This window comes from Syzygium oleosum, unplaced genomic scaffold (assembly GCF_021117445.2).
Source record: "Syzygium oleosum isolate NSW1041296 unplaced genomic scaffold, Sole_v2.1 Sole_v2.25, whole genome shotgun sequence".
In the NCBI taxonomy this organism is placed as follows: Eukaryota; Viridiplantae; Streptophyta; class Magnoliopsida; order Myrtales; family Myrtaceae; genus Syzygium; species Syzygium oleosum.
In genome coordinates, this window is record NW_026607509.1 from 4950921 (window position 1) to 5021649 (window position 70729).

Below are 70729 nucleotides of genomic sequence, written 5' to 3' on the forward strand. Positions count from 1 at the left end.
TTTTCTCAGTACAAAGCATCTGAGCTCTTTCGTGTTTCAACTGAACCCAAAAGCAACCTGGTAAACACAAAAAATTTTGCCACCCTTATCTTGCACCTCTTCTCTACCTTATCCTTCCCTCCTTCATCCCAGTCAAAGACACCCAAAGAGGGGAGAGAGAAAGTTTCACCGGACAAAGGAAGAGGATCAAACATGAAATCCATCATTTGTGGCTTTCAGTGGGATAGCCCGTTTCCTTCCCCAGTTAAAAAACACTGAGCAGAGGCATCAAAGTATTTGCCACAGGTTTATGCACATATTTACAGGTTAAAAATGCAGGCCGCAATGCAATAAGAATCAATATGGGCAGAGTAATGATGACACTAAATGCAGGAAAAAGACATCTCTCTTCCATTATCTGAGAAACTATCAGCATGAGCCGCACACTAGTTGTTTGCCTGCAAGTATTAAAGTGATCGAAAATGTATTACCTCAATGGCATCAACAGTTAGGAGCAGAACAATGATCTTCTCAACAAACCTTTGACGCTCCTCTGCATCATGAGCAACACGACGACGGTAAGAGAAATTATTGAAAAGCGCCCGAATTTCCTTCAACTTAGACTTGGCTACTGCCAGCTCTCTAAGGGCACGAAGAGCCTGGGATCTGCGGATTAGATAAGCTCTGAAGCTCATCTGGATCATTACAGCTGCATCTAGAGGAGACAGCTCCTTCTTCTTTCCCCTCGCTTGCCGGATAGCCCCAGCTCTCTTGGCAAAAGCCTTAACCACAATACATGCAAAAACACGGAAAACCCATCAATCACAGTGACAGTGGAACCGTAACCCCTGACAGCCCAAAAATTTCCACAGAGCCAAATTAAACCAGCACGAGGCAACTCAAGAAAAGAGAACCTAGGTGTAAACCGACGAAGGATGATGGATATTTGTAGGTTCATATGCTACATGAGGAATAAAAATTCTCCCCTGCTCATGTAAGTATCATAAGGAAAAGTAATTTCTAATCAACGAAAAATTCTACCTAACTCAGGGATATCACATTCGGTTTTCTGTTCTTCAACTGCATTATCTGTCTCCGTATGCACTATACTCACTAAATAATGTCCTTCTTCCAAAGAGAAAAATATTTACGATGGAATCACCAGGAAGATGTACAGATCGATCAATCTACAAAGCCTGACCATATGAAATTCATGTTAACAGACAGGAAATAATTTACACCGATCGACATTTTCTGTGATTTGATCATTAATTAGAGAGGACTGCAAGAAACAATTGAAGTTGATCTCGTATACACATAAGTTGTTTCAACTCAGCGGATCCATTACCGCATTCTGAAGAATGATCACAAAGCCAAACCTACTCTTCCAAGTTCTAAAACCCCAGAAACTTAGCAGGGGAAGTATGCCGGCAAAAGTTTGAGCAGAACAGATTAAGTATGAAGCTCGAATTGCATCGGATAGGATATGCTATGACAGCTGAAAACGACGCTCTACTTAAATCGTGCACATGTGCTCGAAAAAGCGTTTCAAAGTCGGTGAAGTAAGTGTCACTATCTGCATCTTCAACATCAAGCCTCAATTAATTAAGGAAACAAAACAAGATAAGCCAGGAACAACATGGACCCAAAAGCAAAGCCAGTCACGAAGAATTAAATCTGTGTATAATGTAAAGCAGCTGCAATGAAAGCTTGAAAATTGCACGACGAACCTGTCTCAAAACTGCAGCTTCATGACGGCTAGGCTCTTCGATCTCCACCACACGCGTGGCGCACTTATCCTCCTTCTTCTTCTCCTTCTTCTTCTCCTTCTTGTGCCTGTGCGATTTGGCGTCGCTATCGTCGGCGTCGCCACCTGTCGACGACTTCCACGTGTACGTCCGCGTGTAACCCTCCTCGCCCTTCTCCTTGATCTCCGAAGTCCACTTATAGCTCTTCGGTCCACCGCGGTGATGGTGAAGATGATGATGGTGATGCTTCTCCTTCTCCTTGTCCTTCTCCTTCTTCCCGGCCTTGATCTCGGCCGTCCACTTGTACTTCCGGTCCGCCTCCCTCCCCTTGATCTCCGCCGTCCAGGTGTACTTCCGATCGGGGGCGCCGCCGCTGCCGCGCGCGGTGACCAGGCGGTCGAACCTGGACTCGAGAGCCGAGACGCGATCGCAGAGGGACTGCAGGAAGTACCGCTCGGGCCTGACTCGCTGGAGGACCCTCCGGTAGGAGCCGAAGGGCGAAGTCCTCTCGATCTGGACCAGGTCCTCGACGGTGTCGAGGAGGTCGAAGGGGCTAGGGTTAGCGGGGCTCAGGAGGTCGAGCGCGAGGCCGATGTCTTCGGGCTCTTCCAGGAACGGAGGGAATGCCAAAACGGAGGAGGTCTCGGCGACGAAGGAGGAGGGCGGGAAGAAGAAGCAAGGGTCCATGATGTCGACTCGCCTGAGTAGACTCATTTCGGCTCGACTCCGGCGGGGGGGGTTCCGGTACGTCGAGCTGGGGCAGGAAAGGCGGATATAAAGGCGGATTTGGCGACGGTGACGATCGGTTTGAGAGGAGTAGCGGGGGAAAGGAGACAAAAGTTTTGAAGGGAACGAGACGAGCCGAAAGGAGGGGTAGAAATGGGAATTCGCGTTGACGGAGTGGGATTGTAAGCTGTAACGGGGAAGATCGGGGGGGAGAGAGCGGTGTCGCCGCGTAATGAGGGGGGCGAAAGGACGGGAATGGCCTTGGCGGGGAGGTGGTATTACGGGGACAGCGAGAATCTATGTGCTCAGCTCAGTGCGATCACAGGTCAAGGTGGATGGACGGAGATTGGGGACCACGTGAAGGTGTCCGACCCGGTGGACCACACCCTCCCACTACCTAATCGCCGCAATTGAGATTGCGATTGGTCTGGTCTGGGGTGGGCTTTCCTGCGTGGAATCCGAGGGTAGGATATTTGCGTCCTTTCTCCGCACCCCCATGATCACCTCCGATGAAAATTGTTGCTCGAGGCATGATGATGATCGAGTGGTTTGGATTAAGGAAAGGATGATTAGTAGATACGGGCCAATTACGTGAAGATGGGCTGCGAATGTCTTCTCTTCGACAAAGAAGGAATCGAGATTTGATCGCACCTGTGAGCGAGAGCTGATTAGTCCATGGGATTATAAAAAGGAAAACTTGTTTGTAGAGGCAATGACCGGGGTAGCTTAATGGGTATGCAACCGAGAATTATCTGATGCATCGGCTATACTTGCAAATCGATTATTAAATTCAGTTAAATCATGATTGCCATGACTAAATTAGTGACCGCTTGACCGGTTCGATTATCAAGTTACACGTAATGCTCGATTCTCATGAGCATTCTCATTGGGTTTATCGTCTGACCCCGATACATTAACTCCACTAAGAAAAAAAAAAAAAAGGAAAATGCTGAATGTCGCCATCTAAAGCCGGTCCTTAATCCGACCTTGCTTTGTAATTTAAAAAAACGCCGAGTAGTTTACCCACCCCAAAAAGAAAAGTTGAGTTGAACGATACTTCAGTGTTGTGCATGTGCATGCACGTTCATTAGAAAAGATAGCTTTTGCTTGTTTTTTTTTTGTGACATTAAATTGATAAAAATTCGCAATGCAGGTGCAAAAAACAGAAATTTAAAAAAAAAGCGATAGGAGAACATTTGCTCGATATCTAAAGCATATTTACTATAATTGCGCGCTTTCTTGAAATTTTATGTTACGAAAAAGCATTAGTGGACCACCCGCCTGGGTGGCGTCGCTGGAGCGGGCGCTCTTCCTCTCGCAAAAGGTTGAGCGTTCGAATCCCGGGCGCCGTAGGGTGACTTAACCGGTGGCATGTGTGTGGTGGCTAGCACGTGTCGCCCCCAGGGTTTACCCCCGGCTGTCGACCGTGCGGGGGTTCCCTGGATTACCAAAAAAAAAAAAAAAACATTAGTGGCTTTCCTTCCCTCCTTAGAGGTTCTGGGTTCGAATCCCCGCTCGGTTCCGTAATTTAAGTGGGGGCCCTGGCGGTGGGTTGCTGGGCTAGTCTCCCCCGAGGTATAGGCGTCCCGATTACCTGTGCAGGCTCGTCCCTAGGGAATGATAGTGGATCCTCGGTTACAAAAAAAAAAAAAAGCATTAGTGGCAAACGTGCGCTTTAAGTGCATTAAAAGTCTTAACATCTTACATTAAGCCTAGTTGAGCTATAAACCCCTAATTTGGTGCAACTAAATCCTAATTATTTTAAAAGTAAACGGTAATCTTTGGAGTCAACTTCTTAATCAACAAGTTTACAAAAGCCTCTATATTTAGGCTAGAGGGTACATGAATAATATAGGTACATTGTACATATGTGTTCATGTGTACTATTAATTGCGGAGGTGATCATGTACATTGAAAAAGGGAATGTATAAAATTATTCATGGAATGGTGAAAAGTGATACATCCACATCATACAATGTATTTATAACACTTCCCCTTGGATGTTCACCTTTTATTATACGTTGTTTAGACTGCCTTATTAAAAAAAAAACTTTGCCAAGAAAAATCCAGTGGGACAAAAACTTGGTGAAGGGAAAAAAAAAAGAGTGCAGTGCAAATAATACTCCCCCTCATTTTAATAGTCATTGCAAGTAGGCTGCCTCATTAAAAACCTTTGACAAGTAAAAACCCCGTGGGAAAAAAACTTGGTAAAGGAAAAGAGTACAGCCATAAACCTTCTGGCTTCCATCCTTCAGGAATGGTTAATTCGCTCCCCTTGATTGAAGTAGTCGTCCGAGCCGATGCATTCCTATTCCATATACAAGATTTTCAAATGTGGAAGTAGGTAGGGATTTAGTGAACAAATCTGCAAGATTGTCACTAGAGCGAATTTGATGGATATCTATTTCACATTTTTCTTGGAGTTCATGCGGGTAAAATAACTTAGGTGAAATATGTTTAGTTTTGTCACTTTTGACAAATCCATCACGTATTTGTGCAATGCAAGCCCAATTTTCCTCAAAAAGTATAGTGGGGGCATCATGAATCAAGGATAAGCCACATGAATCTTGAATGTGATGTATCAAAGTTCTTAACCAAACACATTCTTTGGCAGCTTCAAATAGTGCAATAATCTCATAATGATTTGAGGAAGTAGCAACCATACTTTGTTTTACTGACTTCCATGAAACTGTCGTGCCTCCACAGAGGAACACATAACTAGTCTGTGACTTGGCATTATAAGGATCATACATATATCTAGCATCTGAATATCCCACTAATGTTAAATCTCTATTTCTTTGGTAAAATAAACCAAGATCAATAGTTCCTTGGAGGTAACGTAGGATATGTTTAATGCCATTCTAATGTCTTCGGGTTGGATTGGCACTGTGTCTAACTAGAACATTTACTGCAAATGCAATATCAGGCCCGGTGCAATTTGCAAGATATAACACTGCTCCTATGGCGCTAAGATAAGGAACTTCAGGTCCTAACCTATCCTCTTTTTCCTCTTTAAGTCTAAATGGGTCTTTGTCCACTTCAAGTGAACGGACCACCATTGGTGCACTGAGAGGATGAGATTTATCCATATAAAATGTCTCCAATATCCTTTTTGTATAATTAGACCGGTGCAATAAAACTCATTTTAGGAGGTGCTCAATCTGTAGGCCGAGACAATACTTGGTTTGACCCAAGTCTTTCATTTCAAATTCCTTCTTTAGGCATGAACGAGCTTCTTCCAACTCTTTTGGAGTTTCAGTTATATTTAGGTCATCAACATATACAGATATGATGGCAAAGCTATTTGGTGACCTTTTTATTAATACACAAGGACGTATTATATTGTTTACATATCCCCGCATCAGGAGGTAATCACTTAACCGGTTGTACCACGTTCAACCGGATTGTTTAAGACCATATAATGATCTTTGCAATTTAATACTATACATGTTGTGATTTTCATTCTTTCCCATCTGGGGAATTGGAAATCCTTCGGGGACTTTCATATATATATCAGTGTCAAGTGACCCATACAAATATGCAGTCACAACATCCATTAAGTGCATATTTAGATTTATACTTACTACCATATTGATCAAATAACGGAACGTAATGTTGTCCATTACAGAAGAATAAGTGAGATCAAAGTCTATATCGGGTCTCTGTGAAAACCCTTGGGCAACTAGTCTCGCTTTTTATCTTGCCACCTCATTCTTTTTATTGTATTTTCTTACAAACACCCATTTATATCCAACATGGATAATATTCTTTGGGTGTTTGGACAACATGTCCAAAAGCATAACATTTATTAAGCGAGTCTAGTTCTGCCTTAATTGCCTCCTTCCATTTATTTCAATCTGAACGCTTCTGCAATTCAAGAATGGATTTTGGTTTTGGATCCAAATTATCTTTTGAGACAGTGAGCGCTACTGAGGAGGCAAAGGAGTCGTCGACGACAGTTGTAATTCTATCATATTTTACTCCCGTATTCATATAATTTACTGCAACTTCTATGCTAACATCAACCAAATCCTCTTCGTTTCCCAAATCAATAGTATTTGGCCGTTCCGTATTCCCGGGATTGTTATTTGGGGCAGCTGCACTAATTTCACCGGGATTACATCCCTCTACAGAAGGCGCATTGGGTGACTGAATGTTTTCTCTTTTCTGCGAATTTATGTCTTTAGCCCCTATGGGTCGTCCACGCTTCCGGCGTTGACTAGGCTCGTAAGACATTTTTGGTCCCAAAGGGATCTCCACTTTAGGTGGTGCGTTTTCTGCAGGAATATGGGACTTAGTCACTCCTTTATGATCGGTAAATGCATCTGACAGTTTACTTGCCAAATTTTGCAAGTTAATAATCTTCTGAACTTCAAGTTCAGTTGTGCTTGTACGTGGATCAAGGTAATTCAATTGATCTTCCTTCCGGGAAATTTCACGGCATTCTTTAAGCTTTAGGCTTTCTTCTCCTAATGCCGGGGAAATGTGCCTCATCAAATATACAATCAGCGAACCGAGCAGTAAACAAGTCTCCCGTCTGGGGCTCCAAATATTTTATAATAGATGGAGACTCATATCCCACATAAATACTAAGTCGATGTTGAGGTCCTATTTTGGAACGTTGTGGAGATGGTATAGGAATATATATGATACAACCAAATATTCGCAGATGGGAAACATCATGTTCACATCCATGTACAAGTTGAATCGGGAAGTATTCATGATATGCAGTAGGTTGAATTCCAATCAATGCTGCAACATGCAATATCGCATGTCCCCATAAACTAAAGGGTAATTTGGCCCTCAACAACAACTGTCTAGCAATCATTTTCAAGCAAAAAAAAGTAGTTTCTTGATTCTGGGAACAATAATCGGAAATGGAAAAGAATTTCTTTTTCCTTTTTCTTCTTCTTAGTTTTCTTTTTCTTTTTCTTCTTGGCCTGTGGCTGCTCGCTGGCCCACCAGCGACCAACCACAGGCCAGGGCCGACGAGGTTGTTGCGGTCCTCGCCGGCGAAAGCAGCTCGCGGTCCAGGCGAAGGCTGCCCTCGCTCTCGTCGGATCTGGCGAGAGTGGCAGCGTCCAGCCCTCACCAGATCTAGCGAGGGCTCGGCGACCCTCGCCTAGGCGATGAGGGTCCAGCCCTCGCACGGCCCTAGCCTGTGGCCGATCGCCGGCGCCGGTGGCTAGTCGCCAATGCCGACAACCTAGCCATGGCCAAGGAAGGGGAAGGGGAAGGGGAAGGAAAAAAAAGGAAAGAAATATTAAAAAATTCAAAATATTATTAATAAAAAGAAATTTTGTGCAGTTACCAAACGCATATTTGTTCTTTTTTTATTCAAGAATAGAAATTTTGGGCAGTTACCAAACGCCTTCAAATTCTTAGAAATTGTTTCCGGGTACGGAATAAAAAAGAATCATTTCTGAGCAGAATTAGTTTCCGGGAACAAATGGTTGTTAAGGGTGCGTTTGGTAACCAATCTATTCCCGAAAATAATTTTTGCTCAGAAATGATTCTTTTTAATTTCATTCCCAAAAACAATTTCTAAGCATCTGTAGGCGTTTGGTAACTGCACAAAATTTCTTTTTATTAATAATTTTTTTAATTTTTAAATTTTTCTTTCTTTTTTATTTTTCCTTTTTTTTTTCTTCTTCTTCCCCTTCCTTGGCCATGCCCATGTCGCCAGTGCCAGCAACCGGCAACCGGCCACAGGCCAGGGTCGACAAGGGCGTCGCGGCCCTCGCCGGCTCCGGCGAGGGCTGGACCCTCGTGGCCTAGGCGAGGGCCGCCCTCGCCTAATCAGCGAGGGTCACCTTGCATATGACCCATTCAGTGAGGGCGGCCCTCGCTCAGGCAGCGAGGGTCCAGCCCTCGCTCTCGTCGGCCATAGGCCAGGAAGAAAACGAAGAAGAAGAAAAAAAAAATTATTTTCCATATCTGATTCTTGTTCCTTTTTGTTTTTTGATTCTGTTCCAAAACTGATTCTGGAAACAAATTTGTGCCCAGGAACAAAAAATTTACCAAATGGATTTTTGTTGCAAAATTGATTCTGGAAATAAAAGAATAGAATCATTTATTATTTTGCCAGTTAGGGCGCGCATGATAACCATTCTGTTTCTCTATTTTTCTATTTTTTTTTGTTCCTAAGAACAGGTTTGGAACAGAAATTAGTTTGGCAACACAATTTCATTTTTCAATTTATGAAACAAATTTCTACTCTAGAAATAGGTTTGGAACAGAAATCATAAGTAAATTTTTTTAACTTTTCTATTTTTGGAACATAAATGAAAAATAAAAACTCTTCTCATCACTTGCCCTCACTACTAGCCGGCCGCCTCCCACTGTTGACCGCCGCCTCCCACCATCGACCGTCACCTCCCGCCGCCGCCCAACACGGGCCACCTCCCACCGCCGCTCACCTCTCGTCGCAGCCCAACATCACACACCCCCCGCCGCCACCCAACATCGCCCACCTCCGGCCGTCGTCCACCCGCCAGCTGCCTCCCGTCATCGTCCTCCACCGCCAACACCCTCCGCCGCCGGCCACCTCCACCGCTCAATGCCGGCTACCTCTAACCGCCGCCTGCCTCCCATCGTCGTCTTCCGCCACCAACCGCCTCCCGCCATCGCCCACTGTTCACCGCCTCCCGCTCAGGAAGGAGAAATTTTGTGTCGTTATCAAACGAATTTCTATTTCTGGCCAAAATTTGATTTTTGGAACAGAACGATTATCATTCGCGCTCCTATCAAACGCAGCCTAAAATTCTATGTGGGCAAAAGAGAAGGGGTTAAGATTAAGGAAAGGAAGATTAGATATTGGCCAGTTACGTGAGGATGGGATGCGAATGTCTTCTCTTTGAAAGAAGAAAGGATCGAGATTGATCCCACGCTACGCACCCGTGAGCGAAAGCTGATTAGTCTCCATTCGATTATAAAAAGGAAAACTTGTTTGTAAAAGCAATGACTGAGGTAGCTTAATGAGTATGGTTGTGAATTGATTATTAGATTCGGTTAAATCATGCTTACTAAAGATATGGTCCCTACCGCTTTCGTCGCTCTCCGATATCTACTACAGGGAAGCCCAAATCGCGTCCTGTACGCGAATTTATTAATGAACCATGATGTGATTTGTACATGATATGGTTATATTCGATTAGTGACTTGTCAATTATCAAATTGCACATAATGCTCTGTTCCTGCAAGCATTTTTATAGGACTTATCGTCCAACACCGACATGTTAACTCCACTTAGAAAACGGAAAAGAAAAAGGAAAATGCTGAATGTGGCCAGCTAAAGCCGGTCCTTAATCCGACTTTGCTTTATAATCTAAAAAAGGCCGAGTAGTTTACCCACCCCAAAAAGAAAATTTGAGTTGACCGATACTTCGGTGTTGTGCATGTGCATGCACGTTCACTAGAAAAGATAACTTTTTGCTTGGTTTTTTGTGACATAAAATTGATAAAAATACGCAATGCAGGTGCAAAAACACAGAAATTAAAAATAAATAAATAGCAGAACATTCCTCAATATGTCTCGAGATCAATAGATTGCTTCTAAGTGATCACTGATTAGCTTGTTAGTTATTTTTGCTCGAGATCTGAAATATATTTACTATAATTGCACATTTTCTTGAAATTTTACATTATGAATAAGCATTAGTGGCAAACAAAGTGCATTAAAAGTTTTAAAATCTTGTATTGATGCTAGTTGAGCTACAAACCCCTAAATTATTGCAACCAAATCGCGAATCAATTCTAACATGTATAATTAAGTCTGCTCATTGATATAATCAAATAAACGACAATCTACCATTCGAAAATTAATAATTGGTAGATTGTGATTGTTAACTATACCTTTCGATAAATGTTAACAATTTGATTGTCAATGAAAAGGTCCACTTCATTTTTAGCACGGTTTTAATTACATGGATAAGTAACTTGGAAATTAATTGCCTTCCTAAATATGGTCGAGAATTTCGGGGCAATGTCCTTGCTTTTTTTTTTCTCTGGACCTGTTTCTAAAATAAAAAGTAACGGGTTGTTTGTATCCACTTATGAAAAAAATTAAAATATACATATCAATATATGTATATATATCATAAAATATTGATGTGCTTTAACATTTAAAACAAGTCAAAGATATACCCTTGAGATTTCTAAAAAGTCAAAAAGTAAGAAATGAAGGACGCTCCAAACAAATTAACTTTTTCGCTTTCCGGCAAAAGTTTTGATTACTATCTACATTTTAAAAAGTATTAGGAAATTATATATTAACTCGTGTCTCGATATATATAAATAAAGATAATAACACAAACAGTCTCTAAATCAATATAGTCCCCGAACTTCAATTGTTCAATATAATTTATGAACTTTAGCTTAGTGTTTAATGTGACATCTAAACTTATAATTCGTTTAATATGGTCTCTAGATTTTGGTGCATGTTTAATGTCGTCACTGAATTATACGAAAATGTTTGATGTAATCCCTAAAATTGAACATGTATAAAAAATTCAAAGATGACATTGAATAAATTAAAAGTTTATTGATTACACTGCACACTGTATTAAAGTTCATAAATCACATTGAACAAATTAAATGTTTAGGAACCACATTTCATATTATGTTAAAGTTCAAAGGTTGTTTGTGTCATTTTTCCATATAAATATGAAAATTATAGTTGATTAAAGTTACAAAAAGTTCAAAAAATTTGAGTAATAAGACTCGAATAACAGATAAAAAAGTTCCCACTTATATTTTTTGTCATGAACAAAAATGGAAGTGGAAAACCAAAATTGGGGCATGAATCCCTACAAGAAGATTCTCCATTGTTGATCCTCTGGAGCTAGCTGGGTTCGTAGTACAATCCCAGCATAAGAAGATCCCTCTCGAGATGGATTCGATCACCGTCGAAACCCTAGAACTCGTCCCCTGATCGCCATGGGCGTATTGAAGAGCAGCTTCTCGTTCCTGACCGGGATCGCCTGCGGGATATACGTGGCTCAGAATTACAACGTTCCCGACGTGAGGAAGCTCGCCAGCACGGCCATTTTCCTGGCCAATCTCTTCGAGGAGAAGTACCGCAAGCCCAAGAAGCCTGGCGATGATGATTGACGAGGGTCGTCGGTTTTCGGGTGTAAAGTCGACGCCTTTGCCGATTTCTTTGTCGAAGGAGGCTCGACAATTGAAACGGCAGTCAATCTGATGGTTTGAGCCAGTACTGGACTGAGAAAGGTTCGCACTGTTAGCAGATTTTTGGTTACTTCGTTCTGCATTGGATGGCTTTGTTTTGGATATAGTTTGTCATATCATGGATTTTATAGCTTCTGTTATTGTTTTTTAATTTCCTCTGCGAGGTAGAACAAATCACCTGAAAGGTGGAATGATGAAATTTGAATATCTGACTAGTGTTATTCCCGGTTGTAAGTAAGTGCGTAGAAGAAGTGGCATATGGATAAAGATATTTTTTTTTTCCAAAATCAAAAGAGTGATTGGGTTGAAATGAAAAATAAAGGATTTCGAATCCATCTGCTAACCCTATAACGAATATAAACTAATTCCATTGTAAAGGAGAGGATAGAGAGTCCAGTGGAAGTTGCCAATTTCAATCTGTTGATTATTTGTGTGACCCTTTGATCGAGACATGTAGCGTTGATGATTGTATATCCTGCCCATCCGTGCTTTGAAAGGCCTTCTTTCTACAAATCATGTCTGAGTAGATTATTATGGACGTCCTCGATGATGCCGTCTTGATTTGCTGTATACGACTGATATTGTCCAGATGATGAACGGTTTTATTTATGTTATCTCCTCACAGTCTCGGAGATGAAGTGAATAGACGGTTCATACTTTAAAAACTAAGCAATCATGTATGATCTTTAGATTAATTACAGAGATTGGCTCTTGGAAATGAGTCCTTTGACGGGTTATATTAAATAGCTAGATGAACTGATCCTATTGTCATGTCCGCTTTTATCCTGATGTCAAATGCTAAAGAAGAGCAGTGACTTTTACTTTGAAGTGTTCCGATGCAGAGGGGGAGATGTTAACACGGGAAGAGGTCAATGGTGATGTTAGGCATGGAAGATGTCTTGCCATGGAATGGTCATGGGACAGCTGTTGTCTGTTTTTTGAGTTTGTGTCCCTATTGGTTTACAAAGAACAAGCTGGGTTTACATGAGATGCAATTCCATCATTTAACTAAGTAGTTTGCAGGAGGAAGACAAGCACCAGCTAACTTGCAAATATATGTAGTATGTGCAAAGAATGTGCAGACATAGGTGGTTATGCGTTGGGACTTGCTTTTCCTTATCTGTGTTTATAATTTGTGAAATCACTGATGGACTTTATAAGTAGAAGATGAAAATACAAGTGACTCCTTTCATACTGGGAAGGCAAACGATGGAAATGTGGGGCATTGATCGTTGGAGGGTTCAGGATGTTGTTATCTTAACTACTTGATGAGAGGGCAAACCAGTTGGTGAATAAATGTCAAGAATCACTCATGAAGTGTCAGGGGAGTTGATGGACAAGGGGTAAATTGTGGCATTTGTCTTGACTTTTTTTGGCATTAGAAATCGTAAAAGATACACACGTTCGTTGGTCTAAAATTCATTTAGAAGGTGCTAATTTGATAATAGGATGTCATCTTTTTCTGTTTTTCTGTTGGAACAAGCAGTCAGCGTTTTGAGAAACCCTTCCCTTCTTGGCAAGCAGATTTAATAGGAACATACTCTTCATTCTTCCTATGAAAAGAGGGATCTGTTTTCTCCCTTTCGTTTTCTTGACATGAATGATGGTCGTGAGATTTTCCATTTTGCCAGTATAATTGATAGGTACATTCCTTGTTTTTAATTGCTCTCCTAGGTAGATGATATCCTTTCCCGTGGACCTTAAGTGGTGGAAACGATAGTTCTACTTGTACTTAGGCTATTCTACATACTTAATTCTCTTTTCATTCACACTCTCTGTCGGTTTCAACAATTAAGCATGTATTGAAGTCTGACTTCTTACATCCCCTCTTATACAGTTGGATTTGGAAGAGGGATATCTACTTATATTAGGAGCTTGTGGGAAATTGCAGTTCATTGATTTCATACCATGATGCTTGAGTTGCTGCTAGATGACTGAACTTGTCGGAGGATGAAAAAAGACAGTGGACAGTGGGTCAGGATGGAAAAAGTGCAATTCCTTTTAGATTCATGTTCATTCTGGACTAGGGCTGGAGATGCAAATCAAGCCCATCCCTAGCTGATTAGCCGTGATACATGTTTGTTTTGTACTATTGGATTATCTTGACCTTCAAGGCAGGATTCATGTTATCCATGCTGCTGTCAAGAGAATGGCTAGTCATGCTAATAGTAAGGCTCCGTTCGTTTGGCGAAAAATATTCTCCTTTTAGAAAATATTTTCCCGGAAGTCATTTTCCTGGAAAATATTTTCCCGGAACATAATTTTCCGGTGTTCGGCGACCAATATGAAAAAGTTTCGGAAAATATTTTTTGCCGGCGGCGGCCGGTGACCGGTTGCGGCGGCCGGCCCGGCCGGCGCGGCGACCGGCGGCGGCGGCGACCGGCGGCGGCCGGCGGCGGCCGCGCGGCGACCTTAGTGAAGAAGAAGAAGAAGAAGCTCCGGAAAATGATTTCTGCTTTTGAAGAAGCGGAAGTCATTTTCCATAGACTTTGGCTATTTTGTGAGGGGGGGAAGGAAAATATTGTCCCACGGAAAACGTTTTCCGCCCCCCGAATATCGGAAAACCTGGAAAATATTTTCCGGGAGAATATTTTCCGCCAAACGAACGGAGCCTAAGTGGCTATTCAAACATCAACAATTGCATTTACGTGTGTGAGATTTTGTGAGACCGCTGCCAACTATTTTAAAAGCTTAAACAGTTAGATGAAAGCGTGGTTTAATATTTAATTAATCTAACACTCCTCACGCTTAGTCTGGTCTTTTTGCCTAGGGCTAGGCGTTGACATATTTAATTGGGGAGGCAAATGGGGCCTGGAAAGATTTGAATTCAGAACCTCCGGCTTTGATACCGTATAAGATTTTGTGGGATTACTGCCAACTGTTCTAAAAGTTTAAGTTGTTAGATGAAGACGCGGTTCAATATTTAATTATTCTAACAACATGTATACAAGCAAAGGGTATTGCTAGGATCCAGTGCCCCAAGGGAATGTCCCACTCTCCCTTCACGTGATGCATGAGTTGTGCTAACTGAACTTATGCGACAAATCTTTGCGGGCCCAATTCCAACCTGTCCAATTGTTGACGATGCAAATGTGCGACTCTGCCAATGTATTAACCGAGGTTGTGAGATCGTTATGGTCTATATTAAGGCAACTCTAAATTACTTGCTCACTTTTCTCGTGCTTTGTGAGAGGAAACCTTTGAAAACTCTTTAAACCAAGACCGCAATGCTTCCTTCAATTCATGCCTGGTAGTCTAGAGCTGCATGCGGTGGATTTTCCGTTTTTCAGCAGTCGTCTGGATAATTTTAATGTGATTTTGTGTTCCCAAGCAGAACAAATTCTTCTATCTAGTATTTTACAAGCCACAAGGGCCACTTCCATCAGTTTCTGCCATAAAAACATGAACATGGAGACAAAAAGTGGTCCATCAAGCTTCATTGGAGATTTTCCTCCTTCCTATTCTTAGATAGAATGCTACATATGTCACATCAAGCAAACAGGGCAACTTCCACCGAGTTGTTCCATTTCTTGCCAGCTTCCAAATGTTGGAGAAGCCCTTGAAAGACCATCTTCTCGACTTCTCCGACTACTTCTCCCTTCGGGGTCTCCGCCAAAGAGACACGAGAGGGGCTTCCCCCTCATCCTGTAATCGTTGGATGAAGTAGGAGAGTCACCGGACCACTTTGCAAGAATCAAACGCAGGATTAAAATTTCCCGTCAAAGTTTTAATTTACATCATGTTTCAAGTGCTGTCAGGGGAGATCTTGATGAAGTCTCTCCTTGTGCCTCGACTGTTCGAACTTTGCAGCGACTTCAGCCACCACGAGTTTTGTGAGGAACAACCCCGCGACTAAAGCTGCAGACATCAGCATTGTGAAAACAGCGCTCCAGCTCTTGGCGGATATATAACCTGTCAACAGAGGTCCAATTGCAGCTCCAACAGAGCCTGTCCCATCTATGATGGCAGTAACAGTTGCCAGCGCCCTTGAGTTCCCTTTTAAAGAGCTGTGGGTTCCCAAGTCGGCCGAGACCGCTGTTGTTATGAGAGCGTAGGGTCCGTTCACAAACATACCCGTGATGAACATGAGAGCCATGTTCATGGTCAACGAGAGGTGGCCGTAGCTTCTATAGAAGAAGAGAGCGGGGATGGCACAGTACATGAAACTTGCAGCTGTTATTGCCCTGGCATTGAGGTGGTCAGAAATGTGACCAGCTAGAATTCCGCCCACGATCCCTCCAATGTCGAACAATGTAGACAGATTTCCGGCAGCCCCACTGGATAAATACTTGCCGTCTATAGCTGCAAGGAGGAGGGATTGCGTAAGCAGCAAGCACAGATAGCGGTGAACCTATTAATAGATCTTTAACGAACCTTAAGAAACAAGGGGTAAAGAAGAACCTAACAATGCATTTTCTCTTCAGGCAAAATGTAGTATTGTGTATTTAGTGATTTTCATGGCAATTGAATTGAAACACAAGTATACGTTAAATGATCACCGCCATAGTTGAAAAGATCGTCGAAACAGCGATAATGAGGTATGAGAAAGTGTACCTGTATGGCTAATGTAGAAAGGAAGCCAATAGAGGAAAGTGTAAGCAACCAATTTGGCGAAGAAGAGGCAAAATGCAAAAGGCGCCACTCCTGGAATCCTCCATGCTTCCATGAACCCTACAGCTTTTTCCTCTTCATCTGACTCTGAACTCAACAAAGGTTCCTTCATGCTCTCGCCATTTTTCCTAGGTGAATGCAACTCATCTATGTCTCTCGCAGCTCCAACAGATTCAGGACTGACCGGCAGAAACAAGAAAACGACCAAACCGATAAATGCAGTTGCAAGACCAGGCACAACAAATGACCAGCCCCATCCATAGCTCAGCATAGCAGAAGCGATCAAAGAACCCAAAATGTTGCCAAGAGAAGTGTGAGCATTCCATATGCCCATGATCAACCCTCTCTTGCTCTTGCCAAACCAGTTACCAACCACAGCAACGACCGAAGGCCATCCTGTTGACTGGAACAGACCGGCAAGCACTTGGATGATTAAGAAATAATAAAAGCTATGAATGTTAGCCCAGTATCCTGCACCGAATAGCGATGTGAACAAGCCAGTTCCAATCATTCCAACCGTTAGGAATATTCTCAAATTCATTCGATCACCCAAGTGCCCTGAGAAGTACATTCCAATAGCATACACCGCGAGGAAAGCAACATCGAGCTGACCGAGCAATGCAGTGCCATCCAATCCGTTAAACGGAGCCCAACCATTTCCTAGCGTCGATGATAATGCCGTGCTTGCAGGTGGGTCAAAGAAGTAACTGGCCTTCCATGGGACAAGTTTCAATCCCACATCAGGCGACTGGGGATCGAGGGCGCTTTTCACGACACTGGTGGTTTTCCGAGCGGCATGGTAGCTCGTGTAGGCGAGGAAAGTAACGACCAAGACGATGGCTTGGTGACTTCGATAGGGAAGACTACCTTTCTTTACGTGCTCTACGAAACGAATCCCGAGCGGCTTGGTGCGATTGCTATCAGGGACTGGTTCTGGAAGTGATCCCATGTTGGATTTTCACTCTGAGAAAGAGGAAGGAAGAAATCACTCCCCCGTTAGAAACCAGATACAGGAGCTGGAATTGGGTGAAAAGCAGGACAAAAAGAATTCATCAGAAACCCCGTGGAATCTTCATCAGAACAGAGCAAGGTTCCAATGGACAAGAAACAAGCGCAAGATTAAAGAAAATCCAAGATATATTGTGGGAATCGAGCAAAAGGCCTTCCATTTTCTGCGAACATCCGCCATCTGAACCTTCGACATCATTAATGCCCACGAGTTCATTCGATTTCACAATCCTCGCAGATCTAGTTCAAGGCAAATTCTCGAAGCTCGAGAGCGTCAGAGTCGGCCGAATGAGGAAACTTCAATACTCAACTGATCCAAATGTTTCGATCGAGGAAAAACACGACCAACAACACAATCGAATGATGAAATCGCGGCGGTTATGGTCGTCAGAACAAATCATATCCCCCAATATCGGGGGAATACGCGGACTGTCTGAACATCAACAAAAACAAAAACTTACTTAAACCCACACGAAACTCGACCTCGGCTTCTGACCAAACTTTCCCAACATAAAGTCAACGACGCCACGTCCAGAAAAACACGCGAATCCGCCTAAACAAGAAATGGAAGCGAAGCACGCACAACACGGTCGAGAAAAAGAACCCAAAGAAGAAAGGTCGAAAACAGCCGAATTGAATACCTGCCCTTCCTCGGTCGCGGCGCGGTCGATTCCTGTCTCTCGCGAGAAGAAGCGATCGAATCTGCGCTCGAGTCTCGAAGCTTTTCCGCGGTTTGCTTGAACCGTACGAAAGGAGGAAGGAAGCCGAGAGAGCTTGTCGAAGCTTTGAAGAAAGCAGCGGGAGCCGAGAGACTCCTTTTTAAGCTGGTGCGCGACCACCGAACGACGACGACGACGTCGAGAACGACAACGACGTCCTCATGGCTCCCGCCGAAATACCGTTTTTGCCCCTGGCTCGGCTGCTTCTTTTTCACCCTCGGGGGAGATTTACGGGGATGCCCTTCGTTGGAGAGAGCGATGTGGTTTTGGCCAGTTTGGCGGAAATTACGCTTTTGGGTCGCGTTTCTCTGGAGGGCAGACGTATAGGCGCTCGCGCCAACAATAATCATGTGATTTAAGTGAGTTTTTAGAGAGTGATCAGTCTCATTCTTAGTGCCTAAAAAGGTAAAGATGGATTCATATGAGAAAAAATGGTTTGAGATATATGCCCCCGTGTGCCCAAGGAATATTCCTCGTTTCGATAGTGTTGACATATTAGGATATTTACTTGATTTTTCAGATCTCTCGAGAGAATTATGCATTTATTACCTTTAATTGTGCATGTCCATGATTAATATGTTTATCTTTCTATCTTATATAATCATCCAGTAAAGCCTACAAATAGGCTACGTGTACTCTTTCTTATATAGATATCAAAATTTACGGAAATTCATCAATTCTATTCTCCTAATGACACCTGAGATAGATGTGACTACTTAAAAATTATAGCCATCACTCATCTGATTTAACACATTGAGAATCTAACAAATGAGCATGATTTCATTCTCAGCTTGTCTTAGTATTCGACTCGATTTATCTTCGAACATGTTTAGAACTTTTACCCAATTGACATATACATAAAAAAAGAAATAGTATAGGTCGATAAAACAATGTCGTATCAACTAAATATACAATTCTAAGTAGAGAAATCTATTCACTTTCTTGCGTGAACAATAGGAAATTTATTTCATAGTTACGATCAAGCGGAAGTGTCCATTAGGCACATGGCGTTTCGATGGTAGGCACAAATTATTATTGATATTATTGATGATGCCAAGAACAGGGTAGTTTTCGACTAAAAAAAAGAGAAAATGGTAGTTTTCGACCAAAAAAAAATGGAAAAGGGTAGTTTATGCGACATCTTTAATTCAAGAGATAAATACAATACTTATACCAAACGCACTTTTAAAAAAATCCATAAATTATGGCCTTAAATTACGAAACTCGTCCGGCAAGCTTTCGGAATTGAAGGTGAAACAAAAAAAAAAAAAAATTATAAAAATAAAAAATAATATTAAAAATTGGATGAATAGTAAACGGGGTAGATTTGGGACAAAAGTAAAAGTTTGGGGTTTTTTATGAGACAAAAAAAGTTTGGGATATAATTGGGACAAAGGCTAAAGTTGGGGTTTTTAGGAATTGAAGCAACAGTTTTTAGAGAGTGATCAGCCTCATTCTTAAAGTGCCTAAAAAGGTAAAGATGGATTCATCTGAGAAAAAATGGTCTGAGGTATATGCCCCCGTGTGCCCGAGGAATATTCCTTGTTTCGATAGTGTTGACATATTAGGATATTTACTTGATTTTTCAGATCGCTCGAGAGAATTATGCATTTATTACCTTTAATTGTGCATGTCCATGATTAATATGTTTATCTTACTATCTTATATAATCATCCAGCAAAGCCTACAAATAGGCTACGTGTACTCTTTCTTATATAGATATCGAAATATACATAAATTCATCAATTCTATTCTCCTAATGACACCTGAGATAGATGTGACTACTTAAAAATTATAGCCATCACTCATCTGATTTAACACATTGAGAATCTAACAAACGAGCATGATTTCATTCTTAGCTTGTCTTAGTATTTGACTCGATTTATCTTCGAACATGTTTAGAACTTTTACCCAATTGACATATACATAAAAAAAGAAATAGTATAGGCCGATAAAACAATGTCGTATCAACTAAATATACAATTCTAAGTAGAGAAATCTATTCACTTTCTTGCGTGAACAATAGGAAATTTATTTCATAGTTACGATCGAGCGGAAGTGTCCATTAGGCACGTGGCGTTTCGATGGCAGGCACAAATTATTATTGATATTATTGATGATGCCAAGAACACGGTAGTTTTCGACTAAAAAAAAGAGAAAATGGTAGTTTTCGACCAAAAAAAAATGGAAAAGGGTAGTTTATGCGACATCTTTAATTCAAGAGATAAATACAATACTTATACCAAATGCACTTTAAAAAAAATCCATAAATTATGGCCTTAAATTACGAAACTCGTCCCAATCTTTCAACCATCAAATCACGAGGCAACTACACCACGGGCTGGGCTGCTCCATTCACAATTGACGACCTCGCATGGACTGCGGAATTCTTAACAAATGCGAAAACAATATAAAATGTCATCGTATTCGACATGATCCCAAAATCGATTTGCCTTTCCTAGTTTCTTCAAAAACAATGAAATGGCCGTTTGCCTAGTTGAAGTGCACGCGTCCCACCGTACTCCACCCGCGAGGACAAACTTTGCCGTGAAGCGTTCAACTTCACAGAAACCCAGAGAGCAGAATCACTTTTATAAACGGAATTTTTAAGATAACATTTCTGGCCTTGTGATAAGATGATCGAATGTATTTAAATATTCGGATCATATGATGACTTCAAGGCATTTAAAAAAAAAAAGAAACTCTAAGATGGAGTAGACAAAGGGGGGCAATTTCGACCCAAAACCTCCCACAGGCAGGCTTAAAGGGTAATTTCGCCAGCCGGCTCAATTTGAGAGATGCAGAGGCATATTCGAATATCCCCTTTGGGAAATAATTCCCCCTACCGCCCTACTGCCCCGCGCCCAAAAAACTTAGCATGGTATCCTTTCCGAGCACGTGGGGCCCACCCCCCACCGGTCCACCTCGGCGTACGAAGATCCGGAGACCCTTGCCTCCTGCCCAGTGGCGTGGCGGCGAACCGCTTCGCCACACGTGGCGACAGTGCTCTTGGCTGTGTACTAATTGCGAGTCGGCATCAGCGTTCCCCGCTGCAGAATTGACGGCATCCTTTTGGCTTTGCTGTCTTTAATGATTGACGGAGACCGTCCATCGAGAGGGATCTCGAGCATTTGGACCTCGGAATCGACCTTCTATTGGTCCAGATTTAACGGCACGTACCGGGGGTGGGGGTGGGGCTCGGTTCTCTTTTTGGTAGCCAGAAAAAGCCTTTTGTGGATGGTGGGACGACGATGAATCACTGTCGTCGATGTTACTGTGAAGACGCGTCGCCACATGAAACATCGTCGACTTTTAATGTGTGTGGTGAAACTGCTCACGACAGTGAACCCCATTTCCACATCGTGTCCCGATAACCCGAGACTTTTTACAAAGCAAAGCAATAGATATGTGTAAACACGGCACAACCGCAGTCTAAAGATATATTCTCTCTCTTTTTTTGTTTGGCTGATGTAAGGGTATGTGGAATCCAGAGCTTAAAGCGAACTCCGGACACTATACTTTCGCGAAATCACGAAATTGCTGAACGGTCGAGGATTTAAGAATTGAGAATGCGCGCTTGTGTTAAATTCTATTCTAATCATAATGCTCGATTTATGTGAAGACTTGAGATTTTAATAGCATTATTATGTTGAATGTGCTGGATCGGGCACATCGCTTTCGGCATTAATCAGCATTAATAACTATACGCACAAGAGGGGGTGGATTACATGTCAGCCATGAAACCAGCGGCCACATAACCATCACCTATGGCCTATGGGCTATGGCAAGTGGTGAGAAATATGAGTTTTTATTTTTTTTTTGGTCGAAGAGAAATACGAGTTTGACCTCTTGTTTTTGTTCATCAAGAAAACCACCCAAAAAGCATTGGTTAAGCATATTAACACAGGGAAAGATTGTAGAACTGGTAGGAGATTCATGATCCCTCGAGTTAGAGAGTGTGCAGTTTGATGTGTTTCGGTTCGGTTCGGGTATCCAACCCAAACCGACACAGAGTACAATGCCCCGTTTGTTTACCTATTATCCAACCGATAGGAAACTTTCGGGTCGTTTGCGTTTGTTTTTTACTCCCCTAAATTATGCAGGAGTAAGTGAGTCCCCCAGTAAACCAAAACATGTCCCTAACCTAACCACAGTTGACATATCCACAAAAACAAACTTGGTTGCACTAGGACCACAGTGCTTAGCTTCACCTGATGGGCCTAATCCACCAAAAAGTTTCACAGGCCTAGCACGAACTGAGTCAGCCCAACTCTACTTGAAATCCACATGGTCTGGGGACGACGAACCCAACTCGCCCCGCACCTGAGCCCACCACTCTCTGCCGACCATTCTTATTCTTCATCGCCTGCACCTTCGCCTTGGACGACCAGAGTGCTGCGCTCGACGCTGAACTTCACGTCCTCCTTGCACAGCCCAGGCACGTCCGAACCTCAGGCGGAGCCCTTCGGTCTCTCTGGCGTCCCGTCAGTAAGTTTGCATTCACTATCATGACTAATGATATTTGTCTATACAGGTTGATGTAGGTACGCGTCCAAAGTTTGTGATTATCCACGAGGATTCATGACTTTTGTTCTACGTTATTACTGTCCCGATTAGGTATTTACTCAGGGGTGGGTCCACGGTCCCTTGTGGCCACCATGCCTTCACAAATTTTCTATCATTTGATCGAAATATAAAAAATCATGACCATTCAAACTGAAATTTGTTGAATGGTTGAGATCTGTTGTTTTTAAAATCAATGATATAAAAATATAAGAGTGCCGTATTTCGGGAATATAGCTTGACCCATCATTCAGATTGGGCTTACTTGATGCATCCTCGGTCACTAAGATTTGATTGACAAATAAAGATTAGAATGGAAAGGAGGGGATAAAAGTGTTCGTAACTTCTCTGAGATAAAGTTAAGCGCAAGATTACAAATATCTCAAAATCAATGATAGGATTGGAGAAAAATAAGAACCTCAGTTATCAATTTCGTTGGTTTGTGTCATTTGCCGGAAAATCAGTAAGTGGTGTGTAGTTTAGACTTAATCATGGGTTCGGCGGCTCACAAATCCATCTAGACCTGGCCAGAGCCACAAGGATCATAGGCATTTTGTAATGTATCTAGATAAGGGCTTATAGATATGCATGCCGACTTTGCTTGATTGAGTATCAAAGGCATTTTCCAAACTATCTGATCAATCACCTCTAGTGAAATTTGTTGAAGAACCATCTTGCGAAATTTGAGCATACCATGCAATGAAAATTCATAAAAGATTCAAAATGACTATTTTACGGAAGCAATAGATTATATAGATGAAATGGATGATTCAACAAATGTGTCTTTACGATCTTGGTGAGAAGGCTTCACTCTTATTAGTTTGAGTTGGACTTTATTTGATTTTTTTAATATTTCAAAACTCAGTCTAATAAAGAAAAAACTAGCCATTTTCCCATTCCAAATTTAATAAGAAACATGCAGGCACGTCATAGAAAAACATACTTTTCTTCTTTTTTCCTCAATTCTCGTGAATTTAAAAATTTTAAATGTAATTTTCTACTTCTCTTTTATAATATCAAAAGTAGGCACATCGAATTATCATAACATAATTAAGTCGTGACAATTGAAAAAGGGAAAAATCAAGCAAGTTACATGATCAAATTTGCATAATAAAGTCTAAGGATGTAATTGTAAAAAACTGCTCAATAGAGGACTTAATTTACATAAATCAAATTTTGCTTGCTGCGAACGATGACCCTCTTCATTTACCAGCAATCCTGTTAAGTCACACAAGAAAATCCCACGGATCAGGGAGGCAAAATTTCTGCGAACTCCATCGTCGCCCTCTTGATCCGAGCTCCAGAATCGAAGCAGTCGCGCTCGCGCTCGCATCGGCACGCCGTCGAGATGATGCTGGATCTCGGTCCCTTCTCGGACGAGAAGTTCGATCCCAAGAGGTGGATCAACTCGGCGTGCCAGGCCCGGCACCCGCAGGACTCGCTGGAGAAGCACCTGGTGGATCTGGAGATGAAGCTCCAGATGACGTCGGAGGAGATCGCGGCGTCGCTCGAGGAGCAGAGCGCCGCCGCCCTCCTCCGCGTGCCCCGCGCCACCCGCGACATCGTCCGCCTCCGCGACGACGCCGTCTCGCTCCGCCACTCCGTCTCCGGGATCCTCCAGAAGCTCAAGAAGGTATAGGTCAGCGTTTCTCTCAGCCTCTTCTCGCATCCGTTCGAGTGCAATGTAGGTTCCTTTGCTAGGCAGTCGAGAATGATATCATACAGTGAGTCAACTATATTGGTTTGAGATTCGAGATATATCGGAAAGGGGGTAAGTGAAGTTCTGGATTCAAGGTTCTCTACGGTGCCTGTTTGCTATCTTCAGCGGGTAGTTATGTCCCTAACTATAGAACGGTGGCTGATGTTAGCAGGCTGCAGCAATGACTTGTAGGATCTTAGTTGCTATAGTGAAACCGGAGTGCCTTTGCGCATACTCGATATCTATAATTGTTCATCAACACTTCCAACAGTATCTGCATTACTTCAACATGTTTTCCGTGCTTTCGGTCTACAGGCAGAAGGATCTTCGGCCGAATCCATTGCTGCGCTTGCTAAAGTTGACACCGTCAAGCAGAGAATGGAAGCTGCATACGAAACGTTGCAGGTAGAGATATATGATGATTCTCAAATAGCAAGTTTTCTGGGGATGTTACTGTTTTTTCGCTAACTCATGTTTTTTTCTTTTCAGGATGCTGCTGGTTTAACTCAGTTGAGTTCTACAGTTGAGGATGTGTTCGCCAGTGGTGATCTACCTCGAGCTGCAGACACTTTGGCTAACATGAGACATTGCTTGTCCGCTGTCGGTGAGGTAGGATAATTTCCAACAATGCTAATTCTTTAGTTTTAGATTGAGAGAGGTAGGACCATTTCTGACAATGCCGACAGTTCTATATCTAGAGGAAATTGAAACCGTTTTGATAGCGTGTCTGGTTCCGATTGTTCTTTTCAGGTGGCTGAATTTGCTAATGTCAGGAAACAACTTGAGGTTTTAGAAGATAGGCTGGACAATATGGTGCAGCCTCGTCTGACAGATGCGTTGTCAAACCGCAAGGTCAGATATCTTATGCACTAATCTAACTTTCGAGCTGTTTTATATAACTTCAACTTCATGCAGCTCCTTGTGTTTTTAATACATATAGGTACCTACGCTAAAGAGTTTGCTCACATTGATTAATAGGTTGAGGTTGCTCAAGATTTGCGAGGGATCCTCATTCGCATTGGGAGATTTAAGTCCTTAGAGCTTCAGTATACAAAAGTTCATATGAAACCCATAAAGAAGATTTGGGAAGACTTTGACTCCAAACAAAAGGCCAGTAAGATGGCAAATGATAAGAATGAGACAGAAAGGCTGTCCGGCAGTACCAACTTCCAACAGAGTGTTCGAACAGTTTCGTTCTCCAGCTGGTTGCCGAGCTTTTATGATGAATTGCTTCTTTATCTCGAGCAAGAATGGAAGTGGTATGATCCATATCCAACATTTATACTTTTATTCATCTTGTCGAGGAACCATTTGGGAAAACTGAAATTTTATCTATAAAATGCTTCGATAACACAACATTTACTCTATATTTTTTGCAAACATATCGACTACACAAATCACTTAATAAATTATTGAAGTAAAGCTTTTTCTTTTTCCTGCCAATACACTTTCTTTGTACAGGAGGCTACCCTGTAAGATTTTTCTCTACTCTGCTCGAGAATGCAAGACAAATTTTTGCTACTCGATAGAGCCTTTCTTTCCGTATCTGATTTAGCTCTTTCCCCTGCTTTGGGGCTCAAACACGATCACTTGTTGAGTACATGTTGTTCCAGTCGGTTGTTTAGTTGTGTGGTAGGATTGTTCTCCATCTCAAGTAATCTGGTTAATACTCCAAAGCGGCATGGAGCGAAACAAAATAGAAAAAATATAGTTCGATGTGGCTCTACCAGTCACCAGTCAACTGGTGGTTTATCATGGACTAGTTTTTTCTGTTTATTGCAACATAAGAAGTACTGATTTTCAATATTAGGATATTAAGCAAGTAGTTTCGCTCTGTTGTGCAGGTGTATGCTTGCTTTCCCTGGTGATTACAAGAGCCTCGTTCCCAAGCTGCTAATGGAAACAATGGCAGCTGTGGGGGCAAGCTTCGTATCTCGAATCAACTTTGCAACTGGAGATGTTGTTCCTGAGACAAAAGCATTCGCAAAAGGTAACCTTTTTGTGCTTATTCATGACAGAGTTATTCATGTCTATGTCTTCATTATGTGATAAAGATTCATTTTAGTTTGAGACAAGACAAGAAAAGAAAAGTAATGACTCCTTGTAAGTCTTTTTCTTTTGTCTTGTGCAACGCATGGAGTGTTTGGGCTGTTGGTTTGTTCTTAAAAATAGAACTTCCAGGATGAGGTAGTCTTTCCCATGGATGGTCACACCTACTCTGTACTGACATTTCTGGTTCCTTTACTTCTGCCCCAGGTTTTTGTTTTTTCTGCTCATTGTATTTATTCTATCCTTTTTCTGACCACAGGTTTGTTAGATATATTGTCTGGAGATATGCCAAAGGCTATAAAGATTCAACCAAAGCATCTTGAGGCCCTGATTGAGTTACACAATATAACCGGGATTTTTGCGAGGAATATTCAGCACCTGTTTTCAGAGTCGGATCTCCGTGTACTGATGGATACATTGAAGGCGGTTTACCTTCCTTACGAGTCATTTAAACAAAAGTAAGCAATTAATTTGAAGGCTGTTGTATTTTGTATATTCTTTCTGAGAGTACATATCTGTAGTGTAGGAGCTTTTACTATGGGTTTTAGGAAATTCCCTTGTAGTATTGAATTCGACCGATACTAATACAATTGAATCTCCAGAAGAAGTTGAGTTCAGCTCTAAAGTATGGATTCTAGTCAGTCATTTCATAAAACTTATGTTGAGGATTGCTCGTGTCAGTATTCTACTTCGGGATTTATTTTGGACCTTTCAAACTTAGGAACAGGGTTTTAAAAGGTACAAGGATAGTTTTTCACCATTTTTGAAGAATAACTTTTACATAATACTGTCCACATCACACCTTGACTTGTGCAAGGAATATGACGAGTGGCTTTAAGATTATGAGGATACTTTATCATCATCAGCGAAGGAACAGCCCGATGCGACACTATCCACTCTGAGATGAGCTCCATCTCTGCATTTGCATGCATAGCTCAGTAACTTCCTGTCTTTGTAATTCATGACTTACTTATGTTAAATCTTACTTTAACACTCTAGTGACAGTAGTCGTGAAATATTTGGATCTAGTGATCTTTTTACTTTTGGAGCCAGCTCTACATGGTCATATTTGGTGGTCTAATCTTGCTGTCATAATCCTGTCCATGTTGTTTAGTGACGATCATTGTAATTTAGGCTGTCCAATATTTCGCATCCGGTGTCATTATTCTTCAAGTAACGAGTCAATAGGCAAGATGCATCAAAATCAATAAAGGAAGAAAGAGAAGGATTTCAAGCCTCTCCATGTTTTGTCATATATGCCTCTTCTCTCCTAGATGAAGCTTTTCTGTCGGCAAATTGCTTGTTGGTTCTCAATAGACTATATTAATTTTTCACCTGATGTTCTTGCATTTCAGATATGGGCAGGTAGAACGTGCTATACTTGCCAATGAGATCTCTGCGGTGGATTTAAGAGGAGCTGTTGCTCGTGGTGTTGGAGCCCAGGGAGTTGAACTCAGCGAGACTGTTAGGAGGATGGAGGAGTCCATTGCCCAAGTTATTGTAGTTCTTGAAGCAGCTGTAGAAAGGTGCATCAGCTTTACTGGTGGTTCCGAGGCAGATGAACTGATTCTTGCGCTTGATGACATCATGTTACAATACATTTCTTCTTTGCTAGAGACACTGAAATCATTAAGAGCCGTCTGCGGTGTGGATCTTGCTGGTGAGGGTGGCTTAAAGAAAGAAATGGGGTTGGACAAAAAAGAGGCAACTCAAAGTGCAAGAAAGGTAGAAACAATCTCTAATGAGGAGGAGTGGTCCATTGTCCAGGGAGCTTTGCAGATCCTCACTGTAGCAGATTGTTTGACAAGCAGATCTTCTGTATTTGAAGCTTCCTTGAGAGCTACTTTGGCTAGGCTGGGCACTAGCTTGTCTGTTGCGGTATTTGGTTCAAGTTTGGACCATAACCAGTCACATGTGGTTAGTGACGATGGGAATGAGGAACGGTCTTTGGTTGGTAGGGCTGCCTTTGATGTTGCAGCCATACGACTCATTGATGTTCCTGAAAAAGCACGAAAACTTTTCAACCTTTTAGATCAGGTAAATAAACCTAGTCTGTGGCTCAACATTTCTTTCCTTCACCCACTAACATTTCCAATTCAACATTTGGACCATTGATTAGTGTTGGCTTCCATAAATTTGTGTTCTCTTTTCACTTGATTTTGGTGTAGCAGCTTTTGATTTTTTATATTTTGGTTCGCCTTATATCTTTCGTCTAGAGGGTATCGATGATATCTTTATATGTGATTTCGCAGACGTAATGATTTAATTGTTTTTTTCTTTTTAGTTGAAAGATCCTCGGTTCCATGCACTTCCACGTGCATCTCAGAGAGTTGCAGCATTTGCTGACACTGTCAATGAACTTGTCTATGACGTCCTTATATCTAAAGTGAGACAAAGGCTCTATGATGTGTCTCGGCTGCCAGTATGGTCCTCAGTTGAAGAACCAAGTGCTTTTCCCCTACCAACATTCAGTTCGTATCCACAGTCCTATGTGACAAGTATTGGCGAATATCTTCTTACTTTACCCCAACAGTTGGAGCCACTTGCGGAGGGCATCTCCAGCGGTGATGCCGGCAATGATGAAGCGCAGTTCTTCGCAACTGAATGGATGTTCAAGGTGATTCACGCAAAGTCTTTTCATTTTTATTCTGGTTACGAAGAATCCTTGACTAGTTAAATAGAACAGGGAGCTGGGTTTTGGACATTAACAAGGGATCGATACCTAAGTGCTGTTGGGACATCAGATAGGCCATTTTTTTTAATTTTGGTTGAAAGTTAGGCCATTTGATTGGTTTCAAAATAACAAAGTTGGAGATTTGATGCTTCCCTTTTTTTAGGGGATAAACCCTAGGCGACTTGAATTGCGGTTCAGCATTTTGCTATAACTTGGTTTTCACTTGGTTATGGAGTAAATGAAAAGTCTGTCCAGGCTTCTTCACTAGGAATTGGAAGGCCTGACTTAAGTGGTTCTGATTGAGAACCCTGACTTGGACTCACTTTTCTCTCATTATTTATCCCCTTGTAGAAAATAACTAAGCCTAACAATTAGCTATGAGTCAACCCTTTCTGAACCCTTGTTGTTTGTTGTCGGAAGGTTGCTGAAGGTGCCACAGCCCTTTTCATGGAGCAGTTGCGAGGAATACAGTATATGACAGATCGCGGAGCACAACAGCTGTCAGTTGACATCGAGTACTTAAGTAATGTGCTTTCTGCCTTATCAATGCCAGTACCTGCTGTGCTCGCTACTTTCCAGACGTGTTTTTCAACCCCAAGAGATCAGTTGAAAGACCTTGTGAAATCGGATGCAGCAAACCAGCTAGATCTTCCCACAGCAAATCTTGTATGTAAAATGCGGCGTGTGAGTTTGGACTAGTTTGAAAGTAAATTTTTGATACAGTAAGTGCGGCATTTGTGTAACAGGGTCACAGTCTGCAGCCAACATTTCCATGTTCCTTTTCAATTTTGTTTTTCATACGAAGGTCTTGCTGTAAACCAAAACATTTCTTGGTAGATTTAGTTAATTACCGAGCGTACATCGAGATTCATGATTGTATTTAGAATGCAGTTTATTCAGTCACAGGGATTCCTGAACTCTACTATTAGTGGCCCAAAATTCTTAGTTGATACTCTTTAGTTTTTCCTCCTTAAGCTATTTTCGTTCGTCATCTGCGCCGTCTTCGATTTCTGCTTTCTTGGATGAACTGCACTCTGAGGTTTGTAGAGTTTCGACAGTTCTTCTTGTTGTGCACCAAATTCTAGCATTCCGTGCCCCACCAAAATGGGTTTGAATCCGCGAGCCAGTTCACTGGCAACCGCCGGTTTTTATGCGTATTGCTTCGGAGAAGCGAGAAGTGGGATCACCAAGCTCGAACGCATGGGGGCTAATATCATAAGTTGACCGCAATGAAGGATTTCCTAATAGCCATACTGAAAAAGGCTAATACAATTCAAATGACCATACTGAAACATGTTGAAGAATTACCAGAACTGTGGGACTAATTTATCCAACCTTGATTTCCTACTTTCAGTTAATTACACCATCGATCACACTTCCCCTTAATTAGGATAAGCTAATATAACAAGTCAATGAAATTCCAATGAATTACAACGTCCACAGATTGCTAGAGTTTCCATAGTAGCATAGCATCCCACCTTAAAGTCCGTAAAGTTTCCTCGATTGGTAAGATTTTGGTCATTATGGTAACTCATTGTATACCAATTCCTGGAAAAATGACACAAATGATCCATGAACTTTAATCCAATATGGGATGTGGTCCCTAAACTTTAGCCTAATGTGTAATGTCGCTCCTAAATTTTCAATTTGTTCAATGTGGTCCATAAACTTTTGATACATGTTTAATTTAGTCTTTGAACTATATGAAAATGTTCAATATTTTTCTTGAACTCGAATAAATGGAAGGACGACATGGAACATTTTCATATAGTTCAATGACTAACTTAAACATGTTACCAAAAATTTAGAGATCACATTGAATAAATAAGGATCATATTGCATATTAAGCAAAAATTCGGAGATAATATTGGACATATTAAATGCTCATTTATCATGTTACACGTTGCGTCAAACTAGGGGGACTATTTGTATCATTGTTCCCGTTCTGAAAAGGAAAAGCTAAATCCCCTCCCTTTTCTTTTTTCCTGCCGATAAACCCCCCTGACGCTTTGCAGAACCCAAAGAAACCTTCCGGCTCTCATCAATGGCGCCCAAAATCCTCTCCGCATTCATCTCTCCTCTTCCTCTCCCTCGCCACCTCACCAACCTCCATTCCAGAGTCCTCACCGCTCGCAAGTCACCGCCACCTCGTCCTATCCTCTGCAAATCCCCACCCGAACTAGCCGAATCCGAATCCGGCGGCACCGGAGCCGCATCCCCGACCCGCGGGGACAACTTCCTCCACCGCCAGCGGTCCGTCGAGGCGGCGAAGCTCGTGATGAAAGAGATGAAGCCGAAAGACGCGAAGAAGATGAAGAGGGAGAAGCTCCCGAAGGTCAGCTCCGCGGTTGCTTCTTGTTACGGTTGCGGAGCTCCGCTTCAGACGTCGGAAATGGATGCTCCTGGTTACATCGACCCCGACACTTACCAATTGGTACGTGCTTCAAATTGTACGGACGCAGCCGCTTGTTTAATGTACGAGCAGCGTGTCAAATTGGCAATCGGGCCTTGTTTGCCTGCTCGAGAAGTGAGAGCAGTATTTGAGTTTTTCAGAGCAAGGATGAGTTCTCCAACTCGCCTTTAGTATGCTCGTACTTTCAAGTATGGATTTGGCTGCTCGAGATGCCGTGCCAAGGTCTTTGGTTTGATTGGAGCGAACTTCTTGTGCTTGATTTTGTAGAAGAAGAAACACCACCAGCTTAGGACGGTGCTCTGCCGGAGGTGCCGCCTCCTGTCTCATGGCCACATGATAACCGCCGTGGGTGGAAATGGCGGTTATTCTGGCGGTAAGCAGTTTGTTACTGCTGAAGAGCTGAGAGACAAGTTATCTCATTTGCGTCACGAGAAAGCCCTCATCGTCAAATTGGTAAGTGCTGGCAATTTCACAGAATTCAACCAAGAGATCCACAAATAGTCCTAATAATCCTGTTTACAACTGGGATTTTCCTGCTCGATTTGTTTGGTCAATCTTGAGCCAATCAAGTGAGACAAAAGTATTGCACATTGTTGGTGGGTGGGTAACTGCAATTTTTCTTTCTGCTGATCGCCCCAGGTTGACATTGTTGACTTCAACGGCAGTTTTTTGTCTCGTGTACGTGATCTTGTTGGTGCAAATCCCATCATATTGGTTGTAACAAAGGTGATAAAACAATAATGCGGCTCTTGCTATGTTATATATGATTAGTCCGGTTAAGTTGCTCATGTCGACGGTTTTTGACTCTGCTAGGTGGATCTACTTCCTAGAGGGTCCGATCTTAACTGTATTGGCGATTGGGTTGTTGAAGCTACTACAAAGAGAAAGCTCAAGTAAGTTCTAAGCTACTCTTTAGTTTCTATTGAAAGTGGATGTGCTGGTCCAATATGGAACAGAACATTTTCGGTTGAGTTTCTTAGAATTTCAGTGCTGGAGATATGTATGCTGAAATCACTGTTGTGAATAGCTTTCTTATGAGTGTTTTTGCCATGCAGCGTTCTTAGCGTCCATCTTACTAGTTCGAAGTCATTGATTGGGATTGCTGGAGTCATTTTGGAAATCCAAAAGGAGAAAAAGGTGCTTATCTATCTCATAACGAATTTTCACTTAAGTTGGATATGCATCCAGAACATGGCAGTATTGCTAAGGTTTGGATGTGGCATAAACTTGGCACCCTGGATCTTGCTAGTTTACTCTGTCCCTGGAATTAAGTCCCTTATATATGTGGCCTATATAAAAAGAGTTTTCCCTCTAAGTTGGCTCAAGTACATAGATTCATTCACACTATTGTATATTAGATTATGCAACACGGTATATCTGTATATTAGATTCTCACTCCTTTATGTTAATTCTCAATTGCAGGGACGGGACGTTTACATCCTGGTCAGTAAATTTCTGAGTTCAAAGTTCATAGTAATGAAACCATTTTTCCAGATAACTATATCTTTACTAGTAGTAGGTACAGAAAATATACTACGTGTGTCAACAACATTTTCTCCGTAATTTTATGTTGTTCTTAATTTTTTGATGTCCTACCTAACTCTCGAGTTCAACAAGAAAACTTGAGGATGAAAACAGTAAAATTATCTAAATTGACGTGTCATGAACCTATTTAGCCGATAGGTTTTTAATTTTCCTTAACAGGAGATCTAGTCTTTGAAGGTACTTATTTGGCAGTTTAATTTTGATTGTGAATACAGGGTTCAGCCAACGTAGGCAAATCTGCATTTATCAGTGCTTTACTGAGTAAGTACTTTCTCTGCTGACCAGGATAAGTCCTCCAAAAAATATATCATCTCCAAAGTAATTTAACTGTCAAAGACGACAATAATTATGGGTGGCTTTGATTGCATTTTTTTCTGTTGTATTTACATGCGCTTTCGGCATATAGTAGATTGATATAGGAGTTGATGTCGCAAAATGTGAGGTGTATTGCTGGTGCTCTGGTAATACGCATTTGTTCTGAAGGATTGTACTGCTAGACGGTTGTCCTTTTCTGTTGCTGGCATTCCCTGTCTTGCAAGGATCCTAATATGTGTTTCAATGTTATGATACCCTTTTGCACATGATACTTTGTGCATGGACTTATAATTCAGTCCCTGTTCATGATATTGATGTTTGTCTTTTTAATCAGCTTTATTGTCATTTTTCTTAGTTCTTTTCTTATTGCCAACCGTTTATTCATGTTTACTTCAGGGCTGATGGCAGAGAAAGACCCTATTGCTGCAGCAGCTACGAGATATAAACCTGTGGAATCTGCTGTCCCTGGAACAACCTTAGGGCCAATTCAAATTGAGGCTTTCCTAGGGGGAGGGGTATGCCAGATTTGTTAGTATGCTATCTGTAGAATATCTCTCTCTCGCTATCTCTCTCTGCGTCCATGGATGCGTGTGTCGGTGTGTGGCTGTGTCTAAGACCCTGCTAAATTTATCTTTCCACAGAAATTATTTGACACACCTGGAGTACATCTCCACCATAGGCAAGCGGCAATTGTTCATGCCGAAGATCTTCCTTCTCTTGCTCCTCAAAATAGGCTTAGAGGTCAAACATTTCCGGTAAACACTCTTTTTCCTTGGGTTGTATTTGTATTGGCAGACTATAGCATCCGTTGTTATATGTCTGATGTGCTCCCTGATGTATCTCAGGTGACTAGCAGTGTTGAACCCAGTTCCTTAAATGGGTTTTCGGTATTTTGGGGAGGCCTTGTTAGGATTGACATTTTAAAGGTGACAATCTAATTTATTCTCATTCGATTTAACCCCGACCCCCATTGTTTGGCGCAATAATATCTGGATTTGGCTTATATCCATTCTTGTTTGGTTTAGGTTCTTCCAGAAACAAATCTAACATTTTATGGACCCAGAGGTTTACAGATTCATATGGTACCCACTGCCAAAGCAGACAGGTTTTACCAGGTAATTTTTCGTGTGATTTTTCTTATGGTTGTCCTTCTGTTTCTTCATTTAATTTATTATGGAAAATTCACTCTAGTTGCTATTGTTTTGTTCACTACAATTGTTTTCTTCTAGACTGCAAAGGTAGCGCAGTCTGTCTTGGGATGCTCTGTTGAATTAGTGCAGCCTAGCTGACCATTAAACTTCTTTTGTAAATGGTAGCCTGTGGTGGTCAATTATAGTGGTTCATTCAATTTGCTCATTGATGTTGCATACAAGCTGCAATGTTTAGCCGCATGTTGAGATAAAATGACAATATGTTTTTAGTGGTTGGAACTACTACCTCGGTAGAGAAGTCCTAGATGATAGAATTCTTTTGTTCTCCATCTCGGGCATTCATTTGCCAGTTTTCTCGTATGTCGTGCAATCTCGACGAGGATGATTTTACTGATTACTGCAGGAAAATCTCGGATTACTCTTGACTCCTCCAACTGGTAAAGACAGAGCATGCAACTGGAAAGGCCTCGAAACAGAGCATCAGTTGCTTATTAAGTTCGAAGATATAGACAGGTGTGTGTTCTTTAGATTTAGTGGAGCTCAAGTAGGGACTAAATACCTGTGTGGGACTAAGAATGGTTATATCGTACATATGACTATTTTTATGTTAAAATCCTTGTCAGCAAGTATGGGATACTATAATTGTGAGAGACATCTCTCAGTGAGAAGTCGCTGAAATTTTTAGCTGTTAGTTTCAAACTTAAGGTTATTGAAATTTACCTAATTGCTTGTCAGGCCCGCTTGTGATGTGGCTATATCAGGTCTTGGGTGGATATGTGTTGAACCAGTGAAAAAGTCACTTGCAAATCCTGAGTTAGCTTTCCAGGAAACACCCAAAGAACTGCATTTTTCAGTCCATGTTCCCCGGCCTGTTGAGATATTTGTTAGACCTCCTATGCCAGTGGGCAAGGCTGGAGGAGAGTGGTATCAATACCGAGACCTGACGGAGAAGGAAGAGGAAGTGAGACCAAAATGGAACTTTTGATGCTTTAGTTTCCGTGACTACTTGTACATAATTGATGATGGACGCCTTCACAGTGGAACGGGAACTTGTTGCCTGAACACATTCTTGTGAGGTGCATAGCTGACTCAGGTTTCAGTAGGTATCTTGGAGTTTCTGGGCTTGTGGTATAGAGACACCGAGAGTTGATGTTACATTCAGCGATGGAGCTAAAGATGTTTCGGCACGGGTCCTCTCAATGTCATAGGGACAAAGGCGTGAACATATTGGAAGGTCTTCCCCTGACCCCGGAGCTGAGTTCTCATGATACCTACAGATATGGCAGTACAGTGTTTGTTTTGCATGTTCATATCGATGTGTAAATTAGTAACGGCGCCGTTTTTTTTTGCTAAAACAGTAACGGCGCCGCTTGTCAGATGATATGTAATGCCAAATTATTGAGTTCTGATTAAAATCAGTGTTTGATTCTTATTGACGGCTGCGCCTTCATCGTGGATTTAGATTAGGGTCTCGGGCCTATATATATATAAGTTCTATTATATCACGTGAAAGTGGTGTATATGAGGGCTTTCTAATGTTATTTCCAGATTGGAGTGTTCCAAAACTATAATAGGACTCACTTAGATTATGCAATCATCCCTAGCACGAGAGAATGGGTAGGTGAATAAACCTACCTCAGGAAGCCAATGGCAATAAGCTTGCGTGGTGATATCATATTTTCACTTGCATATCTTCTCTTGAGCTTCTAATGTGCGAAGGGCGATCATTGTGTATTAGCCAATATGCTTAACTGAAGTGTAAAAAGCATGAATAGTTTCGTACCTGCTTTTTTCACTTCGTGCAATGCAAGAGAAACGAGGTAGAAGAAAAATAGGTTATTCCCGCAATAATGAAACTGTTTATTTCAATCCTTTTTAAGTGTTAGTGATTTGGCAACTAATAGTGTCTTTGATTAACTTATGTGAAATTTTGTGAAATTACAGCCAACTGTTCTAAAAACTTAAGCCGTTAGATGAAGACGTGATTTAATATTTAATTATTTTAGCACTCTCTTTCACGTTTAGTTTGGTTTTTTTTGGCCTAATACTAAGCGTGGACATATTTAATTAGAGAGGTAAATGGGGCCCGAAAAGATTTGAACTTGGAATCTTCAGTTCTGAAAAAAATATTAGGTGGTCCGGAATCGTCAAGTCAGCATGGTCCCGGACCACTCGTGAATCACGTGGCGCTTGTGGGGCCGGCTCGCCTGGATGGAAATTTTGCACAAAAAAATAATTTTCGTTATCTCTCGTTAGCCCACGCTAGCCCCCCGCCTCTCTCTTTCTCTTCTGCACGCATTTATTTCTTCTCTCATCTTCTCCTTCGTTTTCGCATTGAAGAAGAAAACCCACCGCACTTTCCTCTCTCGCTTTCAAATTTATTTTGAATCTATGCGATTTCGCTCTCAAATTTTGCTCGGCTTCCTGGTTGCTCCGGCGCTCCCTCCGTGGCGTTGTTGCTGCTCCGACGATCTTTCGCTCTCTGCTCAGTGCCATACCGTCGAGAAAGGCGCCAGCCACAAGCAAGGTTCCCCTCTTCTCCTCTTCCCTCGCGCCTGGATTCTTCGTCGATCCATTTTTTTGTGTGCCCGCGTTGAGCGGTTTTGATTGGTCTTTTTCTTTTACTTTTCTCTTTGGTGGTGGTGGGTTCGTTACAAAATGGGGGGGTAGGGGAGAGGGAGTCCCCTTATGGTTTTTTGCCACCATTGTTACTGCAAATGAAAACAAACCCAAGCATGATGCTCTGTTCTAAAAGGGCTGCTAGTTAATTTGCTTTGTGCTCTCGTTTGAAGGTTTGAAGGGATGATGACTCCGAGCCAAGGGCAAGCGGCATTGCTGACATTCTGCTCCTGCATTAGCCTCACTAGCGTTGGCCTTGTTCTTACAAACTGTTCCGGACATTGGTAACAACTGGTTTTGGGTCATTGCATTGAGCCCCTTAGCATAAGTGAAGATTGTTTTTCCTTGAAGAGTCCGATTTCTAGTGTTCCTCATTTCTGAAGAACAAAAACCGTCTGTGAATATGCAGAACCTTGATATGATATTTTGCGGTGGAGCACACTATTGAATGCGGGCATCGAGGAAGGAGCAAATTAAGGTAAAGATGATAGTGGCGGAAGAAGGACGCTATTGGAGATCGTTGAGCAGACGAGGAAGGAGCTTTAGCTCAGTGAGAAGGGAATGGTTTATGTAAAGGGCATATTCGAGAGATGACCAACACCCCAGCACTTCTGATGGGGGTGTTGGTCATCCAACACTCGAAGCACTACTTACTGCAGGGCCATGCTATTACTAGGAAGCTTAATTATGATGGTAAGGTGGATACCATGCAGACTCTGCACAACATAAATGAAGGTATTGAATTTTCTTGTTTGTTAAATGCCGGATTCCCAAAAATGGTTCATTCATATAGCTCATGACTATCTAGATGAGCTGCCTCAATTTGAACAAGCCTGGAAGAAAAATGCTAGAAAGCATTTGCCTGGTTGGAGTGAGCATTTTGATGGCCATGTACGGGTGAGTATTGCTACGAGATTTTTTTTTTTCCCTCTGCATCTTTTGTGTTAATGACAAGCAAAGCATGAATGTTTCAATTTCTTACTACTGTTAGAGATAGGCTGAATTCTGTGGTGAATTTGTTTTGCTGTTAGAGGCCTTAGCGTAACAATCTCAACATTTTGGTTGAACGTTTCATCACTTATCTTGTGAGGGTGGTGTTCTTGTTTCTAATATGCGCCTTTTGTTGGTGCCAGCCACAGCCAAGCATTGTTGAGATGATTTCCATTATATATAGATATTACAAATGTTACACTTCATAAGGAAACAATACAACAATGGAAAATAATAAACGAAAATATCATTATATTACAAGAGTTGTCAATCACTTGATTTTACCGTCTCCATGAATGACCTCGTGATTTTGATTGATATCTCTGGAATCTCCATATTCTTCTTCCTTGATTGATAAATCAGTGCCTTTACTCCCCCTCAAATTGGGAATAGGAGAATCCCAAATTCCCAATTTGCAACATAAATTTCCAAATGCATTTCTAGACAATGGTTTTGTGAAGAGATCAGCAATTTCATGCACAAACGGAACATACTGAGTCACAAGTGTTCCAAGAGCCACCTTTTCTTGCACGTAATGATAATCTAATTCAATATGTTTAGTTCTTGCATGAAACACTGGACTAATCGACATGTAAAGTGCACCGATTATCACAAAATAATATTGGTGGACTAGAGAGATGAATACCCAAGTCTCTCAAAAGGAATGATATCCATGTAATCTCTATTGCTGTCGATGCCATTGCACGATACTCTTTCTCGGCACTAGATCGAGCAACTGTTCGTTGCTTTTTAGCACTCCATGATATACAGTTGCTGCCTAAGAAAGTACAAAATCCAGTAGTCGATCGTCGAGTCAAGTGACAACTTGCCCAATCTACATCACAAAAAGCATACAAGTCCAAGGTTGACTTGGACAAGATTTGCATGCCTCGATCTTTTGTGCCGCTGACATAACGTAAAATGCACTTCACAATTTGAAAATGACTCACGGTAGGTTGATGCATGAATTGATAGACAAAATTGACTGCATGTGAAATATCCGGCCGTGTAATCGTAAGATATTGAAGAGCTCCGACGATACTTCGATATAGTGTAGGATCTGAAAATAATCTTGCATCCGAACTAGATTGAGAACTAGCGGCCGTAGGTGTGGAAACTGGTTTGTAGCCCTCCATTTGTGTACGTTTGAGAATTGACAAAGCATAATGTTGTTGGCACAAATAAAGGCCACCAGAGAATATCCTAACCTCCAAACCTAGAAAATAGTGTAACGGCCCCATATCCTTCATTGCGAATTCGCTACTCAGTGTAGAGATGAACTTATTAAGCAATTTTGGATCATCACCAGTAATAATCATGTCATCTACATATAAAAGTAGAGCTAGAATGCCATGGTTGATTTTTGAATAAATAAAGAAGGATCCGCAATGCTGCAAAAGAAACTGGATGCCAAAAGAAATGAATTAAAGCGATCAAACCATGCTCTCGGTGCTTGCTTGAGACCATACAAAGCTCTCTCTCGTTTGCAGACATAAGAAGGGTGATTTTTGTCTTCAAAATCTGGCAGTTGCTCCATATAAACAAGTTGCGATAGAAAACCATGTAAGAAGCCATTTTTAACGTCTAATTGTTTGATGGGCCAACCTTTAACAGTAGCAATGGTGAGGACCGTTCTTATACTTCCTGGTTGAACAACTGGCGAGAAAGTTTCAAGGAAATCTACTCCTGCTACTTGAGTATATCCCTTGGTGACCAATCTTGCTTTTAATCTTTCTAATGTCCCATTGGCCTTTAATTTAGACTTAAAAACCCATATGCATCCCACAACATTAGTAATTGAAGGACGTGGAACAAGAGTCCAAGTTTTATTTTGATGTAGTGCCTCGAGTTCCTCTTTCATTGCTGCCGACCACCCTAGATGCTTCAAAGCATAACGTACATTGTTCGGCTCCTTCGGTATAGAATCCATCATATGTAAATTGGCATATTGTGGATTAGGCTTCACAATACCAGCACATGCTCGAGTATTCATTGAATGATTTTGAGGGGATGAATTTGCTATTGAAGAATCATGAAGGACATCCATAGAGGAATCTTTATTTTCCAAATTGCATGGAGAATCAAGCGGAGCACTCGATGAGTCACCAATTTCAACATGATTTTGATGAACATGTGTTTCACCTTCCTCAATGTTGTCTTCGTGAGAAGTATCATTGGTAGCAGAATTTAATAAGTCATCATGCAGTTGATCAAACTTAACAGACAACGCACCTTTTTGCAAGTACAAAGGTGAAATTTCCGAGTATGATGTTATCATGTCATGATTTGGCCAGTTTATAAATTCAGATATCTTTGTTTTATCACTTTGATCCCGAAATAATGAGTTGGGCACGATATAAGGAAATACTGTCTCATAAAAAACGACATGTCGTGATGTATAGATTCGACCAGTTGGAGGATAGAGACATCGATATCCCTTATGGCGGTCACTATAGCTGAGAAACACGCATGGCAACGACCGAGCATCGAACTTATTTTTTGTGCAGTCCCTAAGATAAGGAAAGTACCTACAATCAAAAACTCGCAAAAATTATAATCTGGTTTTTTGCCAAATAAAAATTCATAGGGTGATTTCATGCCCAACACCCTTGTAGGAAGCCAATTCAAGAGAAAAACTGCGATTTGGAAGCCTTCGAGCCAATATTTTTTAGGAATTCCACTTTGATGAAGTATAGTCAAGTCAATTTCACATATGTGCCATAGAGATAATTTCGAAACTTATCAAGCAATTTCGTGAAGAGATGAGAAATTATCTTTATGGCATTTTTGAATTTGTAGAAAAATTGAAACTTCACATTCCTCAGATACATTGGCAAAAATATTTTGTAAAGCTAACCACACCTCAGCAGATGTCGTCAAGTCTACTACTTGAGCAAGAACTTCTTTGGAGAACGTCGCAATGATCCATCCCCGCAGAAGGCGATCTGACCTTCTCCATTGTAAAAAATCTGGATTTGCCACTTCCTCTGAGACTCTAGCTTCTTTTCTAGAATTAGAGGGGGTGGCTATTGTTGGACTCGGCATTGGGTACTCGCCATCAATGAATCCTACTAGATCTTGACTTTCAATTAGTGCAAGCATCTGGGCTCTCCAATAAGAATAGTTTGTTTGTGTCAGTTTCAGTGACACAAAATTGCTAATGTTCAAAGATGAGGGGTATGGATACTTAGGATTGGTGGAAGCCATGGTTAAGGATCAATTTCTTTTGAGGATATACTTTGATACCATAAAAGAACAAAGGAGTTTGATTCTTGAACTCAACGTACCATTGTTGAGATGATTTCCATTATATATAGATATTACAAATGTTACACTTCGTGAGGAAACAATACAACAATGAAAAATAATAAATGAAAATATCATTATATTACAAGAGTTGTCAATCACTTGATTTTATCATCTTCATAAATCATCTCGTGATTTTGATTGATATCTCTAGAATCTCCAGATTTTTCTTTCTTGATTGATAAATCAGTGCCTTTAAGTCATCGACGATAATTTATGAGCAGGTGCAGAATGGCGAGTGATCTGGAGCTTACGTGACCGAGAATCCAGCCCTACAATCTTTATGGTTGGCCTAGGGTGAATGTGTTGTTTGCTGATGTATTAAAATAGGAAGCAAGGGAATAAGGCTTATATGCTAAAATGTAATTCTTTGCTTGTCGACTTCGGTTTTGACCCGAGGAAACAATGTTGTGCATAGCTCCTGTGTGATGCTTGGACCTCTCAAAAGTAACGATATTGAAGAACTTTTCTTTACGTCTATGTACCATGTATTATTCATAAACGTATCAAAGCACTGTAAAAAAAGCAAGGAATATTGAGTGAGAATCGCCAAATATTACTGTAGTTAGGACTTGGAAGTAATAGGAATGGAGTGGGGGTAGGATTTTCATGGCATCAGGCATCGCATTTAGGCATTGTTATATTCATTCAAGTGAAAAGATATCTATCAGTCAATGCTAGTCTCGCTTGATTATATCTTCCTCTGTTTCCAATGACCAAAATAAGACCAAATCACAGTGCATAGGAACAAGAACATTCCATGCCACATTTAAACTTCTAACTAGGTTCGAGTCCGAATTTACTCCCTGAGAAGTGAGTCAGCCACTCCTATGCAATTGAATTAGATGGACAGGAGAGAGGAGAACCGCCGGGGAAGAAAAAGGAAGTACTATTGAGATTGATTAATCCACCTCTTCCAAAAATAGGACCCCTTCAACCAAAAAATAAATATCATCGATGTAATCAAAGAAAAATGGATCCTCTTGGGACCACGAACAGTTATCAGTATGGACAAAAATCCCCCTACTTCTCATCTAAATCCCCCCAAAAAGAAGGATGGACGTGCAAAAAATGGCAGCCCATGTTTATCAATTCGTAAAGACCTAAACTTAGCCAATGCGGTGGTAGTCTTGTGTACATTATGTTTTCGGTTACATATCTGACGAAAACATCAAAACATGTTGAGCAAACTCCTCTCATCATACTTGTTTGTCCAGTTGCAATTTTGTCTATGTGGGAACAAAAGGATGGCGAAGGGATAGTGTAGACCTCGCTCCTCCTGTGCTCAAGGCCGCAAGCAAGCAACACAATATGAGTGGAACACCTCGCTATTTCCTTAAACTCACCATGACCTGCGTCGACGATTATATCGATAAGTTCACCACATGCAAGGCACCTTGCGCACCCAGGAAAAAACAAATGCAATAAGCACTTGAAAGAAAGCATCATAAAGAGAACAAGCACGGGATTCTAGAGCATAAAATGTATAATAATAGGACCAAAAATCTAGTAGAACATATATATAACTCGCATACCTAAATCAATTTCTCTCGAAAGGCTTTTCAAATGGCTTTTGACCATTGATTGCAATTCTTCTTTTGCTCTACGAAAATGGCTATTTTCGCTTCCTGCATAAGGAGATGCAGCCCCATCAGAACCGAGGCTGGATCGGCTGCTCGACTGATGATGCTGGTCAGGAACTATAGTTGAGCTCATCCCTACATGTTCGTCCAGAAGTGCCAGGCCAGAACTACTGGGAGTTCTGGACCAACATCTCAAGCACTATGCGAAATTTCACCACTGTCTACCACCTGCAATTCACCGGACCACCGCCCACCCTCCATTATGACTCCAGAATGATGCGTAACATACAAAATGGAATACCAGTCAAGTGCAGTAGTGCAGTCAAGTATCGCAAGAAATCAGTATTCAAGAGTCCCCGGTTCATGTGGAGGCACCGGTCAAGACTCTAAAAGGATAAAAAAAGCATATTGAACCACGGTGACAAAAAACGTTAGTGAAAGATCATTAAGCGAACCCGATCACCACTCATTCGAAGCGACTAAAAATCGGACCTTGGTCCAAACATTCTGTCAAACACATGGTGCGCAGTAGACGTTCGAGCAATTAAAAACTCGAACGCACACCAAGACTTGAAAGAGACCATCAAAACACACTTGTCCAGCGACATACAGCCATAACAAGTTCAAATTCAATCAACTCAGAATTAAATTTTTCCATCTTAAAAGGATTGAAAAAAAGGGTAAAAGAAATCAAGACTTCCAATATATCTCAGTGTTTGATTGGGCATGGCAGAGATGTAGAACCAAGAAAACAGTCAGAGTAATGCAAGTTTCATCGTCCCTACCGGAATGAAGTCAAAATGGGATCCCTAGATCTCGGCCGCCCCAGCAGATTAATGGGCGAAGGAAAGCTGCGCCGGAACAGAGACGGAGCGAGCGAAAGAGCAGCGAGCGAGCGACGGACCGAGCGCGGAGCAGAGACGGAGCGAGCGCCGGAGCAAAGAGCGAGGACGAGGGACCCAAACCTTGGCTTCGTTGGAGCAGGGTCGGAGCAACCAGGAAGCCATGCGAAATTTGAGAGCGAAATCGCAGAAATTCAAAATAAATTTGAAAGCGAAAGAGGAAAGTGCGGTGGGTTTTCTTCTTCAATGCGAAAACGAAGTAGAAGAAAAGAGAGAAGAAATAAATGCGTGCAGAGGAGAGATAGAGAGGGGGATAGCGTGCGGGGCTAACGAGAGAGAATGAATATTATTTTTTTGTGCAAAATTTCTATCCGGGCGAGCCGGCACCACAAGCGTCATGCGGTTTACGTGGCGCTTCATGAGTGGTCCGGGATCATGCTGACTTGGCGGTCCCGGACCACCTAATATTTTCTCTCAGCTTTAATATCATGTGAGATTTTGTAGGATTACTGTCATTATTGAAAACAATCACAATCACCGGTAACTGATATCGAACTAAAGTCTCAATTTCCATTGCACTGAACCCAAACCCATAATCATCTTCAACAGCGACCACGAGCCGGTCAGGGGAAGCCACAGCAGCTGCAATGCAATAACCCAACCCAACTCCCATGGTCCCCCACGTCCCAGCATCCAATCGAGTCCTTGGCTCGGTCTGAACTAACACTGCCCTCCCAATGTCCATCGTATTTGCCCCTTCAGAAACCAATATTGGCGCCGGACTCCGCTGTCCCAAAATCGCATCCCTTGTGATCTTCATCGGGGTCAAGAAATTAAAGGGCACGACTTCCTTCGCCAATTGAGCCTCCATCCTCTATACCTTCTCGTTTGTCCTCTTCGAAATCGCCTCGACCCATGGATGAGACCTCCCCAAAGCAAAACGGGTCATCCTTGATCTCCTTGTTGATCAATTCCAACACCCTCTTAGCATCACCCTACCAAATCCAAGTCCGGCTTCCTCAACTCAACCTCGTCTTTGCTCACATCAACCAAAATGAACTTCACATCACGCAGTCTTTTTTACTCGCTGACATCATCAGTCACCAACCACCCACCCCACCCACCTCGAGTACCTCCCACTTCCCATGGCGGACCCGAGCCCGAACCTGACCGGAGCCCCGACCCGGATCAAAGGCAACGCCCTCGCCGCGAAGTCCCCTGGCCCTGTTCGGCAAGGACCGGATGTTCGGCGTCATGGGCATCCCCATGACCTCCTTCGCCAACCGCGCCGTTGCCCCGGGGTACGCCGCCTCCGCCTACAGCTACCTCACTGGCCGCCCCCGCGTCCTCCTCACGGTCTCCAGCCCGGGCTGCGTCCACGGCCTTGCCGGGGCGATGGCGTGGTTGGCGAAGGAGGTCATGGGGATGCCTATGACGCCGAACATCCGGTCCACGCCGAACCGGTCCAGGGGACTTCACGGCGAGGGCGTTGCCTTTGATCCGGGTCGGGGCTCCGGTCAGGTTCGGGCTCGGGTCCGCCATGGGAAGTGGGAGGTACTCGAGGTGGGTGGGGTGGGTGGTTGGTGACTGGTGATGTCAGCGAGTAAAAAAGACTGCGTGATGTGAAGTTCATTTTGGTTGATGTGAGCAAAGACGAGGTTGAGTTGAGGAAGCCGGACTTGGATTTGGTAGGGTGATGCTAAGAGGGTGTTGGAATTGATCAACAAGGAGATCAAGGATGACCCGTTTTGCTTTGGGGAGGTCTCATCCATGGGTCGAGGCGATTTCGAAGAGGACAAACGAGAAGGTATAGAGGATGGAGGCTCAATTGGCGAAGGAAGTCGTGCCCTTTAATTTCTTGACCCCGATGAAGATCACAAGGGATGCGATTTTGGGACAGCGGAGTCCGGCGCCAATATTGGTTTCTGACGGGGCAAATACGATGGACATTGGGAGGGCAGTGTTAGTTCAGACCGAGCCAAGGACTCGATTGGATGCTGGGACGTGGGGGACCATGGGAGTTGGGTTGGGTTATTGCATTGCAGCTGCTGTGGCTTGCCCTGACCTGCTCGTGGTTGCTGTTGAAGGTGATTATGGGTTTGGGTTCAGTGCGATAGAAGTTGAGACTTTAGTTCGATATCGGTTACTAGTGGTTGTGATTGTTTTCAACAATGGTAATAGTCTCACAAAATCTCACATGGTATCAGAGCTGGAGGTTCTGAGTTTAAATTTTTTCGGGCTCCATTTGCCTCTCCAATTAAATATGTCCACGCTTAGTATTAGGCAAAAAAAGACCAGACTAAGCATGAGGGAGAGTGCTAGAATAATTAAATATTAAATCACGTTTTCATCTAACAGCTTGATGAAGACGTAGTTTAATATTTAATTATTCTAACAATTTCAAACCCATGATTGTATAGCCTAAGAGACCCGTAATATGCGTCGGCCAGCAAAGATATAGCATCAAGGGTTTCGCATGAGAATTTATATAGATTTGCCTTAAACATTATGAACAAAATGTTTTAAATAAATAAAAGTTGCACCAAATGCCTTTCGGCTACGTTACTCTCATCGTCCTGAATAGTTTGATAATTGTGTGATGGTATTATATATAGTTTTCCCAAGTTAATCATCGGTATTCACGAAATCATAATGTATTCAAAGAATACACTTTCTCTATCTCATATATCATGTTAATTTACAAATATCGATACACATATGTGGATTAACTTGCTATTCTTAACTCTTGGATTCACGACAGCACATGAACTAAAAATTTTGAGTTCGATACTTCAATCCTTACTAATGTTGCTTAAGTATCCGACGCGGCCACAAATGTGAATAATTAAATCAAAATTTATTCCTTCATATGTTTCGGGCCATGAAGCGGTTGAATCAAAGATTGGGCAATCCTTAAGTTGGATCTTAGTCCATATCTTCCCAAAATTCGAAAATATTTGCTCACCCGCAGGAAAAAAAGGTTCGAAGCAGTATTTGCTTGGGCTGAATTGAAAGCAACTTTGGCTGATTCGGGGGTGAAACTAAGATATTTTTGAATTTAAGGGACAATTCAGATGTTCCGTCCATTTCGAGGACAAATTGGCAATATCCCCTCCCCCAATGCAATGGTAAGTTAGGGCGCGCATGGAATCCATTCTGGAGTAGAAATTCTGCTCCAGAATGGATTTCGGAACAGAAATGCGTTTGTTAAAAAATTTTCGGAATGCATTCTGGAGCAATTTTTGCATTCTGGAAAAAAAATGCGTTTGTTAAAAATATTTGATTCCAGAATGCATTCTTGATTCCAGAATGCATTTTTTATTCCAGAATGAGTTTTGGGCAAGAAAAAGAGAAGCTACTTTTTGTAGCTTCTCTCTTCCAAAATGCATTCTCCCTATTTTCTCTCTTTTTCTCACTAATTTTTTTTTTTTCAGAAAATGCATAAAATTGAAAAATTCCAGAAAAATTCATAAAAATTTCCAGAAAATAAAAAAAAGTCAAATTTCGGGAAAATAGGAAATTTGGTGAATTTTTTTCAAAAAATATAAAAAAATCAAAAATTTCAAAACTTCACATAATGGCTTAGAATACTTTTGGGCACCCACTTTGAGTGAAATTTAATATTTTTGAGGTGCCCAAAAAAATGAAAAAATAAAAAATTTCAAAACTTCACAAAATGGATTAGAATACCTTTGGGCACCCACTTTGAGTGAAATTTAATTTTTTTGAGGTGCCCAAAAAAATAAAAAAATAAAAAATAAAAAACTCACAAAATGGCTTAAAATACCTTTGGGCACCCACTTTGAGTGAATTTTTTTTTTTGAGGTGCCCAAAAAAATAAAATAAAATAAAAATAGATTTCTGTTCCAGAAATCAATTTCTGGAGCAGAATTAGTCATGTTTTATCAAACAAATTTCTCCTCCAAAAATCAATTTCTGGCAAGAATTCCGAAAATCAATTTCTGGCAAGAATTTGATTTCTGGAGCAGAATGGTTACCATTCGCGCCCTTAAGGTAGCGCATGATAACCATTCTGGTTCTGTCCAGAACTGGTTTTCTGTTCTAGAAATAGCTTTGGACCAGAAACCCGTTTGGTAACGCAATTCCATTTTTCTATTTCTGGAACAACTTTTTGTTCCATAACCGATTCTGAACCAGAAATCAGAACAAAAAAAAAGTAGGTTTTCTATTTCTAGACAAAAAATGAGAATTATTTCTGAGAAAACTCTTTCTTCGAAACACATGTTCATATGGAAGTCACGATCTTTGAGGTGGGAAAAAAAAGCAAAAAATCAAAAATTTCAAAACTTCACAGAATGGTTTAGAATCTGTGGCTATCCACTTTGAGCGAAATTTAAATTTTTTTAGGTGCCGAAAAAAATAAAAAATTTCAAAATTTCACAAAATGGCTTAAAATACCTATGGCCACCCACTTTGAGCGAAATTTAATTTTTTTTAGATGCCAAAAAAAATAAAAAATAATAAAAAAATCTAAAATTTAAAAACTTCACAGAATGTCTTAGAATACCTGTGGCCACCCAATTTGAGCGAAATTTAATTTTTTTTAGGTGCCAAAAAAAATTAAAAAAAACAAAAAATAAAAAATTTCAAAACTTCACAGAATGGCTTAGAATATCTGTGGCCATCCACTTTGAGCGAAATTTAAATTTTTTTAGGTGCCGAAAAAAATAAAAAAATAAAAAAATTCAAAACTTCACAGAATGACTTAGAATACCTGTGGCCACCCACTTTGAGCGAAATTTAATTTTTTTTAGGTGCCAAAAAAAAATAAAAATAAGCAAAAAATCAAAAATTTCAAAACTTCACAGAATGGCTTAAAATACCTGTGGCCACCCACTTTGAGCGAAATTTTATTTTTTTTAGGTGCCTAAAAAACTAAAAAAAAGCAAAAAATAAAAATTTTTAAAACTTCAGAATGAAAAAAAAATAAAACTTAAACTTAAGAATCCCTTGAATTTAATTTTTGGTCCACTTTGAAAGCGAAATTTTAATTTTTTAGGTGTCGAAAAAAAAAAAAAAAAAAAAAAATTCAAAACTTGAATCTTAGAATCATCTAGTAAATTTAATTTTCTTAGGCAAAAATCAAAAACCACATTGATCGAAATTTAATTAGTTTTTTTTTAGGTTTTGGAAAAAAATAAAAATAAGCAAAAAATAAAATTTTAAAATTTTCCAGAATGCTAGAATACTTTTGGCCACCAACTTTGAATGAAATTTTATTTTTTTTAGGTGCCGAAAAAAATTTAAATTTCACTAAAAGTAGGTGGCCACAGGTATTTTAAGCCATTCTGTGAAGTTTTGAAATTTGATTTTGATTTTTTTGAAAAATTCAACAAATTTCCTATTTTCCGAAATCTGAATTTTTTTATTTTTGGAAATTGTGATGAATTTTTCTAGAATTTTTCAATTTTTTTGGATTTTTTGAATTTTTTTGAGATTTTTTGGATTTTCTAATTATTTTTATTCCATTTATAAAAAAATGGATTTTTGTTCCTGGAAATAGAATTTTGTGTTGTTTATCAAACGGGTTTTTGTTTTAGGAAATAAAAATTTTGTGCTGTTATCAAATGGATTTCTGTTCCAGAAATAGAAATTTTTTATCGTTATCAAATGGGTTTCTTTTCTCAAAATCAGAAATAGAAAAATTTATTTCTGTTTCAGGAACTCGTTCCGGAACAAAATGGTTATCATTCACTGCATAATACAGCCCCCTTCGCTCCCTTTCAAAAAGAATCAACTTCCCGCCCTTTTTGCTGCTCTCATTTTCGTCTTGCAATCTCTCCGGATTTCTTCGTCCGATTCTCTCCGAACTCATCAAATCTCGGTAGGAGAAAATCTCATCATTTCCTTCCAAAAATCGCGCTCTTCCATGGCCGATTCCTGACGATCTCGTCCCTCTCATTCCCGTCGCTCCAGCTAGGGCTTTCGTTCTGCTCCTTTCCCTGCCCCGTTGAGCAGAATCGAACGCCGCCATGCACATCAGGGAGATCTGCCTGGAGGGGTTCAAGTCCTACGCCACCCGGACCATCGTCCCGGGCTTCGACCCCTTCTTCAACGCCATCACGGGGCTCAACGGCTCCGGCAAGTCCAACATCCTCGACTCCATCTGCTTCGTCCTGGGCATCACCAACCTGCAGCAGGTCCGGGCCGCGAACCTGCAGGAGCTCGTCTACAAGCAAGGTCAGGCCGGGATCACCAAGGCCACGGTCTCCGTCGTGTTCGATAACTCGGATCGGGCCGGAGCCCGCTGGGATACGAGGACCACTCCGAGATCACCGTGACGCGGCAGGTGCGTGATGGTCGTGGAAATTTGGTTTTGTTCAGGAAGCTCTTCAAATTACTAATCCTTGCCTCCGGTTATCAGCTTAGGCATTTAGATGGAGTGGCAGTGGCTTTCACATAATTATGCAGTGTATAAAACCATTCGGGGATCTAAATTAATCATTTAGATGAAATTGAGGAGTGAGAAGTCTTGTTACATTGAAACTGGGTTACTGGCGTGGGAACTTCATTGGTCTAACTGAAGATTTGAGCCATTGTCTCAAAATGGGGGAAAACTAAACTGTGAGTTGCAGTGGGGAGTTTAGTGGCGAATTAGATGGTGTCAAGTCTAGTTTTGTCTATTATCTGGTTGTTCTTTCAATTTTGAGTGAGCTATTTTGATCAAGAAAACAAAAAGAAAAGCACCAGTCAATACATCATGCTGACCCATTTTGCTTTCATTGACAATTTCTGAGAAATTTGATATTGAAGTGTGCCCCTTCCCGTGCATATTGTTAAGATGAGTGAGTATCTACAGGATGTTTGAGCATATAAGTTATCCCGTTCTGCAGATCGTTGTCGGTGGAAGGAATAAATACCTCATAAATGGAAAGCTTGCCCAACCTAGTCAGGTCCAGAACCTCTTTCACTCAGTACAGCTCAATGTTAACAACCCACACTTCCTCATTATGCAAGGGCGCATCACTAAGGTACTAAATATGAAGCCTCCTGAGATTTTGTCCATGCTTGAGGAGGCAGCAGGTACCAGAATGTACGAGACAAAGAAAGAGGCTGCGCCAAAAACGCTGGAGAAGAAGCAGATCAAGGTTGATGAAATAAATAAGCTACTTGACCAAGAAATTTTGCCTGCCTTGGAGAAGTTAAGGAAAGAACGTATGCAGTGCATGCAATGGGCAAATGGCAATGCAGAGTTAGATCGACTTAAGAGGTTCTGCATTGCTTATGATTACGTTCAAGCTGAGAAGATAAGGGAAAATGCGGTCTCCGGTGTCGAACAGATAAAGGCCAAAATCTCCGAGCTAGATGAAAATAAAGTGAAGATGCAAGTGGAATCACAGGAATTGGAGAAGAAGATATCTGATTTAACTGCACAGAAGGAAGCCAGTATGGGAGGGGACGTAAAGACGATGTCAGACAAAGTAGATGCTCTTGCTCGAGATCTCGTGAGGGAAGTGTCCATTCTCAATAACAAAAATGACACCCTTCAGACTGAGAAAAAGAATTCTGATAAGGTATATCGGTTGTTAATGCAAAGTCTTTATTTTTTCTAGTTGCCATTTTGTAGCTGTGCCTACTTGCAAAAATGAGCTTTTTTTCATATTATTGGCGAGCGATTTTTACTATTTACTTCCTGATGTACTAGATTCTTAGCAAAATAGAAGATCTAAAGCATTCTGTGGAAGAGAGTGCCTCCGCTGTCAAAAGAGCTGAAGAAGGGACAGTTGGTCTTAGGAGCAAATACGAGGAACTCTTGAAGAATTTGGATGAGAAAGAAAGTGATTACCAGGTAATTAGTTGGTAATTCTTTTTTCTGGATGCCTACATGCATGTGGATGTCCCTTCTCTGCAATCATAAACCATGATGTACAAGTGCGATTACCATGAATAGGGCATCCTTGCTGGAAAGAGCAGTGGAAATGAGGAAAAGTGCCTTGAGGACCAGCTAGGTGATGCTAAAATAGCAGTTGGGAGCGCGGAAACAGGACTGATGGTGTTGAAAGCAAAGATATCCCATTATGAAAACGAGCTTAAAGAGAAAAGGAAGCAGCTATTGTCAAAGCATGAGGAAGCTGTTGCTGTAGAGAATGAACTTAATAGTAGACGAAGAGATGTTGAAAATGTTCAAAAAGCATTAGAATCTGTTCCTTATAAGGAGGGGGAGATGGAATCTCTTATAAAGGTCTGTGAATTCTTCTTTCTGGTTCTGTGTCTTCCTTCAATATTATCTTGAAATGTGTCTCCTTAATTTTTTCATTCTTTTGACTATCAATGACCTCCAGGATCGTGCGCTGGAGTTGGAGGTGATGCAAAAGCTGAAAGAAGACATACAGATTCCTTTAGCACAGTTTGCACATGTTAATTTTACATATCGTGATCCCGTCAAGAATTTCGATAGATCAAAAGTGAAAGGTGTGGTTGCAAGACTATTCAAAGTGAAGGATAGCTCAACAATGACTGCCTTAGCGGTGGGAGCTGTATAATAGTATAGTGGCATCTTCAGTTCTCATTTTTACATAACATACCAATATATTCACATATTGGAACGTTTGCAGGCCGCAGCTGGCGGAAAGTTGTATAATGTTGTCGTTGATACGGAAAGGACAGCAAAACAACTGATAGAAAATGGAGATCTTCAAAGAAGAGTAACTTTTATACCTTTAAATAAAAGCCAGCCCAATGTGGTGTCGCCTAGCGTTCGGCATGCTGCTGCCGGCGTGGTCAGTCACTGTTTGAGCTAATATATGCAATCCAAACTTATCTGTCAAGGTGTTTATGTATGTCTTTTAGGTCATTAACGAAGATAGATTCTGCATTTTCAGATTGGCAAGGAGAATGCAGAATTGGCACTTGCTCTAGTTGATTATGACTAGGAACTGAAGGTGCTCATTATAGACCGTCAACATTTTAAATGGGTTTGATCTGTCAGTTATTATCAAGAGGGTTTTATTTGTGGCATTTCATCAGTTGCCTTAAGTGCATTAATTTTTATTACAGAGTGTAATGGAATATGTTTTTGGATCAACTTTTGTCTGCAAAACGATGGATGCTGCAAAAGAGGTATATTATGGCAACCCAATTTGAAAGGCGCAATGAACTTGATTATTTATTTAAGCCTCATTGAGTTGTTACTGTCCTTCCATGTAAGTTTATAGAACATAATTTCTGAAGGCATGGACCGTTCTTTTTGAAATATGTTTTCTAGATGTATTCTGACCGTGGTTCAAGTAGGAGAGATATACTTTAGGCGTTGTTCATTTTTTGGTGGTTTTATAAAATGGACCCACAATTTTTTAGTCAAATATATGACTGCCGACAATGAATATGGAAAGCTTGTGCCTCAAATTCATTTTTGACTTTTTCATCCATTGGGCTTCGCTTGTAAGTGACTTGAGGTGCTCATAAGTTTGTGATACAGCATCACATATCCTATTTGAATAGGCATAAGTGAACTATGAAAATGTTGTCCTGCTAGAATTTCCTCATCGTTACTTGGTAGTTGGTACACTGTGCTTCCCTGCAAGAAACATTGATTTAGGTTCTGACAATTGTCATCAGTTATACTGTAATGTTTTCTATTGTAGGATATTCAGAATGTGATCTTTACATGTTGCGTGCTTCACAGGTAGCTTTCAATAGGAAGATTCATACTGCGATTGTCACTCTTGAAGGTGATATATATCAGCCAGGCGGTCTTTTAACTGGTGGAAGTCGCAAGTAACTTCCTAGTCTGCGTAATTTCGTTATTTATTGTGCATGGATTCCGCCTTCTCTTACAATGCCTCATAACCTGTGGTGTTATTCTTTCTAGAAAAGCACTGCCACATGCTAATAATTGCGTGGTGCAGGGGTGGAGGTGATCTGTTGAGGCGACTTGCTGATGTGGCAGAGGCTGAATCAATACTTGCCATATGTCAGAATAGACTATCGGCCATCGAAGCCAAGGTAGACCTCGAATGCCACTTTTGCATTTCTACATGAAGGTAGCAGACAATTACATTGTGTAGCATTCTTAATTGTTAAGGGCTTGTAATGCTAGGGAAAAACCGAGGTTGGACAAGTGCAAGAGATTATTTTTGGAATTTTGAAACTCCAAGAGTGGTCCACGTTGTTCCTCGAACTAGGAAAATCTAGAAAAAATGTGGAAAATGTCACAAAAGCTGCAGTAAACATAGAATTCCAAATATATTTTTCTTCCTTTTCTTTATGAAAGTCAGAAGATAGCACTATTTTATTGGAGCAGATCTTGTTCTGATGATGCAATAAGTACCATTCTACTTTCTTCTTTTCGTGGATTTTAGCTGTGCATATACCCGAAATTAAATTGTCTTATGGTCCTGCGTATTAGCTTTTCTCATCATCCAACATTAACTACAGATTACTGAGTTGTCGCCCCTTCAAAAGAAGTTCCTGGATCTCAAATCACAGTTAGAGCTGAAGGCCTATGACCTTTCTTTATTTAAGAGCAGGGCTGAGCAGAATGAGCATCAGAAGGTTCTTTTCCCTGCTTTCCATGGAAATAATATTGTTATTTGTAATACTAAACCTGTATTTCTAATCAAAGCAAAAGAACTATGAAACCTATATTTTTTAATATTGTAAAATGTGATTGTTATGTGCATTGTAGCTTGGTGAATTAGTGAAGAAGATTGAGCAGGAACTTGAAGATTCAAAGTCTGCAGCCAAAGAAAGGCAAATATTGTATGAGAACTCTGTCGCTACAGTGTTCACTTGAGAAATCTATTAAAGAGCATTCAAATAATCGGGAAGGCAGGCTCAAGGACTTGCAAAATAGTATCAAGTCAATAAAAACTCAGATGCAATCGGTATCAAAGGATTTAAAGGTGGGCTTTATTCTTTTGACCTTCACAATGTGCATGCACGATATTCTAGGCTTGAGCTTACCTGTGACGGCTCAGTAGTCTATCATTCATGAAAGAAAACATTCGTATAATCGATTGTTTCAGATGGCATAGGATTTTGTGTGCAATTGCAGTGTTAATTGGATGAGATATTGTGACAACGGAGCTATCAACATTTAGATGGTGGGCTTTATTATTCTTTTGACCTTCACAATGTGGATGCACGATATTCTAGGCATGAGCTTACCTGTGACAGCTCGGTATTCTATCATTCGTGGAAGAAAACATTCGTATAATCGATTGTTTCTAGATGGCATAGGATTTTGTGTGCAATTGCAGTGTTAATTGGATGAGATATTGCGACAATGGAGCTATCAACATTTAGATCAATAATATGGACTCTTCTTCTTGTTTCTCCTAGTTTGGGTATTGAATGCTTCCTTGTTGACCATGCCTGTTAATAGGGGCATGAAAATGAAAAGGAGAGGCTCATCATGAAAATGGAAGCAGTCGAACAGGAACATGGTTATTTGGAAGGTGAACTAGCTTCTTTACAAAGTCAAATCAATGCTATAGCTTCTGATGTGGAGGAACAGAAATCCAAGGTAACAAAAGAATACTTTCTGGAAAATCTATGGCTGTTTAGAATGGCAACTTACATCTTCTTCTGCAGGTTGCTTCTATAAGGAAGACTCACGAACAGGCCCAGGTGGAGCTCAATCAAATCCGACAGAAGCTGAAGGAATGTGATACCCAGATAAGTAGCTTTGTCAAGGAGCAGCAAAAACTTCAGGCTGCACTTAGTGAGACAAATCTTGAGAAGAAGAAGATGGAAAATGAGGTAAAGTGCAAACGGGTTCTCTTGGACTAAAAATTAACCGTTGTGGATACTAAAGAGTGTCTTTCACTCCCTTCATCAGGTAAAGCGTATGGAAATGGAACAGAAAGATTGTTCTCTGAAGGTGGAAAAAATGATTGAGAAACATGCCTGGATTGCCTCTGAGAGGCAGCTCTTTGGAAGAAGTGGGACTGATTATGATTTTGCTTTTCATGATCCATGCAAGACAATGGAGGAACTGGAAAAATTACAAACTGAGCAATCTGGGTGTGTTATTCACTTTGTACTCTTATTGATGTGTTTCTATTCTTTGCAATTGCATTTCGTTTCTTCATTGGAATCGTTAGTATTTCTTGTATACTCTAAGTTCAAAAATTGATTGGATATGTGTCTTTCGGTCTCTGAAGGCTTGAGAAAAGAGTAAACAAGAAAGTTATGTCAATGTTCGAGAAAGCAGAAGATGAATGTAATGGGCTGATGTCCAAGAAGAACATTATTGAGGTCAGTTGCTGTCTATCTGCCGGATAATGCTTTTGTTTTGGATTTCTTCTTACTCTAATAAGTTGTAGCTGGCTTTGGCAGAATGATAAATCGAAGATAAAGAAGGTTATTCGAGAACTTGATGAGAAGAAGAAGGAAACACTAAAAGTTACTTGGGTTAGGGTTAACAAGTAAGTTCTTTCATGCTACTTGTGTGCTTTCTATAGTTTTATGGTTTAAGATATATCTAATTCTCTTAGTGTTCCTGATTTTTATCAACATTTCCTTCAGTGACTTTGGATCAATATTTTCTGCCCTGTTACCTGGCACAACAGCAAAGCTTGAGCCTCCGGAAGGATGCAGCTTCTTAGATGGGCTTGAGGTTCGTGTTGCATTTGGAGGCGTCTGGAAGCAGTCCCTATCAGAACTGAGTGGAGGGCAGCGATCTTTACTTGCTCTTTCTCTAATCCTCGCATTGCTTCTCTTCAAACCAGCTCCTCTATATATACTAGACGAGGTATCATTTTTTGTTATAAGATGTGATTTCATGTGCATTTGGTCTCTTTTTTGTCGATGATCTGCAAATGATGATACGTGACAGGTTGATGCAGCACTTGATTTAAGCCACACGCAGAACATAGGAAGGATGATTAAAAGTCACTTTCCTCATTCCCAGGTACATAAACTTCCTGGTAAAAGACAAGCATAACGTCCATGAGAATCACGAGGATAACCTGAATGCTCATTATAGGTGGCTTAGATGATATGGGTATTGTAGGTTCAGTCTGGTGTCTAGGCGAAAATCTGAAGATAATCGCATTGGCAAATTTTATTTATATCTTTTATACATGAACATAGAGACAAGTATTTATGGAATAACGGCGCATGTGTCACTTACTATACCACTACTCCTCAAAGTGAAACTGAAGTATTTGCTGAGAGATTTTGAATTTGTCGTAGGAAGGGGTGTATGGTGAGCACATTAAATTTGTTTATCAAGATCAATCATTGAACTCGGCAACTTGAATTCTTTTGATATGGTAAATAATTCAGAGGGAATAATTAAGATTACGGACAAAAAGTTTAGATTGTAAATGGGAACTGAGTTTTGGGTCAATCATGAAAATAACACGACTTTTGAATGAATTATATGGGCATAGTAAATGGTTTTTATCGTAAAAAAATCAATCCTCTTTCTACTAAGTCAGGTTGGCTACATGGGCTCTGCAACATAGCCTTTTGTCCAGAATCAATCTAGCTCACATGGCAGCATATATCATTGCCATCGCTATTTGCTCTAGTCTCTGGAGCCTCTCTTGATTTTGGTCTTTCTATATTGCAGTTCATCGTTGTCTCTTTGAAGGAAGGGATGTTCAACAATGCCAACGTTCTCTTCCGTACGAAATTTGTCGATGGTATTTCCACTGTCCAACGCACAGTTGCATCCAAGCAGAGCAAGTGATCTCATTTTTTATGGAAGTAGGAATCCGCAGATTTTGTCTTGACGATCCAAGTTAACAGTCAGTAAATTAGAACATTTTTTTAAATCTAGAAATTAGAACATTTGATCGAAGAGATATTTCAACTTAGAGATATTTCTGGTTATCTTTATGATATTATTGTTTGGGATTTGCATGATCAATTTATCATGAAAAATCACTTATGACGTTGCAATTGCTTCTAAATCCAACTTGAAAGGAGGGGGTAGCGTTTATGATTTCCTTGTCCGTGAAACGAAAGTACTCATATCTTAAGGCCACAATTTTCTTATAGTTATGGATAGTTTCAATTCCTGAGGTTTTGCGCATTCATTTGAACACTTTTTTCCGAGTGAACATTGAGTCATTCATCCGATGGTTACTATTATGTTCAGCTTTATCTAATAGAATATACTGAGATGGTATGAATTTAAAGTCGGTTCATCAAAAAAGAGAGTGATCATAATTTATTTGTAAACAGGTGCGCTCGTTACTTAAATTGACTACTACATTTCATCATGAATCCTCCGCCGGCGAATATGGTTGAGGGTATTATCATAATAATATACATCAAATATTTCCTCCGTCGCTCTATCTTCACCAATAGTAACCACTCACCTACTTTCCTCTTCTTGTCATCGCTGTCTTTTTCGAGTAGAGATTAAATCATTCTGCATGCCAGCATAGACCAATATAACATAGCGGCATGCTATAGGAGTTTAGTTATTGTTCGGAAGTCCAATCCATCGAACAGTTAGTATTTGATGGAAGAATCTGTCTGATGTTACGAGGTTTAAGCAGATTATTATTCGTAAACACGCTGCATGAAGCTTTTGTCAAAGCGGCTTGATCTGATGCTTTGTCTAGAAGATCATGTTGGGGGCGCAAATGAGGTTATGAACTGTAAAGCCGAGCGTAAATATTCTTAAAAGTTTTTGAGGGCATACGTGGAAGTGCCCGGGATTTCCTGTCTTTTAACTTCTCATTTGCAGCATCAGCTGTGACACGTGAGCTAGAAGCAGAGTTTATTCCCCGGAAATAAGTGAAAGTCGAAGAATGATCAAGTTCGTTTCGAAGATGATACAGGAGGAGCTCGAAGTCGAACCTTGTGTTGTTGCTGATGCATGTCAAGATGACTTGAATGTGCATAATAGCGAGTCCTTGCCCAATTTGTCCCGTCCTGAAGTTGAAGTGAACTTGAATGAGCATGTGCTTTCCTTTTTGATGTTGGAACTTAGCAAGGAAAGAAAGTCTTTTTTTTTTTTTTTTTTTTTTCTGTCCTACTCTAATTCTCAACTCACTCTCAGACTTTTGCCCTACCTCTTACAGGGCGTGAGAATCGAAACCCACATCTGAAACTAAACGTCCTTATCCCTAGGCCCCCTCACGAGAAGGTGGGGAATCGAACTCCCCACCTCCCCCTTCCCGAGTAAGAAGGGTGGCTACCAGGGCAAACCCCGGTGGTTAAAGAAGAAGAAGGGTTCTTTACGGACGAGTCTTTGATTTCGAATTCGGTTTTTGGTAGCTTCCGTTCGCCCCTTTTGGACTCAGAACCGGTAGGCTATGGTATTTTGGCAGATAAACTGGAAGAAGACAATGATGGGGATCGGCATTCACCTTCGGCGTGTGGCACTCATGTTCTGCCCTTGTCAGTGCTTATAGAAGTCGCCGATGACGATGCAACGATCGAGGCCGATCCTTTCTACCGGACGTACACCGAGCGCCGAAAGGAACTGCGGAATCGGTATGTTTTCTCATTATCACATTGCATTAGAGTCGTATTCCCCCATGTGATGCAATCTTTCCTTATTCCGTGTTGGAGTTGGCGAATACTTCGGGGACCCTTGTTTCTCACACTGGGTACGTCCACGTGAGCTTAGGGAAACTGAAGTGTTATCCGACGACATGTGACCCCTGCGTGTGGAATGCGGGGGTTCGGGGGCAGCGCCCCTGACACGGGTGTCCCGCTGCCTAGTCAGCGGGCGGGGGTTCGGGGCCAGCGCCCCCCGACGGGGGTTCCGCTGCCCGGCCAGCGGACGGCTGCCCCGCTAGCCGGTGAGCGGGCGGGGGCAGCGCCCCCGAAACCTCAATGGGTTTGGGCTTTTATTTAAGCTGGCCCGTATGGTGCGAGATTAAGAGATTTCGTATAGGTTTAGGTTTTGGGCCCGTTTGGGGCACATATATATTTTGCTCGTTTTTCTGATTATTGTAACGAGTTGAGTGGCTATACATCGAAAATATAGTGAAATCTCTTTGCAGGACGTAGCTTTATTCGAGGGTGAACCTGGGTAAATTTGTGCATCGTCTATTTTCTCTGATTTCTGCGTGATCGTTCTGTTTCGGTTCTCAATACATCCCTTCAATTGGTATCAGAGTCGGAGTTGTTCGAGGAATTAGGGTTTATTCGAGATGTCAGGAGGATCACGAATTGAGATAGAAAAATTTGATGGAACGCGGTTTGATCTGTGGAAGATGAAGATGGAGGATCTTCTCTGTGATCGAGATCTTTGATCGGCAATCGAAACGGAAAGGCATGTTGCTGCGCAACCTGGTGTCGTGATAGGCAAGGAAGCGGTGAAGGAAACGGATTCAACTTCCAAACAGGCAAAACCAAAGGAGATTGAAGACTGGGATCGGATTGATCGGAAAGCAAAAGGGTTGATTCGGCTTTGTCTCGCGGACTCAATTCTAACGAATGTGATGAGCGAACCTACAGCCAGAGATTTGTGGCAGAAATTAGAGTCGCTGTATCAAAGTAAGTCGTTGGTTAATAAGCTGTTTTTGAGGAAAAAGCTGTATAATCTTCGGATGCATGAGGGCGACTCGTTTTCTACACATATGTATAACTTTAACACATTGATTAGTCAACTCGTATCAATCGGTGTTAAGTTCCACGATGATGATAAGGCAATAACACTACTCTGTTCACTGCCGGATTCATGAGATAATCGGTGGTGGGGATAAGGAATTATCATATGAAAGTGTGTGTTCTGCCTTGTTATCGGAGGAGACACGATGAAAGGGATCGGGAAATTCCGGTAAAGAGGCATTGGCGGCTAGGAGAAGGTCAACAGAGAAGACTGTCACGCCCCGTACCCCACGAAGCGGTAACATCCCTACCTTGGTCGATTATGGTGCAACGCTCCCAGGAAGCGTCGCCGACCTAACGCCCCAACAGAGTAAAGCACAAGCGGAAGAATAAATAATAAACCCTGACAGTAAAATATGAGACAAGGATAACCAAACAAGCAACCAACGAGGAAACATACTTGCACTTTACATTGCTATAGAAAACTTCTTTACAAACATCTATACACAACCATGAAAAGATATAAGTCCCCACCTATACGATCTGCATGCCACGGGGTCAAAAAGGGAAGTGGCTAGGGAGGTCAGACTAACTCAAAGAGAGGGCTACAGTCAAAAAGTTACCAGCCCTCACTACTAGCTATGGCTCAGAACAAACCTAGGGTTCCCACTCAGGGTCGGAAGATCCAGTAGTTTCGTCCGACGGCTCCTCTGAAGGATTCTCTGAAGACTCGGACGGTTCAGAATCCATATCTTCGGCTTGGGCTCGCTCATCTTCAGAGTCCTGCTCCAACTCTGGATCTAGGTAGAGATCTAACTCGTCGTCTACTCCTAGCTCTTCGTCAGATCCTACCTCAGCGACTTCTCCGTCTTCGCTTGAGTCTTGATCCATCGGCTCAGGTTCCGGCTCCTCTTCGGCATCTTGGTCCTGATCTTCAGCTATCACCTGTGGCTCCTCATCCATAGGCTCATCAACGCCATCTACATCGTGAACATCCTGAGGATTGATCACCTCGCCATCCGCATATATGGGTTCCATCAATCCATTTTGACCGATTGGCGCATCAAAAGTCCTCAGGGGTTGCCCTAGGTTTCCGTCGGCATCTCTCAAGCACCAAGCTACATATTCCTGAGTCTGATGAAAATACTCTCCCACGTTTACAAACACCACGGACCGGTATCTTACGTATGATTCCCCATTTCCTGCGGGGTAGATACTGGTATACTGGTGTATCTGTACAGGTATTCCAAAAAGCGGCGGGTTCGGCATTCTTACGGCTGGGGGTCTGAAAAGTTGGGTTATAATAACCGTGAGACGAATCTCAGCGAGTATAACCCCTAAACCTAGGCTAGGTTAGCATGCGATCTCCTGACCGGAAATAAATATTTGAATCACAATACAATAATAATCAAACCATTCTCTGACCCTGCAGGTTAGACAGATCAATATATAATAGTCACGGCACATAGGTGGCACACATTATCACACGTACGCCAATCACATGCTCATGCACCGAGTCTCACACACTCGCATGCCAGTCCATGCATGCAAATGTCGTCGACAGGTCACGTGCATTTCCCGGCCCACTGGTCCACACTGGCAATCGCCCAATTTATTATTTATTACGACGACTCGAGTCAACAACATCCACGGCCCGGTGCGTCTAGCCTGCTTCAAAGTGCATGAGGCGCAGCAACCGGTCTGGCCCAGTGTCTTTAGCCTGCTTCAAAGTGCATAAGACGCAACACTGATCTCCTTACGAACCAGAGCCTGCTTCAAAGTGCATGAGGATGGTCGTCTTCCGGACGTACCGGGCATTGTCCTGCTTCAAAGTGCATGAGGACGGTATCGACCCGAAGGTCATGACCCAAAGGTCTTTAGGTGATCACACAACTCATTATTATCTGAACCCAGCGTATGACGCTTCGGGGTATTTTAGGTGATCACACACTCATGGCAGGCACGCATTCTCGCACAATTCCACCACATGCCTCACTCTAGGCATACATAATGCGTGTCCATGTTATGCGATGCAATGCACCATGAGCACCAATGAAATTCAATCACTCAATATCACAACACGTGCTCAATTGGCCCAATTAATACCGTGTGGCCCAACGTGCGATTCACAATTCAATAATTAATTTCAAACCAATCATTGGCTAATCGCACTCCGCATAATTCAGCCACACGACATGCGACATGATAGTACGAAATCAATCCCAATTAAGCACAAATTATGTACGACCAGTCAACCCGGATATACCCGGTAATTTTCCAATGGGCTCCTAAATTGGTCATTTAATCCAATTAATCTCCCCATATAATTTTCATTAATCCACTAAATTTTCCCGATAATAATTTCTACCAATCAGTCCTCAACCCAGTCTGGAATACACACTGATACTACCTAAGCTAGTCCAAAATGCACCGATAATACCTAAACCAGTCCAGAAAAATGCACTATCAGTCCTAATCCGGGTTTAGGAATTTTACTCACTTAATCCAAGGTCACGACGACGGGGAACGGCGGCCTATCACTGGTGAACAGTGAAACCGGCGACGGAATTCCCGGCGACGGCGTACGGACGGGCGTACGGTCGGCCGTACGGACACTGTACGGCCGGCTACGTACGGCGACGTACGGACGGCTGGAGGTCGCCATGGCAGCGGCTCGGCCGTACGAGCTCCGGCGCGGCGGCGGTGGGTCTCCGGCGCGGCGGCGGTGATGATCGGGAGAGGAAAAGAGAGAGAAAGAGAGAGAAAGGGGTCAGACAGAGGCGAGGCTGAGGCTGGGGACCGAGGTGGTCCACGACGGGGCACGGCTGCCGGTGGCGGCGCTCCGGTGGCTAGCGGTGTGCTCCGGCGAAGTTTGGCCGACAGAGAAAATGAGAGAAAGAGAGAGATTGGGAGGAGAGAGAGAGATGTGGCCGAGAGTGAGGGTGAGGAGAGAGAGTGGCCAGTCCAACCTGGTCAAAATTAGGGGGCTAGGGGCGACACGTGTCGCCGATCCGGCAGTTTTGACCAAAATACCCCTAATCCAACGGTTTCGGTTGATCCTATCTAAATAATTGAGGGGTAAAAAGGTCTTTAGGCCCAATAATGCAGCTGATAAGCACTCTTAAATATCCCAAAAAAATTCGGACCCGAACATAGCCCAGGGGCAAAATGGTCATTTTTCCGGTCCCGGGGCGAAATTCCAATTTTCACACGTATCAACCCCAGATGTCCGTGGCCAACATAATATGGCGTCGGAATTGCGAAAATAGCCTCTTAAGCCCTTGAAAATTGACTGCGAAGTTCCGGGAATAAAATAATATTATTTTTCCAATTTTTGGCCGTAACGACTCTTGGTATGCGTGGCCACCTAAAAATGGCATCGGCCTCGAAAAATAACCTCATTTGACCTCGAAAAGCAACGCTGGCGTCCCGAGGGGCAAAATCGTAATTTTTCACCCCCGGACCGAAATTCCAATTTTCAACTGTATTAACTCAAAATATGCGTGGCCAGCATAATATGACGTCAGATTTCCAAGAATAGTCTCTTAAGCCATCGAAATTCGACATTGAAATCCGGGCCCAATTTCGTGATCAAAACTCACTCGATTTCAAATTTCAGGGTCTCTCACTAACGGGCGGCTGTCTAGAGGTTACGCGTATCGACCTAGGGTTGTCCGAGTCATGACGGTCCTGATCATTGAGAGAATGAGAAATTACCACTAATTCCAGAGGTCACGATCGTCCGATTTAAGTTCAGGACTGGTTGACCACGTGTACTCTCGATCGTGCAGAATCACCTGCGATCCAATTGTACATCGTTGGCCTTGGCCAAACCAAGTCCGTTACCTTTCCTAAGATCGATCCACATTGGTTCATAATATTCTCTCATCATTTCTCGTGATCGGTGTTCGCTTCGTGATCGGGTCCTTGGTCCACGTACCGCTTTCTAATTAGCCATACCCTATTGGTTAGTATCCCGAGAGTGATCAGCTCTGGGCGAGACTTACTAAAATGAAATGCTAAATATTGACAATTTTATTGATCCCGGGATTACATCGAAATTCAGGCTGTTACAAAGACTCTAAATCCGAGAGGGTCCAGATCCAAATCTCGTGGGCGATCGAAGAGTAGGGAGAGGAGGGTACAGTGCTGGAAATGTCAAGAGTGGGGCCATGTGAAGCGGGACTGTAAAAATAAGCCAGTTTTTAAGAAAGAAGCTGAATCATCCTCGGGTAAAAAGGAGGTCGACGCAGGAGATATGTTTCGTTAGCGTTAGCGAGCCCGCCTGGGCACTGCAGAGGCGGCTAAAGGCAGGCTGAAACCCAAAACTGACGACCATTTTCTGCCTGAACGTAGCATATCACGCGCGGAGGGATAATGTTGTCATTTCGCCCGTGGGCTTCCCGGCTGCAAGCCCAGGAACCGAATCGCCAGGAGACGGGAGACGTTTTTGCCGATTCATGTTGTTGTTCTGAGGCTCGTCCTGCGTTTTTGGGATTATTTCTTTTAATGCTGGCTCTGTTTTCCGAGACTTGTCTGTCACAAGCGGTTCCTGGGTGGGTGACGTGGGTAACGACATTCAGTCTCCGTTATATCCGCCCGCATGTGGGTTAGCAGAGTACATATCCGTAGCAGAAATTGCTCTATGAATGCGGGTTTTTCTTCTTCTTCTTCCCATGCATTACTGACTTCCCTCTCCTCCATTGCCTTTTCCTCCTGCAAAACCTCACAGCTTCTCTTGTACCTCATTTCTCAGGCGCCGCGCCCACACGTTCGGTCTTCGACTTCCTCTCTCTCTCTCTCTCTCTCTCTCTCTCTCTCTCTCTCTCTCACACACACACTCTCTCTCTCTGGTTTCTTTTGTTGTCTCTGTCATTCTAATAATTTCCTCCGTCTCTCTGTTCTTTTGTCTGTTTTTTCTCCTTTTTGCAGGGTCCGAGCTCCGTCCCTCCCCTAGAATCGAACGCCATGCACATCAAGACACTCTCTCTGGTGGGGTTCAAATCCTACGGGTCCCCGACCACCCTCCCGCTTTTCCATCGGGATTGCACTGTCATCGCCGGCCCGAACGGCTCCGGCAAGTCCAACCTTCTCGACGCCATCATCTTCGCGCAGGGCAGCACCGATGCGAATCCACGGCAGCTCGTCTACAACGAAGGCCGAGCTAGGATTACCGAAGCCTCCGTTTCCATCCTCTTTGACAATACGGAAGCGACTTGGCGTCCGCTGGGCTACCAGCACCTCGCCGAGATTGCCGTGACGCGGCAGGTGCGTCATGTTCTTGTTCTTGCAAATTTGCTCTCCTTTAGAACCACTTGATCTCCCGCTCCTTGCCTCCTAGGCATTTAGATGGACTGGTAGCGGCTTTCCCACGATTACGCGGGATCTGGATTAATCATTTAGTTGAAATTCGCGAGTGATATGTCCTTGTTATACGGTTAGTGTCGTGGGGAACTTCGTTGGGCTAACTGAAGATTTGAGCCGGTGCCTCCAAATGGGGGATAACTAAACTGTGAGCTGCCCTAGGGAGCGAATCCGACCGTGTCGAGCATTTAGCTTTTCATATTATCTGGTTGGTCTTTCTATTTTGATCTAGAAAACAAAAGAAAAGCAACGATCGATACGTCTTGCTGACCCATTTTGCTTTTATTGACGCTCTTTGAGAAATTCGACGTTTCGATTGTGCCCCTTCCCGTTGCCTATACTTAAGATGAGTATCTACCGGACGTTTGAGCCAATAAGTTATCCTCTTCTGCAGATCACTCTCGACGGAAAGGATGAATATCTAATAAATGGAGACCGCGTCCCACCTAGTCTGGCCCACGACCTCTTTCGCTCAGTACTGCTCGACGTTAGCAGGCCGCACTTCCTCGTTAGGCAAGGCCGTACCGCTACGGTACAAAATATGAAGCCTCACGAGATTTTGTCCATGCTTGTGGAGGCAGCAGATATCCCAATGGATGATATAGAGGCCTAATCAAAAGCGCTGGAAATGAAGCAGATCCAAATTGATGAGATTAATGAGCTTCTTCACCGACATACTTTGCCCGCCTTGGACAAGTTATGGAAAGAACGTGTGCAGTACACGCGATGGGAACTGGGGAAAGCAGAGTTGGAGCGAAGGTACGTTCGAGCCGAGGAGATAAGGAAAAATGTGGCGGAAAATGTGGCCGTCTACCATGCGGAACGGATATAGGAAAGAATCTCTGAGCTAGATTACAATATATTGAATATGCGAGTTGGATAACAGGGACTGGAGTGGAAGATATCTGATTTAACTGCACAGAGGGATGCCAGTATGGGCAGGGACGTAAAGGAGATATCCGACAAAGTAAAAGAAATCCCGATCATCCATGTAGCTGCCCCATGCGACCACCACTGTAATCTCCTCAGCGTTTGCCCTTTCTTCTCCGTTCTTTCTTCTTTTTTGTGTTTCTGTTAGCTTTCATTCGCACGGCGCACATGGCCACACGCTTTTTCAAAAAACGAATGGGACCAAGTCCATCGCCTCCTCCCACGCGCTCCCCTCCCCTCCCCTCCCCTCCCCTTAGAGAGCGAGAAACGTCATGCTCTGGCTCTGTGCGTTAGCGTTAGCGAGCCCGCCTGGGCACTACAGAGGCGGCTAAAGGCAGACTGAAACCCAAAACTGACGACCATTTTCTGCCTGAACATAGCATATCACGCGCGGAGGGATAATGTTGTCATTTCGCCCGTGGGCTTCCTGGCTGCAAGCCCAGGAACCGAATCGCCAGGAGACGGGAGACGTTTTTGCCGATTCATGTTGTTGTTCTGAGGCTCATCCTACGTTCTTGGGCTTATTTCTTTTAATGCTGGCTCTGTTTTCCGAGACTTGTCTGTCACAAGCGGTTCCTGGGTGGGTGACGTGGGTAATGACATTCAGTCTCCGTTATATCCGCCCGCATGTGGGTTAGCAGAGTACATATCCGTAGCAGAAATTGCTCTGTGAATGCGGGTTTTTCTTCTTCTTCTTCCCATGCATTACTGACTTCCCTCTCCTCCATTGCCTTTTCCTCCCGCAAAACCTCACAGCTTCTCTCGTACCTCATTTCTCAGGCGCCGCGCCCACACGTTCGGTCTTCGACTTCCTCTCTGTCTGGTTTCTTTTGTTGTCTCTGTCATTCTAATAATTTCCGCCGTCTCTCTGTTCTTTTGTCTATTTTTTTTCTTTTTTGCAGGGTTCGAGCTCCGTCCCTCCCCTAGAATCGAACGCCATGCGCATCAAGACACTCTCTCTGGTGGGGTTCAAATCCTACGGGTCCCCGACCACCCTCCCGCTTTTCCATCGGGACTGCACTGTCATCGCCGGCCCGAAAGACTCCGGCAAGTCCAACCTTCTCGACACCATCATCTTCGCGCTGGGCAGCACCGATGCGAATCCGTGGCAGCTCGTCTACAACGAAGGCCGAGCTAGGATTACCGAAGCCTCCGTTTCCATCCTCTTTGACAATACGGAAGCGACTTGGCGTCCGCTGGGCTACCAGCACCTCTCCGAGATTGCCGTGATGCGGCAGTTGCGTGATGTTCTTGTTCTTGCAAATTTGCTCTCCTTCAAAACCACTTGACCTCCTCCTCCTTGCCTCCTAGGCATTTAGATGGACTGGTAGCGGCTTTCCCACGATTACGCGGGATCTGGATTAATCATTTAGTTGAAATTCGCGAGTGAGATGTCCTTGTTACACGGTTAGTGTCCTGGGGAACTTCGTTGGGCTAACTGAAGATTTGAGCCGGTGCCTCCAAATGGGGGATAACTAAACTGTGAGCTGCCCTGGGGAGTTCGGGGGCGAATCCGACCGTGTCGAGCGTTTAGCTTTTCCTATTATCTGGTTGCTCTTTCTATTTTGATCCAGAAAACAAAAGAAAAGCAACGGTCGATACGTCTTGCTGACCCATTTTGCTTTTATTGACGCTTTTTGAGAAATTCGACGTTTCGATTGTGCCCCTTCCCGTTGCCTATACTTAAGATGAGTATCTACCGGACGTTTGAGCCAATAAGTTATCCTCTTCTGCAGATCACTCTCGACGGAAAGGATGAATATCTGATAAATGGAGACCGCGTCCCACCTAGTTTGGCCCACGACCTCTTTCGCTCAGTACTGCTCGACGTTAGCAGGCCGCACTTCCTCGTTAGGCAAGGCCGTGTCGCTACGGTACAAAATATGAAGCCTCACGAGATTTTGTCCATGCTTGTGGAGGCAGCAGATATCCCAAGGATGATATAGAGGCCGAATCAAAAGCTCTGGAAATGAAGCAGATCCAGATTGATGAGATTAATGAGCTTCTTCACCGACATACTTTGCCCGCCTTGGACAAGTTATGGAAAGAACGTGTGTAGTACACGCGATGGGAACTGGGGAAAGCAGAGTTGGAGCGAAGGTACGTTCGAACCGAGGAGATAAGGAAAAATGTGGCGGTCTACCATGCGGAACGGATACAGGAAAGAATCTCTGAGCTATATTACAATATACTAAATATGCGAGTTGAATCACAGGGACTGGAGAGGAAGATATCTGATTTAACTGCACAGAGGGATGCTAGTATGGGCAGGGACGTAAAGGAGAGATCCGACAAAGTAAAAGAACTCCCGATCATCCATGTAGCTGCCCCACGCGACCACCACTGTAATCTCCTTAGCGTTTGCCCTTTCTTTTATGTTCTTTCTTCTTTTTTCTGTTTCTGTTAGCGTCCATTCGCACGGCGCACATGGCCACGCGCTTTTTCAAAAAACGAATGGGACCAAGTCCATCGCCTCCTCCCACGCGCTCCTCTCCCCTCCCCTCCCCTCCCCTTCCCTCCCCTCCCCTTAGAGAGCGAGAAACGTCATGCTCTGGCTCTATTGCGTTAGCGTTAGCGAGCCCGCCTGAAACCCAAAACGGACGACCATTTTCTGCCTGAACGTAGCATATCACGCGCAGAGGGATAATGTTGTCATTTCTCCCGTGGGATTCCCGGCTGCAAGCCTAGAAACCGAATCGCTAGGAGACGGGAGACGTTTTTCCTGATTCATGTTGTTGTTCTGAGGCTCGTCCTGCGTTTTTGGGATTATTTCTTTTAATGCTGGCTCTGTTTTCCGATACTTGTCTGTCACAAGCGGTTCCTGGGTGGGTGACGTGGGTAACGACATTCAGTCTCCGTTATATCCGCCCGCATTTGGGTTAGCAGAGTACATATCCGTAGCAGAAATTGCTCTGTGAATGCGGGTTTTTCTTCTTCTTCTTCCCATGCATTACTGACTTCCCTCTCCTCCATTGCCTTTTCTTCCCGCAAAACCTCACTGCTTCTCTCGTACCTCATTTCTCAGGCGCCGCGCCCACACGTTTGGTCTTCAACTTCTTTTCTCTCTCTCTCTCTCTCTCTCTCTCTCTCTCTCTCTCTCTCTCTCTCTCTCTCTCTCTTTTGTTGTCTCTGTCATTTAATAATTTCCTCCGTCTCTCTGTTCTTTTGTCTTTTTTTTTCTCTTTTTTGCAGGGTCCGAGCTCCGTCCCTCCCCTAGAATCGAACGCCATGCGCATCAAGACACTCTCTCTGGTGGGGTTCAAATCCTACGGGTCCCCGACCACCCTCCCGCTTTTCCATCGGGACTGCACTGTCATCGCCGGCCCGAACGGCTCCGGCAAGTCCAACCTTCTCGACGCCATCATCTTCGCCCTGGGCAGCACCGATGCGAATCCGCGGCAGCTCGTCTACAACGAAGGCCGAGCTAGGATTACCGAAGCCTTCGTTTCCATCCTCTTTGACACTACGGAAGCGACTTGGCGTCCGCTGGGCTACCAGCACCTCTCCGAGATTGCCGTGACGCGGCAGGTGCATCATGTTCTTGTTCTTGCAAATTTGCTCTCCTTCAGAACCACTTGACCTCCTGCTCGTTGCCTCCTTAGCATTTAGATGGACTGGTAGCGGCTTTCCCACGATTACGCGGGATCTGGATTAATCATTTAGTTGAAATTCGAGAGTGAGATGTCCTTGTTACACGGTTAGTGTCCTGGGGAACTTCGTTGGGCTAACTGAAGATTTGAGCAGGTGCCTCCAAATGAGGGATAACTAAACTGTGAGCTGCCCTGGGGAGCTCGGGGGCGAATCCGACCGTGTCGAGCGTTTAGCTTTTCCTAATATCTGGTTGCTCTTTCTATTTTGATCCAGAAAACAAAAGAAAAGCAACGGTCGATACGTCTTGCTGACCCATTTTGCTTTTATTGACGCTCTTTGAGAAATTCGACGTTTCGATTGTGCCCCTTCCCGTTGCCTATACTTAAGATGAGTATCTACCGGACGTTTGAGCCAATAAGTTATCCTCTTCTGCAGATCACTCTCGACGGAAAGGATGAATATCTGATAAATGGAGACCACGTCCCACCTAGTTTGGCCCACGACCTCTTTCGCTCAGTACTGCTCGACGTTAGCAGGCCGCACTTCCTCGTTAGGCAAGGCCGTGTCGCTACGGTACAAAATATGAAGCCTCACGAGATTTTGTCCATGCTTTTGGAGGCAGCAGAT

At 42.5% G+C, this 70729-nt stretch overlaps 4 protein-coding genes, 2 long non-coding RNA genes and 1 pseudogene across 7 annotated transcripts in view; 4 read left to right on the forward strand and 3 right to left on the reverse strand.

The window, feature by feature from the left end:
* Positions 1-2507, reverse strand: part of LOC115663195 (BAG family molecular chaperone regulator 7) — a 3703-nt gene extending 1196 nt beyond the window's left edge. Inside the window, exons 1-2 of the mRNA XM_030585220.2 lie at positions 1710-2507; positions 471-761 (exon numbers count right to left, since the gene is read on the reverse strand). Coding sequence (XP_030441080.2) covers positions 471-761; positions 1710-2441 — 1023 coding nt within the window. The 5' untranslated portion in view covers positions 2442-2507. The remainder of the gene's footprint in view (positions 1-470; positions 762-1709) is intronic.
* A 9068-nt stretch (positions 2508-11575) lies between these two features.
* On the forward strand, positions 11576-13235 carry LOC130134886 (uncharacterized). Its single transcript, XR_008814411.1, has 2 exons — positions 11576-11684; positions 12447-13235. It is a non-coding gene; the product is annotated as an uncharacterized LOC130134886 (long non-coding RNA).
* A 1709-nt stretch (positions 13236-14944) lies between these two features.
* Positions 14945-18084, reverse strand: LOC115690944 (putative glycerol-3-phosphate transporter 1). Its single transcript, XM_030617451.2, has 3 exons — positions 17903-18084; positions 16197-17216; positions 14945-15944 (listed from the first exon to the last, which is right to left on the reverse strand). Exons 2-3 carry the CDS (start codon positions 17200-17202, stop codon positions 15397-15399), a joined length of 1554 nt encoding a protein of 517 aa, XP_030473311.2. The 5' UTR covers positions 17203-17216; positions 17903-18084; the 3' UTR covers positions 14945-15396.
* Positions 18085-23770: 5686 nt separating this feature from the next.
* LOC115690936 (conserved oligomeric Golgi complex subunit 7) lies at positions 23771-29939 on the forward strand. Its single transcript, XM_030617439.2, has 10 exons — positions 23771-24176; positions 24558-24647; positions 24732-24851; positions 24993-25094; positions 25221-25501; positions 26087-26232; positions 26551-26749; positions 27647-28328; positions 28576-28908; positions 29386-29939. The coding sequence occupies exons 1-10, from the start codon at positions 23892-23894 to the stop codon at positions 29662-29664; spliced, it is 2517 nt and encodes an 838-aa protein (XP_030473299.2). The 5' UTR covers positions 23771-23891; the 3' UTR covers positions 29665-29939.
* A 982-nt stretch (positions 29940-30921) lies between these two features.
* Positions 30922-35825, forward strand: LOC115690978 (NO-associated protein 1, chloroplastic/mitochondrial). 2 transcript variants are annotated; one of them, XM_030617500.2, is made up of 13 exons: positions 30922-31399; positions 31646-31831; positions 32018-32104; positions 32192-32271; positions 32434-32515; positions 32801-32821; positions 33139-33184; positions 33635-33753; positions 33880-33993; positions 34084-34164; positions 34264-34353; positions 34793-34902; positions 35125-35825. In XM_030617500.2, exons 1-13 carry the CDS (start codon positions 31010-31012, stop codon positions 35372-35374), a joined length of 1656 nt encoding a protein of 551 aa, XP_030473360.2. In that variant the 5' UTR covers positions 30922-31009; the 3' UTR covers positions 35375-35825. The 2 variants fall into 2 exon arrangements, with proteins under 2 accessions (XP_030473360.2, XP_030473358.2); XM_030617498.2 differs by having other exon boundaries at positions 33880-34164.
* A 6397-nt stretch (positions 35826-42222) lies between these two features.
* Positions 42223-43777, reverse strand: LOC115687611 (uncharacterized). Its single transcript, XR_004006474.2, has 3 exons — positions 43673-43777; positions 42840-43115; positions 42223-42656 (listed from the first exon to the last, which is right to left on the reverse strand). It is a non-coding gene; the product is annotated as an uncharacterized LOC115687611 (long non-coding RNA).
* A 5735-nt stretch (positions 43778-49512) lies between these two features.
* Positions 49513-57604, forward strand: LOC115666355 (structural maintenance of chromosomes protein 2-1-like; annotated as a pseudogene).
* The last annotated feature ends 13125 nt before the right edge of the window (positions 57605-70729 follow it).

Coding starts and splice junctions, on each gene's coding strand:
- LOC115690944 (XM_030617451.2), bottom strand. CDS start 17,202: ATGGGATCACTTCCAGAACCAGTCCCTGATAGCAATCGCACCAAGCCG. Junction 15,945..16,196: donor TTTCTACATTAGCCATACAG/GTACACTTTCTC, acceptor TCCTCCTTGCAG/CTATAGACGGCAAGTATTTA.
- LOC115690936 (XM_030617439.2), top strand. CDS start 23,892: ATGATGCTGGATCTCGGTCCCTTCTCGGACGAGAAGTTCGATCCCAAG. Junction 24,648..24,731: donor CTGCATACGAAACGTTGCAG/GTAGAGATATAT, acceptor TTTTCTTTTCAG/GATGCTGCTGGTTTAACTCA. Junction 28,329..28,575: donor TTTTCAACCTTTTAGATCAG/GTAAATAAACCT, acceptor TTTTCTTTTTAG/TTGAAAGATCCTCGGTTCCA.
- LOC115690978 (XM_030617498.2), top strand. CDS start 31,010: ATGGCGCCCAAAATCCTCTCCGCATTCATCTCTCCTCTTCCTCTCCCT. Junction 32,272..32,433: donor ACTACAAAGAGAAAGCTCAA/GTAAGTTCTAAG, acceptor TTTGCCATGCAG/CGTTCTTAGCGTCCATCTTA. Junction 33,185..33,634: donor ATTTATCAGTGCTTTACTGA/GTAAGTACTTTC, acceptor TGTTTACTTCAG/GGCTGATGGCAGAGAAAGAC.